The 72,089-nt window shown below is 43.3% G+C and overlaps 1 protein-coding gene, 2 long non-coding RNA genes and 1 other non-coding gene across 5 annotated transcripts in view; 2 read left to right on the plus strand and 2 right to left on the minus strand.

The window, feature by feature from the left end:
* The first annotated feature begins 33,652 nt into the window (after nucleotides 1-33,652).
* Nucleotides 33,653-33,725, plus strand: trnak-cuu (transfer RNA lysine (anticodon CUU)). Its single transcript has one exon. It is a non-coding gene; the product is annotated as a tRNA-Lys (tRNA).
* A 7,460-nt stretch (nucleotides 33,726-41,185) lies between these two features.
* On the minus strand, nucleotides 41,186-45,880 carry LOC147152562 (uncharacterized). Its single transcript, XR_015088431.1, has 4 exons — nucleotides 45,830-45,880; nucleotides 44,567-44,629; nucleotides 44,364-44,472; nucleotides 41,186-41,253 (listed from the first exon to the last, which is right to left on the minus strand). It is a non-coding gene; the product is annotated as an uncharacterized LOC147152562 (long non-coding RNA).
* LOC147152563 (uncharacterized) lies at nucleotides 42,235-44,193 on the plus strand. Its single transcript, XR_015088429.1, has 2 exons — nucleotides 42,235-42,330; nucleotides 42,433-44,193. It is a non-coding gene; the product is annotated as an uncharacterized LOC147152563 (long non-coding RNA).
* A 21,995-nt stretch (nucleotides 45,881-67,875) lies between the features above and the next one.
* LOC147152564 (lysine-specific demethylase 6A-like) overlaps nucleotides 67,876-72,089 on the minus strand; it is a 59,226-nt gene continuing 55,012 nt past the window's right edge. For both annotated transcript variants that reach the window (XM_086048522.1, XM_086048525.1), the window contains 4 exons: nucleotides 71,661-71,802; nucleotides 71,434-71,560; nucleotides 70,973-71,143; nucleotides 67,876-68,970 (listed from right to left, as the gene is read on the minus strand). In XM_086048522.1, coding sequence (XP_085904648.1) covers nucleotides 68,941-68,970; nucleotides 70,973-71,143; nucleotides 71,434-71,560; nucleotides 71,661-71,802 — 470 coding nt within the window. In that variant the 3' untranslated portion in view covers nucleotides 67,876-68,940. The remainder of the gene's footprint in view (nucleotides 68,971-70,972; nucleotides 71,144-71,433; nucleotides 71,561-71,660; nucleotides 71,803-72,089) is intronic.

The following is a 72,089-nucleotide window of genomic DNA, read 5'->3' on the forward strand; positions in this document are numbered from 1 at the left end:
GTTACAGTGATGGGGCCATACTGCCCCCTAGGGGTGAAGATGGTAACGTTTACAATGGAACATGGAGGCCACGGGAGGATAATATCTGTTTGAGGTTATGCCTGTGAAGATATGTATCTGAGAAGCAGTTTTTCACTACACAATAACCACAAAGCCTGTCTTTGATGCTGAAGTGTACATAAGGACATTTGCTAATGTCCTTCCCCTAAGCGCTATACTTATAGCATACATATGAATGCATTTTACCTTTTTAAAGAACCAATTTGAAGACAAATTCGATGTTAGATGCAAATATTGCTGCCAAATACACATAATTGTTTATTATAGTTGCTGAAACACACCTGAATCCCTGTAAAAGGGGAAATTATTGCAGTCAGTTTTATCACAATTACCTTAAAAAAAGTAACTTAGTTATTTTACTAATTGCTTTAAAAAGAAATTTAGTTACAAATTATACTAATTACTTAATCTAAAAGGTATTTACGTTAGATTACAAGTTACTTTAATGGTTACATTCAGCAGATACCGACAACACTGCTTAGAATAAAACGCACACCTGGTTTTACCACTTGATTGGAAGTGCCATTTAAAGGGATCATCCGGCCTGGATGCTCAGTATCAGCATCAGTAAATAACTAACTATTCTCAAAACACTCCTTTCTCCACATGCCACATGGCTTGCGCAGCCGGAGCACAGTTGTAGGGCGGCCGCAAAAGAGATGCGACGCTGGAACCTGGTCGCAGGGCAGCTGCAGGGCTTCCATTGCCGGAGCCAGGTCAGTAGCTGGCCGCAGGGTTTTCCTCGCCAGAGTAGGATCGGTGGTCCGCCGCAAGGCTTAAACCACCAGAGCAGGATCAGAGAGCAGCCGCAGGGATTGTGCCACCAGAGCAAGGTCAGAGGGCGGCGGCAGGGTTTGAGCCGCCGGAGCAAGACTGGAAGGCGGCCGCAAGGCCTCCACCGCCAGAACAAGGCCGTAGGGCGTCGGCAGGGTTTGGCCACCAGAACAGGATCGGAGAGTGGCCGCAGGGATTGCCTTGCTGGAGCAGGATGGGTGCGCGGTCGCAGGGCTTGTGCCGCCTAAGCTTGGTCATAGGGCGGTCACTGGGCTTGTGCCGCTGGAGCCAGTCGCAGGGCGGCCGCAGGAAGTGTGCCTGTGGAACAGGGTTGGAGGGCGGCTGCAGGGCTTGCGCCGTCGGAGCATGGTTGGAGAGTGGCTGCAAGACGTGCGCTGCCGGAGCCGGGTCAGAGGGAGGCCGCAGGGGTTGTGTAGCCGGAGCAAGATCAGAGGGCGACCGCAGGGTTTGCGCCGCCAGAGAAGGATCAGAGAGTGGCCGCAGGGAGTGGGGCGCTGGAGCATGGTCGGAGGGTGGTTGCAGGGTATGCGCCACCAGAGCATGATTGGAGGGCGGCCGCAAGATGTGCACCGGCAGAGCAAGGTCAGTGGGCAGCCATAGGGTTTGCCTCGCTGGAGCAGGATCAGCGCCGGCTGCAGGGTTTGCGCCGCCAGAACATGGTTGGGGTTGGCTGCAGGTGTTTTGCTGCCAGGAGCAGGGACGGAGGGCGGCTGCAGGTCTTGCGCCACCATCGCATGGTTGGAGGGCAGCTGCAAGACGTGGGCCACCGGAGAAAGGTCGGAGGGAGGCCACAGGGCTTGCGCCGCAGGAGCAGGATCAGACGGTGACAGCAAGGCTTGCGCCACCAGAGCAGGGTTGGAGGAAGGACGAATGGCTGAAGGAGCAGCGCTGCCTGAGCAACTTCTGCTTCATGACACCTCTAGTAGTGAGAGGAATGGCACAATGCAAACTTGACAACAAAACTGCCACAAAAGGGCCAGGATACCACCTACGGAAACATTCCCCTATCCACTTTATTCCTACGCCCCACGAGCGTGTGAAATAGGTGTGTGACTTCCGGTATAGCGACACTGGCGTTTTACAGGGAAACTGTTTGTGCGAGTTGATTTTTTATGACAGTTCCAGACTTTAACAATGTGGGAACGCTAGTTGTTGCAGGTTAGAAGAGAAAACATTTCAATCCCCCTTCCTGCGAATGTAGTAGGGTAGGAGGATGACATATGGGAGGCCAGCGTCAAGGTACAGTCACATGTTTAACTACTTTAAGAAGTCTGTTGCATCAAACGTGAGGCAATGAGCAATCTGAAAAGCGCGGAGGCATATCAGTATCTACACAGTAGTAAAGTTGGTCACGTTATCTGAAAAAGAGTTTGGACACAGTCTTAATTAGTTTAAAGCAGACGTAGGACTCAGCCAAACCTACTACTTCCCGCTGCATGGTAATTACATGACCGCGACGCTTGATGTAAAAAAGCTTCACGTCGCTCGACGTCATAAAACTGCAATCATCCATCCATTATCCATACCGCTTATCCTCACAAGGGTCGCGGGCGTGCTGGAGCCCATCCCAGCTGTCTTCGGGCAGTAGGCGGGGGACACCCTGAATTGGCTGCCAGACAATCGCAGACCACACAGAGACAAACAAACATCCACACTCACAATCACACCTAGGGGCAATTTAGAGAGTCCAATCAACTTACCATGCATGTTTTTGGAATGTGGGAGGAAACCGGAGTACCCGGGGAAAACCCACGCAGGCACGGGGAGAAAATGCAAACTCCACACAGGGAGACCTCTGAACTATGAGGCGGACGTGCTAACCAGTCGACCACCGTGCCGCCAAACTGCAATCAATGTAGTAAATTTAATAAGTAAATCCAGTCCAAACAACCCTTCTGCTGTAAATTTCAAACTTCCGTAAAGCTTCACTTAACACTTCCCACGGCACCTGCAAAATAAAACTCCTACATATTCCAGCTGTCAGGACAGATTTATTGTGATGAGGTGCAAAAACAACAGTGCATGTAACTGTCTGCACATGACATTTTCGACAAAATGAATGGAAACAACTTCAACTGTTTAAGCGCACACGACAGAGAAATATGGCCCATCTGCCCCGGGTCACTTAAGGAATCAGTGCCTATGATACTGCCTTTTCGCGGAATTACGCCGTGGTGACTGACGTCTTTTAAGCCCTGATTTAAAGTAGCGTTTTGTAATATTCGAAGAATAACTATAGTCTGAATACTTGACTGGAAAAAGTAACGCGTTCGATTTGTCATTATTTGAAAATGCACACATTTTGGAGTAACGCATTACTTAAGAACCCATCACGGCATCATCGATTGCAGTAAGGTTATTCATTTTAAAACCCATCTTTTCCATGAAATGTGTTCTCAGGCGCAAAGGGTAAATTGATGGTCATTTTGATTTTATGTAATAAAAAATAAACTTAAATTTGGGAGGAAACGTCATTTCTGTAATGCTGATTTTCATGTATGGAGGTTTAGGTGAGTGCAGATACAATAGGACATTTAAGATCCAAATGTTTTACTTTGGAAGCACCTTCCTTTATCCTCAACTCTTTTTTAGAGTCATTTCACTTTAAATGTCAGTTTTTTTGGGGGGGGGCACTCCCTGCATCACTGCAGCTCTACCTAAGGGCGGTGAGTGCGTAGGACATGACTGCTAGAGTCATAACAAGCTGGTGGAAAGAGTCAGACATGAGAAACAGGCTCGAGGAGCCCTGCTGCTTCGCCCACCCTCTGATGACTTTACAATGAGAAAAAAGCTCTTGGGTTCCTGACAAACACACACGATTGGTCACAATATGGCGGTAAATTTGAACAGTGTGTTTAAGAGCACATTAAAAGTGCATCCATGGAGTCATTACTCCTACACTGCAGGTCAGAAGCCTAATGGGATCTCAAGCTTACTTCCTCTGGGAAAACAAAAGTCTACTGACGAGCTCAGCAGGCTGCAGGAACCTCCGTAATCCGCTATCCCTCCATTGTATCACAGTTACCTTGCTGGGACTGTCTGACCATATGTGGGCTACTTTATTACTTAAATAAGAGTCCACAGCGTATACAGTGTCAAAGTTCAGCTGATGAAAATATCATTTCATCCCCCCACCCCAAAGAAACCCCCGCACAATCCAGTAATGACACTAGCAGAATGGTAGTAAACTCAATCTGTGGCATTTTCCCTCTGATATTCATTGATACATCGGTTTAGTAGTGAATGTTGCCTACATATACATCTTTAATTACAGTGGAACCTTCCAAGTTAAAATGTTTTAAGACATTGCCTGTATAGTTATTGATTCATAAATTATTTTTGATGGAGACCCTGGAAGAGATTTATTAAAGTTCAATGATTTGTGATGGGTAAAATTGCTACAAAATCCAAACAAATTATTTTCTTAACAGTAGAGGAGGTCTGGCCAACTCGCGGCTCGCAAGACACATGCGGCTCTTTGGCTGGTTTCATGGGGCTCCTGAAGCCCTTTTAAAAAATGGGCTTAGCTGGGCGCAGCGCACCGTCAATCCCATTCATTATGTATGTGGTGAAGGGAAGGATGGGGAGCAGGGCACAATGGTGCGGTAAAAGTTCCTGGCTATTGTCCTGGTTTTGTTTCATTGCAAAATAATGAACCGTTCTTCTTAAAATGTGATTTTGCTCACCAGTGTGGCATTTAAGCACTTTACTTCCGGGTTCTTGTCATGCAACCAATCGGGTGCCTGTATTGCAAATACTATTCAGGCACCCGATTGGCTGCATAACCCATGTGTTAATGTGACACATCTGAAGAAACACACTGATGATTGGGTGACTGGCAGATTTCTCCCGTGAGCTATGTAAACAAAAGCCAGCCATGTACACTAGGAGCTAAAGTACATAAATCTTCCGATTAAAATTGAAGCACATTATGGACACGTTCATCGCATTTAGTGGCCCTGGGTTCCTCCCGGGCTACCCCTGTGCTAGCTTGGCATCGCAATCAATCTTCGGGCGAGAGGGCTCACGTATGTCACCGGGATGTGTCGTCGTCTGGTGGGGAACCCTTGCCCCTTGTTGAGACCTCCGCTTCAAAGAGAATGTAATTTCAGCCCATGATAGGATTGTCAAAAAGAAATTAAAAAATTGGCCCGCCGCCAAAATAAGTTGCTGACCCATTTTACCAGGGAGCAAGTGCTCATTTGACCGCAGTGATGGAACGGATTACATTCGTCAATCAAGGTATCAAGTGCGTGAATAACATACGCACATGCAGTTTGACACAAATGACTTGGAGGGGGGAAATATTGAGTAGTTTTGGCCTACCAAATACATAAATGCAAACCGTTCTGCCTGGGCGTCATTGGAAACTTTCAAGGCTTTAAATCTTCAGCGGCACTTGAGTTCCCTCCATTCAAACATCAACCAGGAATGAACTTCCCAAACACAGGTGGTTCACTTAAAGGTCAAGCAGAAAAGTAGAGAATTAGTTGTTCCGCAAATTGATGAAGTACTCGTATCAACTTGTTTAGAACCAGAGCTGGACACTTGACCCTTTTTTGCCGGTCAGTCCTCCATCCACGACCCTCCGTTCGTATTCATAAAAAGTATCATCCTCCGACCCAGTCCGTCCTCGCATTTTTAAAGCGCTTCCGTCCTTCCATCGGTCCGTCCGCCTCGTGAACACGTCACACGCATGAGGGCCGATTAGTGGGCTGGACTAAAAGCCACATCCGCTCTTGCTTAGTACGACCCTTTTTTTTTTGTTGACCTTTTCAATAAATGCAGACACATTGCATCCTCTTGGATGAACCTCTGTGATCAAGACACCATCGGGAATGCATAGCGGTATCTCTTTTTTCTTCCTTTCTCTTGGAGCGGTGCTAAAACAACAGGACTCTTAAATTAGCTCTTTCATGGTTCAAAACGTGCTCGTCTTTCCCGTTCTCCCAACATGTGTTGCGGTCTGCAGCTATGTTAAGCCAAACCAAACAGCTAGGTGATGGAGACGAGGCCTTGGGTTTAACTGGACTTTGATGGGAAACTGCCAGTTGACCCACTTTCCCATCTGACTGGTCGCTTCACTCTCTTGCTCTCCCTGAAGTCGAGCAACTTCACAAACAGTTGCAGTGAGTGTGATGCAACGGTTAATGTGCTTTAGACAGATGACAACTTTTGTTTTCTTGTCAATTGAATTATAGCCCAAACCACTGTGGCATCTCTAGGCCCTAAGAGTTTCCTAGAATCCAAATAGTGAATGGGATGCAGTATACCACCAGGCTCATTCCAGGAGTGCATGCATCTGGGAACCTTTTCCTCCACTTGCGGTTCGAGACCGGTTTTATTGGCAGGGCCTGGCTGGGGCCAGAGGTTTTGTTAGAGAGGCACATTCAAGACGTTTCTATAACTACAGTAACTTTAGTTAACCTTATCGGAGATAATAAGACACAAATGAGCAAGCCTGCAAAGGTAGTCTATTTAAATAAATGGTATTCATAGACGGGGTTGCTGATATGTTGTGTATTCATCTCTATTCCTTTTGGTCTATAGTTCAAAATGAACGGAGGGACATTGCGTCCTATTTCTAAAAAGACAAATAATAATGAGGCAGATATTATTGAATCAGAGAGCAGAAGAGAAGCAAGCTGAGAGTGCCACCTATTGAGAGCCAGAGGACCTGGGAGACTGTTTTTTAAAGAGAAGACACAGAGACTGAGGAGGCTGAGAGGTAAAGGATTTACATAACAAGCAGAGTGTGAGACACATGAGATTATACATATAGTATTCAACGGTCCATCTGTCGGTGCGCCCATTTTGTGGACGGACGGACGGCAGATGAGAAGTCTTTTAAAAGGGACGGACCAAGCAAGGACAGAAATGTTTTTTTGTCCATCCTCTATTCGTCCCTAACTGGGTCAAGTACAGACTTTTGTGTTCTTCTACGATACCACAGAGCCGTATTTATTAACTGCCTGCACAAAATTTTTCAAGTGGGCTCCTTGCAGTAACATTTCACAGGCATAGTCTGCCCTCTCGTGGTTCAATACATGTAATACAATGGATTATGCCACAGGACTGTCACTCACAGTCGACTGACAGAAACACACCCTGCCTGCCTTGTGTGTGTAATCCGGGATAAGGCTCGTATTGGGCGTAGGAAAAAGGTGGACAGCAATTTTGTTTTGTTAACTGTTAAAATGAGTACATATACCTTATCCCCTTACATGCGAAGTATGTCCTTGCGTGGGACATCTTTAGACCGTAAAAATCTCTGCCAGAGCCAATGTACACTTAAACGACCCGGAAGTTGAAGTCTTTCATTTCCTCCTGAAATAACATTGCGTTATTTTGCATTCATTATTTTATTGCGTAACAACATAATACAAACAGAAAACATATTGAATGTTAACGCAAAAGTTTGTCAACAAAACGCAGTAGTATTGTGCTTGTGAAGCAATCTTAAAGCAATCTTCTCGTCATATTTCCTGGCGGGCTGCAGTCTAGTGAACGTTTGAAAAATAAAAACATTTTTTTTCCATGTGCCTGTCTTTGGCTTTTCAAAGATAAAATGTTATGTAAAATATAACATTTGTTCGGATAAAACAAAGTTAGGAATCAAAATGTTTAAAAAAATGTGACACCGTCACACAACCATACATTCGTCTCTGGGTGTGCCCTGCGACTGGCTGGCAACAAATGAATGAAAAAGGGCTTGCCCAACTCAAAATACTGGTAGTTGTTTGCCCATACAGGATTAAAACAGGAGAGAGAAGAAAATACATTTACATATTTCATAAACTTCTGCGATGCGGCTAACATATTCTTTACAATGGGATTAGATGTATTAAAATGTATTCATTTTTAAGTTTTTTTTAAAACTGTATGAATAAATATAAGAAGCCAGTGGTATTCTCAAGGCGCATGACTCAGATTGCTTCCACGCAGGTGATCCCTCCTCTGTGTAATAAAACATCAGGGTTCTCAGTTTTGTAGCACAATAATACCACAACCCATCTGGTCCAACCACCTTCCTAGAATTCATTTTCATTGTCATCGTGTTTCAGTGATCTCGTCCTCTGTTAAATAAATCCACAACTTCCTGCTCTTACACCAGTTTTGGAATATTAAGGCCATTGAAAAACTTTTTCTCAGCTACATGTTCTCTGTCTACTTCGGAGCTGTCTTACCTTTCATAGTACTCTCTAAATGCTGCAATTGGGAATGGCTATCATTGTAATAATTGTATGTAATACCAAATTAACTGGGTTTAAATTTCTTTATCAAACAAACTGTCCACAATCTGGAAAGGCTTCAAATCTTGAGGGACGCAATTTTATATTAATTGTTTCTCAAAAAAGGAAGCAGATTTTCATGAGTCACAGTTACAGGGCCCATGCTTCCCTTTTGCATCGTCAGCTATTGTGTTTTATTTCCTGAAGTTCCCAAATACCCTACACCATGAAGTCAATTTTGTCGCTTCCGTGCACACGTCCTTACCCAATTTCGTCATACTGGGAATATTCAAGTTCGGCTAAACCCACATCTGCAACCATTTTCTCATGCTAGAATGACAAACTTCCTGCATCATAAGCAGAAGTTAGTCATCTGTGATCTTAGGAAGGAAGGCAGGGTGTGCTACATGGAAGCGAAACTTCCTCACATTAACAACCAAAGTGGCACGTTCCTTGATTCGGTGACGCAACATTTCCTTCCCAGTCTGTTGATTAATAAACTGCGCAAATAGAGCCAAAGAAGGTCAACAACACCCTCAAAATGAAGTCAAACATCTGTCTTGATGATACATACTTATCAATTGCAAGTAGAGTAGTGTATACATACACCTTATGAAAAGCACATATATTACCAACATGAAAGTCAAATGGGTTCAATTCTCACGGTCTTCTCTGCCTTTTCGCCTGAAGTCAGATGGGAGAGCATCCGGCTTTTCACAACCCTGAGAAGGACAAGCGATGTTGAAAATGGTTGGATAGATGAATATGACCAACTATCAAAGTGAAAGGAATGGTAGACTTTTGGAAGCATGTGGTCCTGCTTGATTTTTCTGGAGCTCAAAGTTAGGGTGCAAAGAGCTTCCTGGCTGCTAAGCTATGTAATTAATTCCTGCATTGATCATCCAGAAATGGAATTTCACCACCTTCCTCCTACCCTCTGTGTCTTGTCCAGGTGTTTCTCGTTGTATCGTCAACTTGTCTGTATTTAGTTCCCTGCTTTCTTTCAGTCCTTTTTGGTTCGTTCGTTTGTCTTGTCAAAGTCAAGTCCAGTTGAGTCATAGTCCTAGTGTTTGTTTAGTTTGTTTTGGTCCTTGTTGGGGTTTTTTTGGACTTCAACATTTTCCTTGGTTTGATATTATCCCAGCACCTTGTTTGCCTTTTGTTTTAAATTAAACACTTCATATTGCACACCATTTTGCCTCCTGCATTTGGGTCCTCCTCCACGATAAACTGACACTGGATATCTTCGAACCTTTGACAGTGCTTTTAGCATCCGTTAACAGGAGCTGCCTGCTCTATCTGGTAAATGATGTCACAGAAAGTGACAGAGGCAGAAAATAGACGCAGGGTCACTTACCTACTTCCTTGTCACAAGAGCCAAATCCTACAAATGCAGTGGAAATCTCTAACTCAGATGTGAACTCAGTGATTTTCCATTCTGTTGGACTACTGTAACTCACAGTGGCTTAATAATAAAAGTTTGCATCTTCTCTGTAACATATGCAAAAAAGTGGGGAAAAATGGTAAGATGACATTGTCATTATACAGTGACAATGTTGTCTGTGTTTGTTTCTCTGTGTGTCTTCAGTCGTAGCAGTGATATGACGAGCCATTGTGTACTCATAGCTCTTTTTCATGCAGCTGGCTCACAATTGATTCCCATGCCATTCTTTCATTGCTATGCCATTGCCTGATTGATTGTTCAGTCAATGGGATATTCCAGACCCTTCCATTACCCTGAATAGGAATAAGATGTATAAAAAAATGAATGGATGGATCGTAGTAATATCAGCAATAGTCATGATCGTAGCCCTCGATCACTATAGTCTACTGGAAATTATTTAAACTACTTCTATTGATGCAGCCGCTAATGATGTTACAGCTCGTTCATCAGACTTTACTTACTCAGTGTGAGAGTTGGTCTGTCTGTACATGTGGCCTGTGAGTATAAGTCGTATGTAAAATGGATGGATAACAGGGGCGGTACCGGAGGGGGGGATGAGCGGGCAGTACCCACCCACGGACACGCTCTGCCCACCCAAAGAAAACTGGATGAAGTTCTAATGAATGGGATATAAAAAATCAAAATCAAATCAACTTGTATTTGTTTAGCCCAAATCACAACAACAGTTATCTCAATTAAGGAGAAAACAAAACACGTTTTATGGTGCAGTAGCCCTACGCTGGATTTCGACCTACTTGAGCATTGTAGCACTTTTTTGCCACCCCAAGTAAGACTAATGCCCACCTACACTTTGCATCCTGGTAACACCACTGATGGATAGGTGGATCCAATACAGTGGATCGAAAAGTCTAAACACCCCTATTAAATGCCATTGTTGTAATATAAAGCCACTTTAATGTTTAAAGTTTTAATATTTTGTTGAAGTAACTACTATAGTGCTCAGTTTGGGGGGGTTGGTTTGGTATTCTCACAAAGCCATTTTTTTGATGGATGGATGAAGGGTGATAAGGTGGCAAAAGTTCTGAAATGATTCGTCTCAACCAGTCGAGTCAAATGGCTATGCTGCACTGACTCTTGGTTTGGTTGCAGATTTATGCCTGTTTGAGGTGAGAGTTTCCATCCACCATCACCAATTTGCTGGCTCTTATGTAATAACATGTCCTCTTTTTCATTCTGTCGTTGATCCCTAGCGACAACCTTTTCTTGCTCTTTTATACAGAGACCTGTGGCTGTTGCACATGAACGCAGGAAGATGGAGAAACAAATAGGACAACTTCCTCCTCTAAGTTTAATGTGATGAGAAGAACAGCTGCCAGGAGCTTCCTTTTTTTTTTTGTTTGTTTTGGCCAAACCTGTATTCAGATAGGTTTGAAGGTTATTTCCCCCTGGGTGGAGTTGATGATGGATGGTAAATGCCAAAAAAAACCCTAACCTGAATGTTCTTTTCTTCCTGCCTTTCAAGCCTGCACCACCCCATATAACAACATCAATGAGGGGTGTCTTGGTCTCGTGTAGCAACCCAACCAATTTGTCCATTACCTTGGGAGGATGCACTGGATGTGTGGGGGCATGCAGAGAATAAGGGGTGTATTTTTGGCAAAGGATACCTTCCTCTTTTCTCCCTCTTCCTGTGGCTTTATGGCCTACTTACTGGTAGCTGACTTTCATCTGGTTATGGGAGGAGATCTCTGGCAGATCTGTCGCAAAGGCAGATCCAGGCGGCTCCAGCAGAACTACTTTGCTGGACTGGATGGCTATGTGAGGCGTTTAACACACCTAGAGGTTTGTCCATTAAGGTCCGTGTCAACTCAAACATGACATTGAACAAAATGATGCAGACATGCAGTATGTATTTATGATCCAAACAGGCATTTACTCAGAGCGTGATGTAATTACAGTATGTGTTAAAATGTGTGCAAGGCAACGTTCAAACGCCAAGTTAAACACTAAGAAATTAATCGACCCCATATGATTGTTAAACTTGTATAACCTTTTTCTTATATTGGCAGATTCAGTAACTTCTTCACCTTCTTAGAAAAGTCAACAAAGGCACAATTGTCAGATATGCCTGAAAAATTATCCAGATCTATTATCCTGTGGTATAGTGTGTCAATGTAAGAATACACTCCATGTGCTTCAGGATAAAAAGCAAGATGGCAATAGATTTAAAATGCATATAAAAACAGACACAACAAACAATTCAGTAAAGGTGGGCATTTTACTAAAGTTTGCCGGTCTGTCATTCGTCATCTGTCAGCAGCCTAGGTACCCGTCCGTCATCCGTCAATCTGTCTCTTTTTTTAAACCGAACCAAACTGTAATCTTTTGTCAGTGCATCATGTTATTTTAACCGCACTTCCATCAGTAAACGCCATCAATCAATCGTCAATTCGGGATAAAAAAAAAAAGGTCCAACAGATGAAAAATCCATCCATCCATCCAAAAGAATCTGTAGTGATTTACGGTCTTTTTTTGTGATTAGATTTACAACAAATTGACCCGCCCCCTTTTGGAGCTCGGCTTGTTATTTTTTCAGTCTCGGCGGTCTACCTCACAGGAGGGAGGCAAGCGTGGTAATATTGCTCGCTTTGTCAGTTCTGTCTAAAACGACGACCGATCGCCACTAAAATGCAAATGCATATTACTACTCTTGTCCACTGTAACCTGTGAAAGTATAAAAGTGTTCTGCACAATAGTATGGATTAACTGACATAAAATGTGAGCTCATCATGATCACCTCCACAAAATCAAAAATACTGCGGCGATCGCTTCTCCACTTACACAGGCTGAAGCGGACAAGAGCATGAATGCATACACGAACCCCGACAGGTTGTATTTCGGACATTTGGCTATGCTAAACTCACGTCAACTCTCAGGAGGCAGACGGCGACTGGCAGTGGGCAAGCAATTGGGCAAGCATGGATAAACCTTACCTTACTAAATAATAATTTATGGACATCAGTACCTTGGTATGCTTTAATTTTGAAGTTGTTCCCGGAAGCATGTCGCGGCGCAATGGCTGAATTAGCTCGTCTTCCAGACTCTGTTTGGTCCAGCTATCACAAACTGTTGCTACTGATGACAACAACATAACAATGTCGTGAAATAACATTGAATCGATAATTAAGAGCGCTAAAATACGACTTAATTAAGACACTTTATTGCACGATGCCTGTTGCCAGCTTTAGCAGTGGCTCCAGCATTATCGGATAGCAGGGTTAGCAGCTAGCAGCACTGGCGGCTAGCAAGAGCCATTGGATTACTTTTCTAAGGCAGTTATAGTGGATGTAGAGGACTATGCACACTTTCATTCCAACAGCCTGACACTGTTGCCTGTTATGGTCTGTGTTTTGAGTTTGGTTTTTGACTGTAGTTTCATGTTTTTCTTTGTGTTCCTTTGTCTGTCTCTCGTTAAGTTATTGAGTCCACCTGTGCTTGTCATCCCGGTCCCTTGTGTTAGCCAACCAGCTTCCTCCTACCCTCTGTGTCTTGTCCAGGTGTTCCTCGTATCGTCAACTATCGTCTGTATTTAGTTGCCCGCTTTCTTTCAGTCCTTGTTGGTTTGTTTTGTGTTGTCTTGTCTTGTCTTGTCTTGTCAAAGTGCAGTCCAGTCCAGTCATAGTCATGGTCATAGTCATAGTTCTGGTCCTAGTCCTAGTATTTGTTTAGTTTGTTTTTGGTTCTTGTTGGTTTTTTTTAACCTGAGCTGAAAGGCGAAGCTTTCCATTTACTGGTCGATCTGTGTTCCTACCCTCACCTATGGTCACAAGCTGCAGGTCATGACCGAAAAAACAATATCCCGGATACAAGCGGACGAAATGGGTTTTCTCCGCGGGGTGTCCGGGCTCTCACTTAGAGATACAATGAGAAGCTCGGTCATCCGGGGGGGACTCAGAATCAAGCCGCTGCTCCTTCACATTGAGAGGAGAGGAGTCGGATGAGGTGGCTCGGGCATCTGATTAGGATGCCTCCTGGACGCCTCCCTGGTGAGGTGTTCCGGGCATGTCCCACTGGCAGCAGGCCCCAAAGATGACCCAGGACACGTTGAAGGGACTATGTCTCTCAGCTGGCCTGGGAACGCCTGGGGATCCCTCCGGAAGAGTTGGAAGATGTGGCTGGGAAGAGGGAAGCCAAGTATGGGCTTCCCTGCTGAAACTGCTGCCCCTGCGCCCTGACCTCAGATAAGAGGCAGATGATGTATGGATGGATGGATGGAGGGATGGATGGATGGATGGGAAATCACATAATTGATCTATTGATTTTATATGAACATATATAATGTTAAAACTATGATTATATATGTATATATTAATATATATATATATATATATATATATATATATATATATATTAGGGGTGTAACGGTTCACAAAATTCACGGTTCGGTACGTACCTCGGTATGGGGGCATAAGACTATTTTTTAAATATTTTTTTTATTATTTTGTTTGAACAGAGCGCAAGTTACAATTCAGTTTGCTATAAACCTTCCCTGTTATAAAAACACAAAATAGAATAAAAACCTGCACATTAGGGTTGTTCATAAATAATAATAATAATAATAATAATAATAAAAAGATTAAACACAGGAAAATACCCTTTCATGTATGGATAGAATGAGGTTGCAGATAAAGTCAGGTAGCACTTAATTGCCAACTAGTAACTTTTAACTTCATTTTAAGAGTTACGGCGCAGCAGAGGACAGCACATGCTCCACCAGGGCTCTTGTAACGACTCTTGTGCGATTGTATATGCTAATATGCTAATATGCGTCCAGGATGAAACATTGTAACAGGGCTCCAGCATGATTAATAAACGTTTGAATCCCGGCTCCTCGTCTAATGCATATGGGCACATAGATGTTGTGCTATGTATATGCCGATTGCTTCAGTAATTACGGATATCTTTGGCTCTGTCTGCTTTCACATCTCCAGGCTGCTTAAAAGTAGCGGGGATAAGTTGTTGGTGTTGAGCGGCTTTGTTTTTTTCGATCCCCGGTAACTGTATCGGGGTGATGTTAGCATGTTTGAAGTGTTACCTGCAACGTACCGAACGGAGGTCCAACAACACCAACACACTGTTCTTGTTCGCTCCACCACCCGCAGCCTTGCAACTCCATTGCCGCCGTACGGAAGCCGAAATGTTCCCGGCTGATTATACTATATATACAATACACTATACAAGCGTCTGACATGCAGACACCTCCAACTCCATGCTTTCTCCTGCACTCGCCATTTTTCTTCAACATTTGTTTTGATCTATTCCTTCTCCGACCAACAAATGTGGCGGTCGCTTGGTCTCAGGCTTTGACTTTTTTTTTTTCCCCCCATCAGACGTATTCGTCGTGTGACTGCGTGCACCGAACCGTGAAGTGTGTATATTATGTTATGTTTAAAAATGTACTGTTTGTTGATTGACAATAAAAGTTGTTTTAAAAACTGGGGAGACATTTGTCTAAAATCTCACTGCTAATCAGTTTAAACTTTGGTATAAAATGTTATCTAAAACTGAAATGATGTCTGTATTGTTTAATTTCCGGATTTTATTCAACGAGTAAGCTTTTTTAGAAGCACAATCATTACACCATTTGCACTCAGAGTTTTGAAAAGTGTCTTCACTCTTTCTGCATTTTTCCATGTAGCCTTAGCCTTACCAGTGGTTGTCTTAGTTTTGTATGGAGCTGTATCATCCAGAATTTGTATTACAGACTGACTGAAATTATTGACTAGATTGTCACACAGAGAAGGGATTTTAGAATTGAAACCAGACTTTTGTCTGGCAGGGTATCAGTTGATAAACTCATTCAACATGCTGGGTGTAAGAAGCACCTTTTAAATGATTGACATGTTAAGTGAATATAGATATCGAAGAGGATACAAAAGTGATCTGGTATGCCAATGTTGCACCACTGAAATGAGCGTCGAGACTCATTTTCACCTTCATTTTAGGCAACTTTTATTACAGTCCTTGGTTGATTGGTGTCAGGGATGTTTTATTTTTTCTTTTACACCAACATCCAAAATACAGTCCATGGCTTGGAAAAGGCCTTTGTAAATGTCAGGGTCAAGAGTATGACCCCAAATGTGGGTAGAGTAGGGTAGGGTAGGTTAAGATCAAACACTGAGAGCATGTTTAGAAACTAAGGCTGAACTATTTATGGTTTTGGGATCAAAATTGTGATTCCATGCAACGCCAGCAACGATCATGTGATAGCGTTTGACGGGCACGTGATAGAAAAAGCTTTGTTTGTTCTTCAGCATTCCTGACTGATCCAAAATCTGTTGTATCAACGATCTCACAAAAAACCTTTTTGAAGTAAAAAAAACTTGAAAAAGGACTGCCTCCCTCCCACAAACTATTTAGTTTTATTATGAGAGTAATAACTTTTACTTATTTGATGTTATGGTGTGTGTGGGGGGGTGAATTTTCTTGATTGTGAATTGAATCGAAATCATAATTTCTGTCGGAAAAATCGCAATTCAACCTTTTCCTGTAATTGTTCAAACTGTCTAGCAATAGGATCAGTGGCAGTATGTTGAAATCGCCAGAAATAAGAATTGAATCAAAACCAGCATTGATCTTCGAGTGTTTGTTAATATATATTATTACTGCACATCCTTCTGGGGAAATGACGATGCTAAGAGAGTTGTAAGAGGGTAAACATATTCAATATTTATAATTGAAGTCTCATGGATGTGGTCAACAACAAGTTTGACCGAATTACGGAGTCCCTGATTGTGACTTGAAACAAAACGATGGAAAGGGACCTGAAGCCAGCGCTAGTGCCATACACAAACATATTTGCAGAGCTACGCAGTCCGTCCCGGGGCCGGACCGGTCGGACCCTCCGGCCCGGCCGGATGCCCATTTTTGGGGCGGGGATGGGGCTGACTTCTTCTTCTTTTCATTTCGGCTTTTCCCTTCAGGGGTCGCCACAGCCAATCAAGTGCCTCCATCTAACCCTGTCCTCTGCATCCTCTTCTCTCACACCAACTACCTTCATGTCCTCCCTCATTATTTAAGAGTCCCCAAAGTCATTGGGTGCAATAAAAATGACAAACAAAAGAGTTTGCTTGCAAAAGTATCTGCATTCCCACTTACCACTTAGTAAAGCGCAATTTGGTTCTACGGCACAACTGAATGTTATCATTACTTAGTCAAGGCGACAAAGCGTATGTGAAAGCCAAGGCACCACACAGGATGCACAGCCACATGTTTAGTTTTCCTCATCTCATGCAAGAACTCTCTTGCTTTGGCCCGTAGTTAGAAATAATTTCAAGAGCAATACTTAGAGCAATACGTGTGTTTGGGGCCAAGAGAGATACAAGGATCATGTGGAAAAGTTAGACAAGTGACATATTAATCACTGCTGTGGTCTGAATCACCTGAGTGATTTTTTGTGTGAGGATGTGTAAAGGAGAGTGAGAGAAGGAGGAATGGGCCAAAAAAGAGAAAATGGGGCAAAAGTCTGCAGGGTGCTCTGAAAATCATACTGGGTTGTTGTTGTCATCAGAAACCGTCTGTGTGCGTGTGTGTGGGGGTGTGGGTGTGTGGGCGTGTGTGTGTGTGTGTGCATACGTGTTTGTGGGTGGGCAGTCCTCTCCCACTCTTCCGCTCTGCACTCTTTCCTCTCTTTTGTTTCCCTTGCATCAGTGAGATTTAGTGTTCTGCAGACACTTGGCTTGACTTAGCTGCAATGTTTGGACTGAAAGAGGTCACCCTAAGTTGTGTGTGGCTCAACCAGTTATCCCTCATTGAAAGATGACCTACATCAGAACTGGCAGCGAAGTTGAGGGTCAGTGGCCCAAGAAAACACTTTTAAGGTCGTATGACGACAGCATACAGAGTATGTTTTGCTTTTTCGGGCGTTATTAGATCCTTATTCGGAATGTGACGGTTGAATCATTTGCTTTTCAATAATGCAGCGTTTTAAATGTCGTACATGTTTTACTAGGTCAAGATCAAGCAGTTCTGAAGTGCTTACAAGATATGTTTCCATGGTTTACCTGCACCTTAGATACGATGTATGGAAAGGCCATCCATCCCACCATTTTACAGGGAAGCTGGTGCCTATTTTGAGTTGATGAAGGACTGACATATTCACACCTCTGGCCAATTTAGATTTTTCAGTGACCCAAACAAGCAACAACCTTACATCTCTAAAGACAGCAGCCTGCTGTTGAAGCTTGACCCTTCCCCTTGCTAGCACAATTGCAAGGACCCCAATCCCCTCTGCCGTTCTCACAGAAGTGAGTCTTCAGATGGCAATTTGAAATCAGATCACTTTGTTTTTCTCAGTGGTACAAATATTTTGGGAGTGGAGAGATTACGTTTCACCTTTTTCCTTTCTTTTTTCTATTAACTACCCATCTTTCCAAATTGTTGTATTGGAGGAAAAAATCGCTACGCAGAGTTGGAGCCAGGAAAGTTTTCGTAGAGCTGCAGCCCAGGTTCTGTTTTTTTTTTTAATTTATTTATTTATTTATTTTATGGTATGCTGAGCGGGCTAATTGGCTTAGCAGACAGCTTTTACCCGCAGTGACCCATGCAGCAAACAAACCCATCAAGACTATGACCGCTTCACTGAGCTTGAGAAAATGAATGGGGTCAAATTCACTTCATCTACACACGTCATACGCTTAAGTGTTTTATGCGATCACATGTTTGGGAAACAGAGTGGGCAGACAGGTGGGAGGCTTCTGCAGTGAGTCACAGAGAGACACAAAATATCGCCTCAGCAGCTTCTGGAAAAATGGAGGCTCACATTTCAACCTGATGCGCCACCCAAATAAAAGATGAAGTGGGTGAGATCTTAGCCTGCCACTTGTCATTTTTGTCAGACTTTGTGTTTCAACACTGTATGGAAATTGATTCACTGTTTCTAGCCTGTGCGAGATTTTAAGGGAAATTATTTCCACACTCACATGGAGTAAAATCCCCCCTTATGGGAGAACTTTAAAGTCATGCTAGGTACATTAATTTGAAATTGGAACTAATATGCCAAAATCCTCAAACATTTGTAATGATATGCAGTATTCAAAGTGTGTGTAGTGCGCCCACGACTCCCAACCTAGACTGCAGAATGGACTGTGACCCCACCGTAGCAATGGGCAAATTGAAGGTGGGCATATTTTTATTTTGAAAGTTGTGCTTTTATTTTATTTGCGCACATGTGGACGCTAATACAAACAAAGTAGCGAGCAAATGCTACAACTTGTGTCTGCAGTGTTGCCTAACTTAGCAATGTTTTTGTTATATTTAGTGACTTTTCCGAACCCTCTAGCACCTACCGTATTTTTGCTAAAAAGAGACTGATGTTAGCAACATTCTTATTTCTTGCAAGGGAAGTGAAGAGGGCAGAGAAGATTATCAGCCTAATAATACTGGACACAACTCTACAGTTTCATATACTATCTGTATTGGGTATATTACAAATCATCACTGTACCATGATAAATCAATGACAATAATATTATACTTCCCACTTGTCACGAGAAGGGAGTGCCGTGTTGTTGGTTTTTACCACAAACTTTTATTCGACCTCATTGGAACAACAACATATTCATTTAACAAGTTCACTCTTTTTCTCTAGCTCCTCACATACTTCCTGCTACAACACAATGACGTCTGAGAGTATGTTAGCCTGGAATAACCATTAAACAAATCTCACAAAATCATCCCTTTTTTTTAAACAGTCTTCAATAACTTCACATTTGTTTACTATTACACACTTAAGGAGACATCAGACATTCTTGGGGTAGACTGCCCTCCGTCTGAATAAGGGATTATTCTTCCCTTTCCTTTTCAGGTGTTTTTTTTTTCTCTCTCTCTTCTTCTCAAGGTAACAGGTAACACCATAAGTAATAAACTGCCTCTGAACACATGTGAACGTAAACATAATGGCCAACTGAACTTCAGTCCTGGTACCTGAGAGGAAGTCTCACCTCCCTACCTCTCAGTGGAGTCGTAGGCTCAGTAGTACCCTTGCCCAGGAACTGGCGATAGTCGGGTCAATGGTGACTCCATCGGACTGCCCATTGTCATGTTTGGAGAACTGGAGACTTGACGCGGCGAGACAGGTTCGGCTCCTGGCTGTTGCCGTTGCTCCTCTGTCTTAGTAGTCCCCGGGACCGCCTGAAGATGCCGCCTGTTGCGACGCAACATCACCCCGTCGTCCATCTCGATCAAGTAGGATCTTGGCTCCGCTGACTTGCCAATGACTTTAGCTGGCGTCTTCCAATCTTTCTTCCCATCGGTCTTGATTCTGACGTCCTGTCCAGGAAGCAGCTCAGGGAATGGGTTTGCTGTGTGTCACCGGTTGTAGAAGAACCGATATCTCTCCTTCGCAGTAGCACCTTTGGCACTGACTATGGACTGGTCAACTGAGCATGGCAACAGTGTCTCTTCCAGCATGGGAATGGTGGTACGAATTTGTCGTCCCATCATAAGTTGGGCTGGGCTGGCACCAGTCGCGGCAAATGATGGAGCACAATAACACATCAAGGCTAGACAGGGGTCCGGTTGTTTTAGAACACATTCGGCTGTTTGAACTGCTCTCTCTGCAGCACCATTGGCTTGTGGGTAATGGGGACTGGAAGTGATATGGGAAAATACAATACAATACAATTTTAGCGCATCCATACTTCTGCTTAAAATCTTGGAACTCAGCTGATGTAAACTGTGTTGCATTATCACTAACCAGTTCTAGTGGAACGCCCCATCTCACAAACATGTTTTTCATCCAGCCAATACCCTGTCTCCTTGTTATCGGAGTAAGGGAAGCAATTTCAATGTCTCTTGAATAATAGTCCACTACAACGAGAAAGCTTTTCCCTTCTAACTCACACAGGTCAGCTGCAATCCTTTGTCAAGGACGTGCAGGCAGGGGTGTCATCACAAGTGGCTCCCTTTTATGAGTTGGTTTGTGCTCAGTGCAGAAGCTACATGATGTCACTTTCTTAGTAATTTGAGCTCCTATACCTGTGCACCAAATTGTCGCTCTAGCTCGCTCTCTACACTTAGTCAGCCTCTGATCTCCCTCGTGTAGTTGGTCGAGAACATCTGATCTGAGTGCCGTGGGGATCACAAGGAAATCTTGGTACAACACCAGACCATCAAGTTCTGACAGATGTGCCCTGACTTTGTGGGCAGGGGCGAGGAATCTATTCGACCATCCATTCCTAATGTACATAATCACTTTTTGCAGTTCCGCATCAATTTGAGTAGCTCTACGTAGTTTCTCAAGTTTCGCCGACTTGATGGGTTGTCTCTTCACCACGACATTTACGTAAGCTCCAACCTGCTTATCCAAATCCGACTCGTCAACTTCCTTCAGTGGATGTCTTGATAGGGCATCTGCTACTGCCAGCTGTTTGCCAGGAATATGTTCAGCAATAACATTAAATCTCATGAGGCACATCAATAATCTTTGGCACCGTATTGGAGATTTGTCTAGATCATATGTGGCACTAATGGCTTGTGGTCTGTTTGCAACCGAACATAACCCTTACCTGACAAACCGGTCAAAGGCCCAAATTTATGCCAAACACTCCTTCTCGATTTGCGCGTACCTTTTCTCCGCATCGGTGAGGGTACGGGAACAGAAGGCAATCGGCCGCAGCTCGCCTTCATGTTCCTGTAATAACACGGCCCCCAAGTTTTCAATCTAACCAAATGGCCATGACATGTGGGGTCCTTCAAGGGTCAGTCCTTGGACCCCTTTTGTTCCTTCTGTATATGTTACCTTTGGGTCAAATACTTCAGAATGCCACACTGCTATATTCATCATTGTCCCCAAATGGCAGCAGTTCAATGTGTCACGGTCTAGAGCAAATTCACAACTTGCATGAACCACAATTTCCTTCAGCAAAACAAAACATACATCCATCCATTATCTATACCGCTTCTCCTCACAAGGGTCGCGGGGAGTGCTGGAGCCTATCCCAGCAGTCTTCGGGCAGTAGGCGGGGGACACCCTGAATTAGTTGCCAGCCAGTCGCAGGCAAAACAAAACAAAATGAAGGTAATTCTTTTCAGCAATAAAAAAGAGGATTGCTGTTAGATACTTGGAGTCACTGTCTTGAGAAACCAAAGACCAAGGGCCCTATTTTTGTTCCCAGCGTAAGTCAAACGCAAAGCGCAGTCTAAAGGCCTAGAGAGACCAAACCGACGTCGGAGGTCGTGAAGCGTCGTGGCGTCTTTAAGCGCTGTCTGATTGGTGTATTGACCACTGTCGCAGTGTCGTAACTAGTCAGTAAGACGTCTTTACGCATGTTGAATTGACGTCGCCAGTTGTGACATTTGGTCACTCTGATTGGCTGTTAGCTAGCAAATCAGCGCTCAGAGCATCAATGGGAAGTGACAAATGTGAACAAACAGTGAGCACGTCTTCGCTGCCTCAATCTTCTTACAAGTACAAGAGCGAGGGTTGGCAATTTAGATATTTCACAATACCATGTCAAGGACATGATGGTTTACTTTGCGTGGGAGTTCATCGTGAGCGAAGAATAGAGCTGAATGCATTGTTTACGTTTTATAATCCGCCCCCGGCCAACAGCTTTCCGGTTGAAGTTTGCTAACCATGAGAATTGGTGACTGCCACCGCCGGTATGGTATGGAAGGGTATTACATCTTAAGCATGCGCAGAAGGTACTTTAATGGTCAAGCGTTGCTGTCTGTCGTTGCGGTGTGTTTTTCCAGCATGACGTACCGACAGCCGGCCGGACGCCACAGGCGGTAAGCGTCTGTCACTGTTGGCCAACATCGTTTTGATCTAGGCCTTAAGAGTGCGCATGGGTGGTTTTCTTTCTTTTGGGATTTCGCACAGGTAGAATTGGGCATAACAGGGCGTTTGCGCGTTTGTGTGCAGTTGTGGGATGGAATGTAGTCTTTCCCACTCAATGCTATAGGCAGCCTTCGTTTGCATTAAAATCAGGGCAGTTGAAGCACATGCGGTGTATGTCATTGCGGAAGCAGAAATAGACTCACTGGAGTCCGTGCATGACATTATCACGTAAATTGCGAAATCTTCCCTTGCGGATGATGTAGTGTCAGCCGTGCATGTGACGTGGGCAATTGGAGCACCTGCACAACCGGGTCCATGTGTGAACCCCCTACCTCCTAATAGTAACGGAGTGCATTTTAAAATACTTTTAAGATGAAAATTACTGTATTATAATTTCCAGCCATCCATTATCTATACCGCTTCTCCTCACAGGGGTCGCGGGGAGTGCTGGAGCCTATCCCAACAGTCTTCGGGCAGTAGGCGGGGGACACCCTGAATTGGTTGCCAGCCAATCGCAGGGCACACAGAGACAAACATCCGCACTCACAATCACACCTAGGGGCAATTTAGAGAGTCCAATCAACTTACCATGCATGTTTTTGGAATGTGGGAGGAAACCGGAGTACCCGGAGAAAACCCACGCAGTCACGGGGAGAACATGCAAACTCCACACAGGGAGGCCGGGGCCGGGATCGAACCCACGACCTCTGAACTGTGAGGCGGACGTGCTAACCAGTCTTACACCGTGCCGCCCCGTATTATACTTTGCTCAATGAAATTATTTCTACAATGATTCAGAGGGATTGTCCCACACTGGTGACATGTTTATAAATGAAATGCCAAATTGGCAGATGAGTTGGGGGTGAGGCAACTCCATGCACCGGAATGCCCAGAGAGGCACAACACGACCCCAACAAGCTTGACTAGACTTTCTCTGGCACGAAAATGAAATGCTTGTTTTTACGCCAACCACACGGGTGCAAGTCTATCAAAATGGCCCCAAGTCCAAAATCTCGGTGTCTTGATAGACTCAGACCCTGACCAGTAATCATGTCAAATCAGTGACTTAAACAGCCTTTTACCAGCTAAAAATCATGTCCAGACTGAAGGGTTTGCACGCTCCAAGCAGACCAGGAGGAACGTATCCATGCTTTTATTGCGCTAGCCTTAAAGGCTTTACACTGTCCCCCTATCAGATGTAGAATACATTTTAAAATTTTGCTACTTGTCTATAAATCACAGAATGGTTTGAGTCCTGGATACATGAAAGAAATGTTGTTTGAATATAAACCCAGAAGGATTCTGAGATCTGTAGACTTGGGTCAATTAGTGGAGCCCAGAGTTCAAAAAGTAAATATGGTGACGATGCATTTAGTTGTTATGCTGCACAGAAATGGAATAAGATACCAACAAAAGTGAAGTCAGCCCTAAGTGTAAATGCTTTTAAATCAAGGTTATAATATTTAATTAATTAATATGTGTATCACAGCCCTTTATTTTATTTTTTTATGTATTGTATTGTTTGTAAAGTGCTTTGTCACAGCTCTAGCTGTTATGAAATGCTCTATATAAATAAATTTGTATTGTATATCGGGGGACGGCCATTTTGTCACTTCTGTCGACTGAAAATGACATCACAGTTGCTCAGGGCTCAGGTAAGGACCAATCACGGCTCAGCTTCAGAAAACAGGTCAGCCGTGATTGGTCGTTACTTGAGCCCTGAGCAGTTGTGATGTCATTTTCAGTCAACGGTCGACAAATTGGCCCCTCCCAGAGATGGCTAAAAACGGGTGGGCTAATTCTTATTCCAGAAACGCAATATTTATCAGAATGCCTTGTTTCAACTAGTGGTCATAGAACATCTTGAAAAAAAAATATGTTTGGGTTGACTTTGTCTTTAAGCATTTGTATTGACAGTCGCTGATAGTGTAGTGGTACACACGCCTGAGTTGTGTGCGGGCAGCGTGGGATCGGTTCCCGCTCAGTGACAGTGTCTGTGTGTATCCTGCGACTGGCTGGCAACCAGTTCCGGGTGTGGTCTGCCTTTCGCCCATAGTCGGCTGGGATAGGCTCCAGTACCTCCATGCGGCCCTGTACAGGATAAGCGGTGTGGAAGATGACGAATGGCATTTGTATTGATACAACTTCTGATCACTTTGCTTCAATTGTTTTTTGGCTCTTGTGAGCTCAGAATTGTTCAGTCCAATCCAATCAAGAACTTAATCGGATTTTTTAACATTGTTCACTGTATGAAACCAACCGTATTAATCACCCACCCACCCTCTAATTTGCTTTCATTGACATCTTTTCACTGAAGCCTGAAAAGTAGGCCATGTTCATTTTTGCAGAGATTTGTCATTTTAAAAATTAAAACAATTGATGCTGTGAAACCGAATTTGAGTTGGCTGCCAGATTATTGTGGAGTTCGCATACCGGTATTTTAAGAGGCCATTTAACTCATTATGCCACAATGTCTCAATACAGTAAACACAAAAGAAATGGTTTATAACGATTTTGTCCAATCATGCCCTACAGTTTTCTGAGACTCTGACCACCCTCTGCTTAACTCTCTTTCACATATGGGACAAGTCTGCTAGCAGTTTAGATAGGAGCACGTGTGCACGTGGATGCGCTTGCAGACACACACAGTAAATCGCCTTACACATCAACTCACGCTGGTTGGATTTCTACTTACACACTACAGTGAAATGCCTATCTCAGCAATATCCAGTTGTTTTTGTATGACGGCCTCGTTGTGGCCCGTGACCTCCTTTTTTCAATTTTGCTAAACGTGAACAGATTTTCAAGGAAAAGTGGGGAGACATTCACTGCAGAAAAAGGATGAAAAAAACACATCTGGAACGCCCACCAGCTTCTCCTTGCCTATGTTTTAGTTTAATTCACGTCCTCCCCTTCCTATACAGCTCTGCGTGAGTTTTTGGGTGCTCGGAAGACTGACCTACTTGGCAAAGGATCAGCAGTGTGGTTGTCACGGGATGAAGACAATATCCCTAACCCACAGGCTAGCACACTTCACACAATACCAGTAGGAACAATTTAGAGTAAAACTGGAGCATTTTTGGCCTATTAAGTATTTTTAACCGATTCTTTGCACTATGAAAGCAAAAGTCCACATTACATCAAACGCTGCACTTAGATTACTCACAATAAATGTTGGCAACAACCAAAATGGGTTGCCATAGCCAAAGTTTAACCATTCCACTTCTTTCCTGTTCCTGCAGCTAAAAGAAGTGATAACGTATAATTTAGCTCTCAGCAATTACATTTTGTGACAGCAATTACATTTTTGTGTTACAAGTTGTGATCATGTTGACACTTGAGTGACCATCCATTGGAGCTTTTTACTTTGAATACTCCGGTCACAATGCAGCCAAACATTTCTGGAAGGTAAATCAAAGTTCAAACCGCTGTCTTGTCATTACGACACCATGCTCGGCATGTCCAAAGGACCATAAAGTGCACAAGTTTGTCTTTGGCTTTTTGTGTTTGTCAAACAAAGTGGAAACGAGAATGACGATCATAGAACCGGAAATCAAACTAGCACCATAGCGAAACGGCAAACACATCTATCTCTGTCCAGGCTGCTCAGTACAATAAAAAAAGTCAACAATAACACTGGCCAAAAGCTAATTTCAATCATAGATGGCTTTATGTGTCCCCAATATATTATGAACGCTGATTTGAAAAAAATGTCTGTACTTCTTTCTAGCACATTAGGTTTATGAGATATTTTCATTTTTTGTTTTTAAGTTTGACCTATTAAAAACGTGGGCAATACAGATTTTACCATGCGTTGTAATTTATAGCTATGACGTTTAAGAAAAAAAATCCACCTCTTGCTGAACCTAACCCTTTATTACTAAATATATTACTGTATTACATTATATTGTTATTTTAATTAGTGCTGTCAAGAGATTTAAAACAATTGAGAGATTATGATCTGTAATTAATTGATCTAATTAATCTATTTTTAATCTAATTTAAATATTGCGGATAAAAGCCCCAAAGCCCCCCATTGTTTATGTATGTGTCTGTATTAATGGTGGGTATCTTTTTTTCAATTACCCAGTCAATTGCCACCTTGAGGAACGGTTTTTCATATTTACCAGCCAAGTCCCTGGTTTCTGTTGTCAGTGCAAAATGAGTTGAAGTTCCACTCACCATCAATAAAGTGTCCAGTCACCCCCAAATAACCATGGTTGCAAGTTGAGGTCCAGTGATCTGCGGTTATAGGAATACATTTGTCCAAATCCTCCACCAAACAGTCCTGCACAGTGGTTTGTGTGATGGGTCATTGCAGACTTGTTCATACGTGGGCTGTTCTTGAGTTTAGTTTGGCAAAGAGCTTTTCAATGGCTCGCTACATTAGCATCTTCGTTGCTATAATTAGCTGCATGTGGCCTTACAATACAACTTTATTTAAAATGGCGCATTTCATAACAGTTACCTCTGTAACAAAGCACTTTACATTAACAAATTAGCAACAATACAACAACAAAGACAGTGAAAGCAACAAAGTAAAACACAAATTATTATATAGAGTAGACACCGGAAAACAGCAGAAAAGTGTCAGTTTCACGTCGGGTTAAAAGCCAAAGAATAGAAATGTGTCTTCAAAAGGGATTTAAAAATGGACAGACGGGGGCTTGCCGAACATTTAAAGGGAGGTCATTCCAGAGGAAAGGCTCGATCCCCTCTGATGCTCCGCTTAGTCCTCGGCACCTCCAGTAAAGCCTGGTCCGCAGACCTGAGGTACCGGGAAAGTGCGTAGGGGTGGAGAAGCTCAGAGAGGTATGCCAGGGTGAGGCCATTCAAGAATTTGTAGACAAATAGATCCGTCTTAAAATGAGCCCTAAAATGCACTGGGAGCCAGTGAAGGGAGGCCAGGATTGGAGTTATGTGCTCCCTCTTCCAAGCTCCAGTTAGGAGGCGAGCAGCAGCATTTTGGACCAACTGGAGACGCTTGAGAGAGGACTGGGCGACTCCAAAATAAAGTGCATTACAGTAATCTAGCCGAGATGTAACAAAGGCATGGATTATTCTTTCTAAATGCTGTTGAAAAAGGAGGGGCTTTACTTTAGCCAGCTGTCTAAGATGAAAGATGATGGACCGAACAACAGCACTGATTTGCTGGTCCAATTTAAAATCAGTGTCCAATCTAAAACCCGTTCGAGACCGTTGTCTTTAGATATCAAGATGGTAAACCCAGTATTACGGTTCAACCGGCTTCCAGATTAACTGGCTCCCGATTCCAGATGTGGTCGTTAGGGCAATGTCAAAAAGTAAAAAAAACAGTGCAATCAGACGACAGACAGCAGTTATGCGTACCTTCCTTTTCAGATGGAGCCGATTACAACATCGCAACATCACAACATCTGGGGCAGCCTGGTTGATCCTCCTAGTATTCCTGTCTAAAAGCTTAAAGCCCTGCAATTCTAAGTCCACACGGCCCATAACCCAAACTTTGTAATTTGTAACTAAGGGCACACCTGTTATGTACAGGCATAAGTAAGGACAGCCCTGTGAGGTGTCGTGTGTGTTGGAGGACCCCGGGAGAAGTGTCTGTGTGATGTGACCTTAGCGGGAGCAAAATAAATGTGCTTACCTCACCGTTGTCCGTGAGTTATTCCTACACAACATTGGCGACGAGGATTATGGATTCCCTTCTTGCACCTCTTCCTCCGTTCCTCGCCCTGCTGGGAGACCCGCCAATTCCATGGGTTCGTTGGCTGGAGTCATTTGAAGCGTTCATAATAGCTGCCGGGCTTTCAGACGCTAGTGACATTTGGAGGAAAGCCCTACTGATACACTCGCTAGGTAGCGAGGGACAATGGATTTTCAGAACACTCGGCACTGCTCCTACATACGTCAACTGTGTCGAATTACTAAAAGGACATTTTTCGGCCCCTCAAAATGTCATCCTATGGTGAATTGTTTTCCGCCAACGGAAGCAGCGGGCGGGTGAGTCTGTTCATCACTACGTGGCTGATTTGAAGGGGCTAGCCGGCCTATGTAAATTTGGCGCACTGGAAGACGAATTTATACGCGACCAGCTGGCTGAACACGTGAATAACCCGGAGCTCAGGGAGAAGTTGCTAACAATGCCAGATGACCTCACTCTGTCCAAGCACTGGATATGGCATTCCAGCTGGAGTCAGCAGCAGCTCTGTCGTCGCAGCTAGCGCCCGCCTCTAGTGTCCTTGCCCCCAGGCCCGTTGTACTTGCACCAACAGTGGCGCGGCACACGGAGGTTTCAGACTCCGGCTATTCCGAGGACAACCTGGAAGTGAACTTTACAGCACGCCAAGGGACTACAGCACGCACAGCCTGTAGTAACTGTGGCTCACCATCACATCAAAGGGGGGCCCCGAATTTCCCCTCCAAGGGGCAGAAGTGTCAACGCTGTGGGAAGCAGAATCATTTCGCCCGCGTCTGCTGCACTTCCCCTGCATCAGACAACCCATCTCCACAACGCGCACCGAGGAGGCCACGGCCAACGATCATCCATTCAGTAGCCACCAAAACCCGATCAGCCAATTGCGCAACCAAGTAAACGGCCGAGCTGCAGAGGTTCTCCGATGCAGGCATTATTGAGCGCATCGATGCCTCTCCCTGGATTTCGAACCTGGTGGTGGTGGTGAAGAAGTCTGGGGGGCTGCGTCTGTGCATCAACCTCAAAGCGGTGAATAAGGCAGTGATCCCGGACGGGTACCCGCTGCCCACGGTGGTGGAGTTGTCCGCACAGTTCTACGGCTCATCTATCTTCACAAAGATTGACCCTAGCCAAGGCTACCTGCAGGTTCCTTTACACCCGGACAGTCGTAACCTGACAGCTTTTGTGACACATGCCGGGGTGTTCCGCTACACCCGGATGCCCTTCGGACTCAACTCGGCCCGGAGTTGCTTTCAAAAAATCATGTCAACGATTTTTGCAGGCATCCCGGGCGTGGTCGTCTTCTTGGATGACATTGTGGTCCACGGGGCAACACCAGCCATCCTTGACGGGCGATTGGCGAGGGTGATGGACGCCCTCTGCGATCACGGCCTCACTCTGAACGAAGAGAAATGCACTTTTGCCGCCACAACCATCGAGTTTGCGGGGTTCCGGCTGACCGCCGCTGGCCTCTGCCCATTACAGTCCAATGTGGAGGCTATCCTGTGCCTGTAAGAGCCGTCGTGCCCAGCTAAACTGTCATCTTTTCTGGGGATGACGGCGTACTACCTACGCTTTCTGCCCCAATACGCCGCGACGACATCCCCGCTACATGGGCTCCTGAAACAGGACGCTGTTTGGGAATGGACCCCGGCCTGCTCCGCTGTTATCCGCCAACTCAAGATCCAGCTCACCTCGCCGCCGGTGCTGGCATACTTTGACCTGAGTAGCCCAACATTCATCATGTGTGATGCATCTAACACAGCAGTCGGGGCGGTGCTCTCCCAGATCCAAGGGGGCACGGAGCGCCCGGTGGTGTTTGCTTCTCGGTCACTCAACGCAGCTGAACAGAAGTACTCAGTGGGAAAGCGGGAAGCGCTGGCCTGCGTCCGGGCATGTGAGCGGTGGCATATGTATTTATACGGACGTCACTTCACACTGAGAACCGACCACCAGGCCCTCACTGCCCTGCTCGCCACGTCGGGATCGGGTCGCAAACCAGAGAGGTTCCAGCCATACGACTTCACCACTCCGTTCACTCTGTTTCCTGGGAAGGAAAACATCGTGGCGGACCTGCTCTCCCGCGCCACTCGATAGTGCTCGATAGTTCTAACCCCGACCCAAAGTCTGACCCATGCACAGACGCAACAGAGTCAGAGCTCATTCTCATGCTCCACAGCCCACTTCAGGCCTCAGTCTCCTTGGAGGACCTGCAAATGGCATCGGAAAAGGACCCCGTGCTTTCTTGGCTCCGTACCTACATTCGGGAGGGCTGGTCTGCAAAAGTCCCGGAGGAGCTGGTGCCTTTTCACCGGGTCCGAGACGAGCTGACCTGCTGGAACGGCGCCTGTGTTATAGAAACAATGGTGAAGGACTGTACGGCCTGCCTGGTTAATGGGAAGACTGGTCCACCACCGCCCCTGCAGCCCTTACAGTGGCCTGCTGCACCATGGGAGCACATTCAGCTCGACATCTGAGGAGAGCTTCACGGTGTTCCACACCACCAATGATTCCTTTTTGTGGCTTATGACCTCCACTCTAAGTGGCCAGAGGTGGTCGCCACAGGGTCTGTCACAACCCGAGTGGTCATAGACTTCCTCTCATCTCTGTTTTCTCGGTGGAGCCATTCGAACGCCATCACCACGGAAAATGGCCCACAGTTTGTTTCAGCCGAGTTCGCCGCTTTCCTTGGGGGGGGAGTCTTTCAAGCACATCCGCACGTCTTTCTACCACCCAGAGGCAAATGGAGGGGTTGAACGTCTGAACCAGTCCTTGATGGACGGGGTCAGGGCCCACCTGGCCGATGGATGCCTTCCGATAGGCCCCCTAGAGCGGGCTTCTTGTACTGCAGCAGCAAGCTATCCTCTCTAGGGCCACGGCGTTGCACAGAAATCATTGACAGAAAAATCTAAAGTTTTTTTTTTTTTTCAATTCTGATAGGCCCCCAATCTCCATAGGCACCTGGGCTCAAGCCCAGGGATGGCCCTGGCTGCAGAAACTGAAGAATGAATGACAGCTAAGAATGTTAAATTGTTGCTTGAAAGATTGCTGGTACAGTTCGTAAAGGTTTACCCTGGAAGAAATTAATTTCCATTATTTCCTCTTGGAAAATGTACAAACAACTGGGACATATCGAGCAGCACCTGAGGATTATTAGCTCGCAAACAAAACACAGCACCCAAAAGCATTTACAAACAGAACAGTTGAAAACATAAAGCAAAAAAAAAAGGGACCAAAAATAGCTTAGTAAAATTACTGAAAGAACATATATTGACAATATTTAAACATATTTACAAAAAAAAGATTTCAAGACATTTAAAACAAAATAAAGAAAAAGTAAGTTTCTGAAATTAATTAACTCATTCATTGTCAAGGATATATTTATTTTTCTTTTCACTGTCCAGACATTCAATCCCAGGAACTATTTATATTTTTTTCAAATGTTTTCAAACATTAGTGTAATAGAGGGTCTAAAAATGTCTGGCAGTGAATGAGTTAAAAAAAAAACAAAAAAAAACTTAAAAGCTCTTAATGAAACGAATGTGAATGTGAAGTATAAAATGCATGTTTAATCTGTATTTAAAAGTATTTATACTTGGGGCTGACTTCTGTTGGTAATTTATTGCATTCATGTGCAGCATAATAGATAAATGCCGCTTCTCCGTGTTTGCTTGGAAACCTGGCCTCCACTAATCGACCCGAGTTTGCAGACCTCAGAGCTTTACGAGGTTTATTTTCAATTAGCACTTCCTTAATGTATTCAGGACCCAACTACAACAGAACAAGAAACAAACAAGACGTGTGGTGAACTATAGTACGCACACTAATACACGTAGCTCTTGGCAGCTACTGGCAAACAACCCACACCACCCACCCCACCCCTAAATGGTGCACGGGGTGGCCTGTCAGCATGTCAAATGAGCTGGAAAAGAGCAAAAATAAAAAGCGAATAAGTGCTTCATTTAAGACCAAAATGGGCCAAGTGCCGCCCAACAAATCTTCCCGGGAGGAATACAAACATGCTTCATCCTCTTGCAGACTCGGGGCTTTCCTCCTGGCAAGGAACATACTTTCTTTTTTCTTGAAGTCAAGTAAACGATGCATCATAATCAAATGTATGCGTACGAACAACCACATGTGCATGTCTCTACAGTGGATTGGGGTTGTTGAGTCTTCAAGTATGCTCTGCAATGCCTATCCCATCTTACTTTGGCACAAGAGGCGAAGTACACTGTACACCCTTGACTGGTTAGCAGTCAATCACAGGATGGATATAAATCAACAACCATTCACACTCTTTGCAGCTATTACAATTTAGAGTCTTCAATTAACCGAAGAAACCCACAAAAGCAATGGTAAAAGATGTAAAATGATTTATTATTGGAAAACTTGTTTGATCCACTGGATTAGACAAACCTTGACTTGCTGGGATTTAGCAATCAGAGTTGAGAAATTAAAGCATGTAATACGGTATACCATAATCTTTAATTGGATACTTATCCATTGCGCTTAAGGATATTTTCTTGATACACGTTGATTGCTGTAAACAGCCGGTGAACAAAGTTACAGAGTTCATATTTACTGACTCAATTTAAGACAAGGCCCTCATGCACAAAATGCTTTTACTTATCCTTGCTAATCCAAATTTAGATCTGAGAGTATGAGTAGAACATTCCCTGTAAATGTGGCAAGGTACACATTTCCATCTTACAGTAGGTCCCATTCACCTCACACGTGTATTTGTAGGTCAGTAGTGTGGGCTCCACTGCAAAAGAGAGGCCAAACTACAACGATGCAGCCACGTGCCAAGCGTGCAGTCCAGCGCCGGCGTCCTCATTGGAAATTCCCTTTGTGTACTTTCCATGGCATCAGTGCGCCTGTTCCTGTGATTCACTGTTCACCATGCAGAAATGGGGCCGTGGCTGAAACTGAGATTGGAAACAATCGTTTGCCAAGTGTGGCTCAAAGTGAAACATGACAGATTTCTAGGCAGTAGTATATCATTGTCAGTTTGACTGTAATATCTTGGATCAAAGCCTCAAAAAACACCACATAACACATTTTATTTATTGGACGATGATGTAATCAGAACCGCCATTAATTTAACAACAGTTGGAGGTTTTCTTTGTCCATGTGCATGAATCCTGCCATGACAGACTGAAAGGCGGCGGTTAACACATTTCCCGAGCCCAACTAGCTCAGTCGGTGGAGCATGAGACTCTTAATCTCAGGGTTGTGGGTTCAACCCGCATGTTGGGTCTTGTTTCATCATTTGTGGGATTATCTGGCTTTCATTCTGATACACTGTCAAATGAAAATCTCAGTTTAACAAAATTTATGAGCACCGCTACCTCAGTTGGTAGAGCATGAGACTCAATCTCAGGGTTGTGGGTTTGAGCCACATGTTGGGCGTTGTTTAATCACTTGTGGGGGTTTCTGGCTTTCTCTTCATTCTGTTACACTATCAAATGAAAATCTGTTTCAATGAATTTCTAAAGCAAGCTAACCCAGTCGGTAGAACATGAGACACTCAATCTCAGGGCCGTGGGTTGGTGGAGCCCCACGTTGGGCATTGTTTAATCAATTGTATTCTGGCTCTTCATTCTGTTCATTCAAATGAAAATAACAGTTTGGTTAGCTTCATGAGCCCGGCTAGCTCAATTGGCAGAGCTTGAGACTCTTAATCTCAGGGTTGTGGGTTCAAGCCCCACGTTGGGCATTTCCTAACCACTAGTGACATTATCTGGCTCTTCATTATATAACACTGTCGAATGAAAATCTACATTTAAAACAATCACACTTCAATTACTTTGCAGGGTCATTATTTTTTACAAAGTACCAATGTACACTGAAGACTGAAGACATGCACACCGATGTCTCTCTGACACTTTACATTTAATACCAAATGGTAGTACGGTTAACTGCCTCTTGGGTGCGGCAGTGAATAACATTTGACAACACTTGAATAGGAATCGGCGGCACGGTGGTCGACTAGTTAGCACGTCCGCCTCACAGTTCAGAGGTCGTGGGTTCGATCCCGGCTCCGGCCTCCCTGTGTGGAGTTTGCATGTTCTCCCCGTGCCTGCGTGGGTTTTCTCCGGGTACTCCGGTTTCCTCCCACATTCCAAAAACATGCATGGTAAGTTGATTGGACTATCTAAATTGCCCCTAGGTGTGATTGTGAGTGCGGATGTTTGTCTCTGCGTGCCCTGCGATTGGCTGGCAACCAATTCAGGGTGTCCCCTGCCTCCTGCCCAAAGACAGCTGGGATAGGCTCCAGCACGCCCCGCGACCCTTGTGAGGATAAGCGGTACAGATAATGGATGGATGGATGGATGAATAGGAGTCAAATATTTTTTCAATCATGCATATACTTGGAACAAAATTAATTAACAATTAATCAAATACAGGAGGAGACCCTATTCAGAGATAAAGACACTTAGCAAACAACTGTACATTATAGAATAAAATAAGAAAGGGGAATTACATTGTTTACAGCTTGAAGTTAACTATTATGGGACTTCACAATGTACATTCCCTTCTCTGAGTGTGACGGCGCATATAAGAATAAAAAATAAGAATAGATAGAGTCTTGTTTTCAAGCGACAAACACTTGATATTAAATATCTCTGGATGCTGGCCACCTCTCCTGAAATTGGATACATTCTTAGTTACACAGATAATTCATTTCTACACCTGAAATGAAATTATCAATAGATATAATCTAATTGGAATTTGTTTCAGTTTTTCATGTTTCTAAAAAAAAAAAAAAAAAAATGAAAAAAATACTTTAGGCCATTATTTTAGGACGATGATGATTTATCATCAATACACATTATAAATGTGAAGTTTTGCCATGACAATATAAAGTTAAATATGTCAGGTAAAAAGAGGCTGCCTTAAAAATGTTTATGCTAAGTGAAGTCTAGAAAGACAAGTAGCCTGTTTATGTTAAGTGAAATCCATAAAGACTCTTAAAAAATAGTTAAGTTAGTTAAGTCAGAAGAGGTTGATTTTATTTTATGTTTAATTTTAAAAGAAATGTTATTCTTGAACATCACTGTTAAAAAATGTACTTCAAATTAAGTATTGTCAAAACCAGTTGTAATTGTTAAGCGGGGTTGTCTGCATCTGTTGAATGTAATTAATAAAGTATCTTGTAATCTAACTCAGTTGTTTTTAAAATCAAGTAACCAGTAAAGTAAGTAAGTTACTTTTTCAAGCTAACTGTGGCAACAGTGATCACAGGATTGGCAGATTCGCCACTGATGTCCCGTGCTCTTCACGAAGAACAGGCTCACACTGAGCACATGTGACAGACGTGACAGAGTCTAGAGCAGGGGTGTCCAAGTCAGGTCCTTGAGATCCCCTCCCCATACAGCCTGATTTACATGTTTCCCTCCTCCAACACCTCTGATTCGAATGTTCAGCCTCATTATCAGGCTTCTGCAAAGTTTGCTGATGAGCTGATCAATTCAATCAGGTGTATTGGAGGAGGGAAACATGTAAAACAGGCTGGATAGGGGCTCTCGAGGACGAGACTTGGGCACGCCTGGTCTAGAGACATCATAGAAAATGATATGCAGCCTGCAACATTATCCAGCATGATTGATTTAGTGGTTGATTAATGATGGTCTGGGAAGGCATACCCTTGGCTCCATGTGCTGGCCAGAGGCATCCTGACTGCCATTAGTTGCCAGAACGTGATCCTCAGAGCCACAGTGGGCCCTTGGCTCCTAATGATGCTTGACAATGTTTGACCTCAGCATTTCCAGCGGGACAAAGGCATTGACGCTGTGGACTGGCTTACCTGTTCCCCAGAAATGGATGCAATTAAGCACCTCCGGGAAATCGTATCTCATTCCACCCACCATTGCCATGTTGTTCCACAAACTGCCCAGGAGCTGACTGATCCAAGTCTGGGACGAGATCCCACAGAAGAACATTCATCGTCTCATCAGGAGCATGCCAAGACATATGGGAGGGCTACAGGTATGTGAAAGACACACACACACACCTACACACACACACACTACTGAGCCTCATTTTGAATTGCCTTTGAATTTCCACCATCATTGGCGTAGCCTGTGGTCTGATTTTTCCACTTTCATTTTGAGCATGACGGCCAAATTGAGTTTCCTCCACAGGTTGTCCGGGCTCTACCTTAAAGATTGGGTGAGAATCTGGGTCATCCAGGAGGTCCTCAAAGTCGAGCTGCTTCACCCCAAGGTTGATGAGCGAGTTGAGGTGGCACGGGCATCTGGTAAGGATGCCTTTATTTTTTTTAGCAGTAGAATCAGTTTGTGTGACGTGTATGCATCAGGTATATTTAACAAATCAAACAAAAATATATCCCGTATGCCAGCTGTGCCTATGCTCTGCAGGACGGGAGCATAAAGTGCTGCCGGTCAGCGTGGGAAAAACGTACTGATTGCAAAAGAACAAAGGAAAACGATGGATGGCCTTCATTTCGACTGTGCAATCGCATCCTGAGTTTGAGTCGTATTCAACTGAATCTGGTAGTACAAGGACTTACAGGACATTGCAATCTGCAGAAGTATAAAAACATCATAGGCCGAGCTACGTCCGCAATGTGCCCAAAATGCAGTTTAGAGGACGAAAAACCAAACCACCATGTGGGAAGGTGTAGCGCTTACTGGCACATTCGGAAACAATACCTAGGAAACAAATGTCTCACAATCAAGTCAGTTGTTGAGAAAGAGAATATTGGCCATATACTTGATGTAAGCTGGAAGGCTTGCTGAGTACGACCAGAGAGTACCAAATGCAGTGTTTTATCACAATGGGCCTACGAATGTCCTGAGCAATGTACTCGAACGGTTCAGCCCATGAAATGGATGATTGAGCAGCCGAGCACCACTGCCGTTGTAATAATAATATTTAACAAATTTTTCTCAATCCATCTATCCGTTTTTAATATCTCTTAATCAGTGGGCTACTGGAACCTATCCCAGATGACTTTGGATGGAAGGTGGACTGTCAGTCGCAGGGCACATATAGAGACTGACAACCATTCTCACTCACATTCACGTCGTCACCTAGTGGGAACTGAATCCACGCCGTCTGCACCGACATCAGCAAATGCACCACTACATTAGGCATGTCTAGCTCCAGTCCTTGAGGACCGCGTGTGTACCTCCTGCAATACACCTGACTTAAATGATCAGCTCACCAGCAACCAGTGAAGAAGCCTGAAAACGATCCTGATCATGTAGGACAGCGGCCCTTGAGGACTGAGGTCGAGCACTCCTGCACTATACCATCTGTGTCATGTTCCACACCGCTTATCCTGTAGAGCAGGGGTCTTCAATCCTGTTCCTCGAGGGCCGGTGTCCTGACTGTTTTCCATCTGTCCCTGCTGCAAAACACACCTGATTCAAATGATCAGGATCGTTAGCCAGCTTCTGCAGACCTTTGGTGATTATCTGTAGCAGGGACAGATGGAAAACAGTCAGGACACCGGCCCTCGAGGAACAGGATTGAAGACCCCTGCTGTACAGGATAAGCGGTGTGGAACATGACACAGATGGTATAGTGCAGGAGTGCTCAACCTCAGTCCTCAAGGGACCCTGGCTCAAGTGTCCTGACTGTTTTCCATCTTTCCCTGCTGCAAAACACACCTGATTCAAATGATCAGGATCGTTATCCAGCTTCTGCAGACCTTTGGTGAATATCTGTAGCAGGGAGGGATGGAAAACAGGCAGGACACCAGCCCTCGGGGAACAGGATTGAAGACTCCTGCTGTACTATACCAGCAATGACCCCAAATTTTAATTAAAAGTCCAACATTTTTTTTTTTACTACAAATATTATATCTTTGTTCATCCATCTATGCCAGTGGTTTCCAACATTTTTCGGCTTGTGTACCCCCAAACTTTATGTCGTACTGTGATCAAGTATGTGTACTTGATGATTCCATAACACAAATGATTATGAAATGAAAATCATTTGACTTCGTAAATTTCATTTGAAAATGTAATTCTTAGGCGTTTTCTTCTCTTTCAACTCAAATTAAACATAAAAATAAACAATACATTGCCTTGAAAATGAATTATATGAATAAAAAACATATCTAAATGCAAAAATGAATAAACATGCCTTTGTTATACATAACTCTTTTAACATTTACCACAAAAAAACTGAAGCTCCATTGAATGAGTCCTCTTTAAACATCCTGTTCTGATTTTCAGTCGAGTTTTGGTTAATTTTTTCTGACTCTTACTTTCAAAACCATGCTTTTATTTTGGCGTACGTTGGGTTGGGAAACACTTATCTATGCCACTGACACATTGGCCAAAACTATTACATGCTCTTCCACTAGATGGAATAGAAAAAATCTGTAAATGATACAGACACCAACACGATTAGTGAGCGCCTAAAGATGCTACGAAATGGCAGCAAATAACCTCTTTTTAATAGACAACAATACTGTGTGGCTTGACTAAAGGAAGCTCCCCGCTTCAGCACTATATAGATGCTTGGTACCAATATGCCACCAGATGGCGCCAAAGCGATATGTTATATAGCTTTCGGAATGAATAACAGTAATGAAGTGAGATTTTCAATGCACGTAAATTAAGAATGCAATCTTTTACTCTTAAGACATGATGGCAACAACTATAGAAGTGGTGGAGGGCGCCAAATTTAAAGAGGTGCTGGTTTGCACCTGAACCTGAAAGACATCAAATTAGTTACTCACAACACCCATGCAAAATCCTCCCAGAATGCCTTTTGCATGTTTGACAGATGCAATCCTGAGTGCGCCTGGTTAGTAGGGCCGCTACCCACATCTGTTTGCATGAGCATGTCTGTGCTCTTTATTAGCACATACAAACCACCCATCCATCCATTATACTATCCGCATATCCTCTCAAAGGTCGCGGGCGTGCTGGAGCCTATCCCAGCTGGCTGCGGGCAGTGGGCGGGGTACACCCTGAACTGGTTGCCAGCCAATCGCAGGGCACACATAGACAAACAAACATTCACACTCACAATCACACATAGGGGCAATTTAAAGTGTCCAATTATCCTATACCATGCATGTTTTTGGAATGTGGGAGGAAACCGGAGTACCCAGAGAAAACCCACGCATGCACGGGGAGAACATGCAAACCCCACACTGAACTCACGACCTCTGCACTGTCAGGCGGACGTGCTAACCATTCGGCCACTGTGCCGCCACGTGCAAACCTTATAGTTCAAATTGAATTTGAGTTTAGCTTGCAAAATTGAGACAAGATCCTAATTTTTTCACTACACTGTATGTACTTTTTGTGACTATTTTGTTTGGTTATAATAAGTAGTGAGCTTTATTTAGAAAACAAAAACACAACAAAAACACTGCAGACCTACATGGGTCCTGTCTACAACAGGTGGATTATAATGTGATATTGTCCATTTTAAGTTTGATACAGTATGACTATGACCAATAAAGGAGATGTTACAGGGAAGCCAGGAGGAAAGCAAGAAATATACTGCCCTCCAGTGGCGATCGATGTATCGGACTTTTCTTTTTTTTTTATCATTTGGAAAGTTTGCAATGGCCTCACGTTGTGATCAACCCTAACCCTGTAATCAAGTTGTGATCTTTACTTACGTAAAAGCGCTGTTAATAACCATCACTTAAAAATGATCTGTGTGAGGTCATTCAAGTCAACAGTACAAGAATTGGGGCCATCAATATTGGTTAAACCAACACCTTTTTGTTTTTAAGGAAAACATGAAATGAAGCATCACATTTTTATGAGAACCGTAGTACCCAGAGAAAACCTACGCAGGCACGGGGAGAGCATGCAAACTGCACACAGGAAGGCCAGGGCCGGATTCGAACCCATGGCCGCTGCAGTGTGAGGCAGATGTGTGAACCAGTCGTCCACCGTGCCACCCTTGTTAATTATTTGAACATTTGAAAACCATATTTTTCGAAGATTGTTTAAGCAAAGTGAATATTTTTTTTACTGTATATCAAAGAAATTTTAGTATTACTGTAAGTACAGTAAAAGAGTTGCATATTTAGGAACCACTTTTACTGAAGCTACAATTACATTTTGTCTCAAGACAATGATAAGTGTACATAACAAGTGCATATTTCTGCGTTTTGTGCTCTTGGGTGCAAAGTGATTAATGTCCGTGTCACTTTTGGTCATTTGAATATTACATTTGGAAACAGGTATTAAAAATAGAAAAACAACTTGTTTTTTCAATCCCGCTTTGATATAGAAACACCAAAACAGAAATACGGTTAGCGTTTGTGGAATTTAGGATGGAGATGAAACGTTACGGAACACTGTCTGAAAAAAGGTGAACAGATGACATCATACTTTTTAAATTGGAAAAATCGCAAACCAAAAACAATTATATATTTGAGCTTAACATTAATAGAGCTGTTACTAAGAAAAAGAGAAACATTTCTGAATTTTGGTATTCGTACTTTTCTTCTCTCTGTAAAAATTGGACCACGATGCGATGGTATCATTTTTCACGCATATTAACTCTGCCAGAGAGAACGATCACTCAAGAAGAAAAATGTTATGCAATTTCCCAATCATCCAGCAAGAGGTGCTAGAGTCCATTGCATATAGATCACCGGGGACGGTATTGGTGCCGAATTCTACAAGGAATTTGCTGAAGCTTGTCACCTTTTTTTTTTTTAATTCCATACCGTTGCAGAAAGCATTGCAAAAGGAAAACTTGCAGCTAGCCCGTCTTAGGGTCTAATCAACCTAATTCTAAAACCTGGGGGGATATCCGCTTCGCATTGATAATTGGAGGCTTATAGCTCTTCTCAACAAATTTGATTACAAATTGGCTGCTTGATCTTTGCAAAGCGATTTTAAAAAGTGTTCGACACAATTATTGAGGAAAACCAATCAGGATTCATGAATAAAGAGAACACCCTAAGAATTGTTGTAGGCCTCTTTGATTATTTTTATCTTATTGAAGATGAAAGCCTTGTAATATTCCTGGATTTCTGTAAAGCTTTCTATACGGTAGAGCATACATTTGTCTTGAGGTTGGATTTGGGAACTACTTTTGCAATTACATGTTCTATAAGTTATGTGATGGTGTAACACAGAGATTCAACCAGCAGAGAGGTATAAGACAGGGATGCCTTGCTCAATATATATTTTCTTGTGGTTTGCACAATATTGTCTTTAAATAAAATCATGTGATCTTGAGGGCATCTGGGAAAACGATCATTCTCAGTCAGCTGGCAGATGATGAAACTGCATTATTTCAAAAAAAAGGAAAGAAAAGAAAAAAAATGTCAAGTGATTGGCAAAAACACAATTTTCTCCAAAGCATAAAGTTTAGGCTTAAATCTAGCGGTAATTTGATTTATGACATAACATCTTTCGATAATTCTTTTGTGAAGAAGAGGGTTACTTCTTTGGGTATTAGAATAACCACAGATCAGGAAGACAGATGTTTTCTGAATCTTGATTCCTGAATTTAAAAAGCTGAAGCTAGATTTAACATGCGGTTAATGAGAGACCCGTCACTGAGTCATCCTGTTCCTCCGAGGGAATCTTCAGATTTATTTATCCAGCTTCCTCCCTGGTTTTGGACAATCACACATCCACCCATCCATCCGAAGAAAATCAGTTGTAATGAATGCTTGTAAGAACGGGAGAACTCTTGGGCTTCGCCTCTTCAAACAATGTACTTCAGGTAAATTGGTTGAAATATTTTCTTAAAAATTACTCCTTGCTTGATCACTGAAGCCAAATCTGTTGGAAGCCACATATAAAACAAAAATGTCGAAAGTTATAGCTATTCTTTGTAAAACAAAGGATGTCCTGAATAATAAAGCATTGTATATAATTTATAGCTCCGTATTAATTCCTTATACGACATATGGTATTGAGCTTTGGGGAAATACATATGAACCAAATACTTATCCTATCTTCAATAAGAATGATTAATCGAGGTAAATATAGAGAGCCAACAAATTCCTTGTTTATTAAACTAAATTCTTTGAAATTCTATGATTTAATCGAACTCCATACTGCACAAATAATGTATAAGGTACATAATCATTTATTCTATTTTAAAATCGAGAGATTAGGATTTGAAGGGAACTACTATTGTCCTCAAAAAAAACACAAGACAAGGACTAACTTAAAGCAAAGATGTGTTTCTGTTAAAGGTATAAATTTGTGGAACAATTACAAAAATGACTTGAACATGTGTGGTTCTATTTTTCCTTTTAAAAGAATGTTAAAACCTTCTTTGAGTGAGGATTTCAGTATGTCAAAACCTTCTTGAGTGAGAATGGAAACTCTCTTCCAGTCCAGCTCTCTGTAGGTACTTTGTATTTTCCTTGATAAAGACTTTTTACTTTTCAACTTCCGTGTCATGTCACATCACCACCTGCTCCTAACCATCCTTCCACCTCCAATCAGGGAGCGATTGTCTCACCGGGTCCTGCTTCGCCTTTTCACTGGGACCTCGCGTGTCGCTCCTCCACACTGGGTCGCCCAGGCCGTCGCAAGTCCCTGTCTGCCTCCAACTGCGCTCAGCCTGCTGACCACGCCCACACCCTTCATGTAAGCTCCCTCATGTTTGCCATCTACTTGTCCTAGTTGTTCACGTTCCAGAGGTTCCACTTCTGGTTTACCATGCATTGTTTTGTTTTTGGACTCCCAATTTTACTGGCTGTGAAGATGGCCACGATTTGGGTAACCTCCTTTCTGATTCCGATTCCGACATTGATTTTGGTTTTCCCAGTCCCTTCCCCAGTCATTATTCAAGCCCTAGTCCGTTTTTGTCTAATTTTTCCATTGATGATCCCTTAGTATCCACCCCAGAACCCTTCCCATCAGACACTGGCTTGGGCGCCCGGTTGCCCATTTACAGGAGACCCCCGCGGGGTGGCCAACGTAGGCGCCCGAGTAGAGATTCTGGTTCCTCCCCTAATTCAGTATTTTCCAAGTCACATCATTCCGAACCTATGCCCAAGCTACTTCACTTCCCGCCATTTTGGTCACCTCATTTACTGCATACTTCACCTCGTCCCGTTCATCCCGTTTCTTCTAGTTTACCTTCCTCACTATCTGTACTCCCAGTACCTTGTGTCTCTTGTGCTTCCCAGCCTCTATGGTGGCAGAACACCGTGCCGGCACCTACAGGCTCCCATGCCGGCTCCTCGGCAGTGCCAAGCCCCCTTCCCAGTGTCTCGGCAAATGCAGGCCCCTGTCCCGGCTCCTCGGCACCACCAGGCTCCAACCCTGCTCCAGCGGTGTAAGCTCTACATCTGCCCTCGGATTCTGCTATGGGGGCGCAAGCTCTGCGGCATCCCTCCATTTCTGCTATTGCAGCGCAAGGCTCGCGGCTGCTCCCTGACTGCTGCGGGAGCGCAAGCTCTGCGGCCTCCCTACGATTCTGCTACGGTGGCGCAAGGCCTGTGGCTGCCCTCTGACTGTTCTGAATCCAAAACATATCTACGATTTCTTTCTCGTGCTGTATTCAGTTTTTGTTTTCCTTTCAGAAATAAAAAAAGGAAAATCAAACATTTGAAAATGACATCAGAGTTGCTCAGGGCTCAGGTAACAACCAATCACAGCTCACCTGTTTTCTGAAGCTGAGCCATAATTGGCCGTTATCTGAGCCCTGAGCATCTGTGATGTCATTTTCAATTGACAGAAGTGACAAAATGGCCACCCCCGCGAGATGGCTAAAAACGGGTGGATTAACTCTTATTCTGCAAACACAATATTTATCAGAATGCCTTGTTTCAACTAGTGGGCCTGCATAGAACATATTCTTGGAAAAAAATATTTTTGAGTTGACTATCACTTTAAAGCACTGACACTAATTAATTAATTATATAATGATCATAAATCAATACATTGATTTCCTTCACGTCATACTGTAAGGAAGAGTGAGCCCTAGTTAAAGTTCATCATCCAATTTCAATCTGGTCCACTGGAATGTCCTTAGTACTGAAACTCCATTCCGTGTTTTCCATGTTTTTTGTTGTCTTTTCAGCCGCGCAAGCTAGGCAAAAAGAAAAAAAACAGTTCTGACTTACTACTTTTGGCACTTTTTCTTAATTGTATGAGCTATGAATGACAATGACTTTAATAGAGTAGCAGTTCTAACAATAAGGTGCTATTGTCTACAAATGCAAAATGCACATTGAAATAAAATCTATTTAGAGTTGATAGTGTCTGACGATAGGGTGGGGTGGCAGAGGTAAGTGTTAACCCCTATCTATCTGTTTTCCCTTCAAAGAGACTATGCGAGGAATGCCAGGGATTTAACTGATCCTGTTGTGTCCCAGTGTGGCGCACAGCTTCCCTGGCCACTCATGTTCTGTGAACAGTTGAGCTACCTGAAACTGGACACCATCTGACGACACTACCGCAGGAACCCGGACCGAAAACCCCTCTCGCCTTCTTTGTGGTGGGCCTTTCAATCCAGCAAAATATCATCCAGTTCATCTGGGGATTCAGGTAGAACGAGTATGGTCAATTTGGTCCATCCCTGAAAACAATTACCATCCATACTACGTACTACAATACTACTATTACTGACCTTTTTTTGTGGGGTGGAGGTGGGGGTACGGACTGACCAACTGACGACGACAATTCAGTTTGGCTTGAAAAATAACAGAATGACAGATGACGAACTGGCAACATTTAGTTAAATGCCCATTCGGTAATCATGCCTAATCCATTCAGCGATTTACAGTAAAGACCAATAGCAAAATGTTTAAATCTATTCTATGGCTAATTCACAACAGGTTGCTTCCCACAATTTGAAAAAATGCATGGTAGGTTTATTGAGGAATTTAGATTGTCCGCAGTTGTGAATGTGTGAATGGTTGTCTATTTGTGCTCTGCAATTGGCTGGCAACTGGTTCAGGGTGTACTCCACCTATCGGCCAAAGACAGCTGGGATAGGCTCCAGCACACCCATGACCTTTGACAGGATAAGGTATGCAGCTGACTCCTGTATACTAGTGGCATAATGCGGATTTGAGTATTCGCAGATATTTTTCTCAATTTCTTTCAATTTTTTTTATATATATTCACACTTTTTTGAGGGTAGGGGCAGTGGGGGGGAATAATTGTTGTCATTTTTTTCAAATCCATTGAATGGGCATATGTTGATTTTCAGGCCAGCCCAGTCCCTATATTTCAACTTTATATATGCCCTGCGTCTCATCTAAAGTCCGCTACAATATAGGCTTCAACTCACCCACCACTGTAAAGATATATTGTATGTACAGTATGTACTTACAATACACATGTATACACAAACACAATGCGTCATGTGTCCTATAGTCTCTCAGCATACACACACACAAATGTCAAAATGAATGCAAATGATGCCATCTTGGCATGGTACTGGGATACAGTAGGGGAAGTGGAGGGGTGTTAAGTCGGAGTAAGCCAGCAAAAGATTGTGGGTAGCCGTGGAGAGGCCAATGAGATCCCCTTGAAAGTGATCGCTGCCGGGCATGGGCACCCCCAACCACCCACCCACCCATGGTTGCTCTTCTGCCATCACTGTGGCAACTGTGGTGTTTGATGGATGATGCTCCTGTTCTCTAAAGGAGATTGAGAGTGGCTGTGTCCGAATGTCCGACCTTATCCCCTCACACCTCATTCACTGTTTATAGTGTTAAGGTTTTCGTGGAGGAGCACCCAAACGCAGGAGGCAAAAATCGCGTGCAATATAAAGTATTTAATCTAAAAAGGCAAACAAGGTGCTGGGATAATACTAAACTAACAAAAATGTTGAAGACCCAAAAAAGGAACAAAACAACTAAACAAACATTAGGACTAGACTGACCTTGACTTTGAACAGTGACGAGAGGGCTTAAGACAGGACAGGACAGAACAGACAAACCAACTAGGGCTGAAAGAAAGCTGGCAACTAAATACAAACAAGTTAACGATACAACGACGAACACCTGGACAAGACACAGAGGGTAGGAGGAAGCTGGTTGGTTAACACAAGGGACCGGGATGACAAGGACAGGTGGACTCAATAACTTAACGAGAACATAATGAGAGACAAAGGAACACAAGGAAAAGCATGAAACTAACCTTAAAGACAAAACTCAAAACACAGACCATAACATATAGTAGTCCCTTCATTCTGTTTGGCGATTCGGACAGCCAGCTCACGGCACATTAAGATCTCCGACTATTTAGTTTTAATTAAAAAAAAAAAAAATTTCCTGTGTTGTACATATTTTCAAGTGAATAACATTAATGAATTATTTCTGTAGTGTGTAGTTACTGTATGGCTTTGCTTATTGTGCTTTTGTGCCATGTTTTCCTGCTCGCAATGCATTGTGGTCTATATGAACCTGATGAGTGGACATCAATGCTCACTGCTTTTGTAAGTGACTTGTGGGTAATTTTGAGAGCACTGCATTTTTTCCCTTTGGACATTGTCACTTATACCAATATAGGAATTGCAAGTTTTCCTCCATTTCCGGGTTTGTGCTCTGTGTGCTGCCCTTATCCTTTCTGTCCAATGGCAGCACCGAAAGTCACGCGCGTCGATGTGTTCACAGAAAATTGTTCACATGCAAAAAGTACAGTGTGACTATGAACCGTACCAAACAGAAAAAAATAAGTATGCTTTTGGTTTGGACCAAACAAGCGAACCAGAGGACTTTTCTGGTGTGAATATACCAGATTGATCATTTAAGTTTATTTCCACAACGTTGAATCAGAAACACAATATTGTTTTCCATTGTGAAAAATGGACTCTCTCTGAAGCTTAAAGTTGAAGTCAACGCAAACATAATTTTTTCAAGGATATGTTCTATGCAAGCCCACTAGTTGAAACAGGGCATTCTGATATATTGCGTTTGTGGAATAAGTGTTAATCCACTCATTTTTAGCCATCTCAGGGGGCGGCCATTTTGTCTTTCGTCAACTGAAAATGACACCACAGCTGCTCACGACAACCAATTACGGCTCAGATTCAGAAAATAGGTCAGCCATGATTGGTCGTCGTGAGCAGTTGTGATGTCATTTTCAGTCGACAAAAGACAAAGTGGCCACCCCCAGAGATGGCTAAAAACAAGTGCATTTTGATGCTTAATTTTTATTCCACAAACGCAAAATTAATCAGAATGCCGTGTTTCAACTAGTGGGCCTGCTGGGAACATATTCTTGAAAAAAATATGTTTGGGTTGAATTCCGCTTTAAAGCTTATAAACAGGGTTGCCACACACCACCACCTAACAATATATGCCATATTCAAGTTCATTTATACATGATTAGCAAAAGCTTGCAGTGCAAGGTAAGCGCCTCACAGTTTATAAAGAGAAGGACATACAAATCATAATTTCCGGTGTGGTCCTAAGACAACTACAGCACACCATGTTCATGTACACTTTACATAGTCATAGCCTTTGTAACTTCGGTGATCCATGTGCATTAGAACAGTTAACCCTATAAATTAATTGGCCTGCAAAACCATCAGATATATACTGTATACTCCAGTAGCTTGCGCTTCAAATTTCTTTTAAATATGGGGAATGTGGGCGATTGTTTTATATCATCTTCCAGCTCATTCCATATTTGTGGACTTCTATAACACATACTCAAACAAGTACCTTTCAATTTCCTATATTTACCTTTTAGATGCAACCTATTCCTGGTATTTTGTGAGTGGGTGAAGGAGTCCAGTGGAATAAGTTCACACCAATGAGGATTTAGCCTATGAACCACACTGTACATTGTGCATAGATTGTGAAAGATATTACATTCGGGAATCTTTAAGAGACCATATCGATGGAAGAGAGCATTTGTAGGTGAATTGTATTTAGACCAGGATATTGCTCTTATGGCTCTTGTAGACTGAAGTGAGCTGATGAGTTTTATTTCAACCCAGAAATGTTCTTTACCGTGGTACCTCTACTTACGAACGTCTCTTCATACGAAATTTTCAAGTTACGAAACGCCTCAACAGGAAAATATTGCCTCTTGTTACGAAAGAAATTTCAGGATACGAAAGGTAAAAATACAGTATGGGCTGCTACTCGCAGCTCCGGAGTTTCTGAACGCAACATACTCATAGCTGCTCTGCCATTGGCTATTACCTAGCATCTTCCTGGCCTCTACCGTATGTGTATGTGCGTAGATGGACAGGTAGATATATATATGTGATATGTCTATGCAGCGTCCTCGTCATTCGCCGGTCAGGCCATGAGGCGTTACGATAGTTTTACGTGAATTAGAAACGAGAAAAAGAAAAACAGAAGAAAATCGTTCTTTTGTCCACACAAACAAAGCAAGAGATAATAGAAGAGTATGAAGAAGGGATGCGTTTGGTTGACCTCGCCAAAGAATATGACCGTAATGTATTGACAGTCGCCACGTTATTAAATCAGTTCTTAACAAAACGCCAGGGAAAAACACTTCTGAGCGAGAACATGAACCAAAGAGGGCAATAAGCGATGAGGATAGCAATTAAAAGGTAAATGACCATCATTTGTATTCTTTACTCTATTCTTTGTTTTTTTTTCATTACGCACAAGTCTCATTTATTGTGCAATAATCTATGTATGTATTCGTTACATGTTTTCATGCATCTTTATGCTTTATAAAACAACTTATGTCTGAATTTTGGAGACTTGGAACGGATTAGGGCATTTACATGGAAAACACGTCTACTTACAAAATTTTAATGAAATTAATTTCGTAAGTAGGTGTACCACTCTACAAGAATATGTTCCATGCACCCCAACTAGTCTAAACACGGCATTCTGATTGATATTGTGTTTGTGGAATCTGTTCCACCTGTTTTTGTCCATCTCAAAGGGCGGCCATTTTGTCACTTGCTGTCGACTGAAAATGACATCACATTTGCTCAGTGCTCAACTAGCAACTAATCACGGCTCAATTTCACAAAACAGGTGAGCCGTGATTAGTTGTTACCTGAGCCCTGAGCAACTGTGATGTCATTTTCAGTCAACAGCAAGTGACAAAATGTCAGCCTCCGGAGATGACTAAAAACGGGTGCAGTTTGCTGCTTATGTGGGATAAACAGTAATATTTTAAGCCCACTTAGAAGGGTCTATATTTTTATTTTAAGCCCACTTAGAAGGGTCTATATTTTTATTTTTTGTAATTATTACATGTTGCCCAATTTGTGTTGGACATATCCAAGAAGTTCTGTAAAGAGTTTTAGTCAGAAGATACTTAGGAACCTATGCAGGCTGGTGAAGCAGCTCAGTGGTCCTCACAGGTCCAAGTCAGAAAATGCCTTCAGTGAAACTGGTGTGGTCATGCCGTGTCTCGTCTGTTGCAGGTGAGCGATAACTACTAAAGGGCTTTGTGTAAACCTATTTTTTGGGGTACTTTGTTGTCGTGGGCGGCACGTGGTCTACTGGTTAGCACGTCCGCCTCACAGTTCAGAGGTCGTGGGTTCGATCACGGCTCCGGCCTCCCTGTGTGGAGTTTGCATGTTCTCCCGTGCCTGCGTGGGTTTCTCCGGGTACTCCGGTTTCCTCCCACATTCCAAAAACATGCATGGTAAGTTTATTGGACTCTCTAAATTGCCCCTATAGGTGTGATTGTGAGTGCGTATGTTTGTCTCTGTGTGCCCTGCAATTGGCTGACAACCAATTCGGGGTGTCCCCCGCCTACTGCCCGAAGACAACTGGGATAGGCTCCAGCACGCCCCGCGACCCTTGTGAGGATAAGCGGTATCGATAATGGATGGATGGATGGACTTTGTTGTCGTCCTTTGTTGTTTACGCTAGTCAGAAAATGCCGTCAGTGAAACTGGCGTGGTCATGTCGTGTCTCGTCTGTTGCAGTGCAATGTGGCCCAATTAAACACAGCGAAAATTCACTCTCAAGTGTCTTCAGCCAACCCCTAGTTAACTCATTTTCTCCAAACGCAATATTAATTAGAATGCCGTGTTTAGACTAGTGGAGGCGCATAGAACATATTATTGTAAAGAAAATTTTGGGTTGACTTCCCCTTTAAGCAAAAGTAATGCTTGTTTTTAGAATGTGGAGGAAGACCGAGTACCTGAAAAGAACCTAAGCGAGCTCAAGGAGCACCTGCATGCTCCACGATGAAGTGCCCGAGTCAAATTTCTCTCCAAAAACGATTAGCCCCCTGGTAAGGACACCTTCCTTGTAAAAATAGCATGAAAATCAACCAAATTTTTCCCAGTACAAGAGAATTGCCATGCATGCATTTATCATGTGCACATGCATGGTCATTGTTTATTCATACTACTGACGCCCTTTCAGGTCATGTTTACTCGGTTTACTATTTTGATTCTGTCCTATTAACTTAACAAGTTCCACTTACAGCTGTCATCTGGCTATTTGTTTCATAATGTGGCACTGCCTTAACATGTTGGCTTCTGAAAACTGTCAAGCCGCATTTTCTTTTTCATCAACTGCCTCCCCCTCCTTCCTCATCCTCCTCTTCACCACTTCCACCCACTCTCCACTTTTATTGACTCTTGGCCTCAGAGTGGGTGCTCATGTGTATGTTTTTGTCGTTTCTGCATATATTTTCTCCTTCTTCATCTGCATTTTTGCTAAACATCTTGCTCAGCTTGGCAGCATTCACACATTGCTACCTTACAGCCAGAATGTTCTAGGTTCAAATCTTGGACAATATTCCTGCTATTGAATTCTTTCCACAGTGTGTACAGGTAAGTACTAAAGACTCTGTTTCAATGTTTCTGTCCTGTGTTTAACTGATGGCGAGTAGCCCACCTCACGCTAAAGTCAGCATTGCAGACAATGGAATAAAAGGAAATTAATGTATACTTCCAAAATGCTGATTTGACATCAAGGTAATTTTCTATACCGCTTCTTGTTTTGTTTATTTGTGGTTTTGGGGGTCAAGCCAGCGGCAGGGTACACTGTGGACTGGTCGCCCAAAAATAGCATGGCATCTAGGCCTCTAGAAAAACAACCATTCAACCTCACGTTTACACCTGTGTCAAGTCTTCAATGAATCTAACATGAATGTTTTTGGAGGGAAAGCAAAATTGGGCCTTTTTTCAAAGCACGTGACTGTGTGGTGTTATAGGAGGTCTCTGGGGACTCTGAGCCTTCTTGTAGAGCAGCAAGCTGCAAATGCAGGGTGCTAATACAAAGCCACCACTGACTAATTTAACCATAGCCAAAAACCCAGCACATAAAGCCAGTCCTTATCGAAACATACTGTAATTGTATTGCATCACTCATGAAATAAACACATGTAACAGGGAGAATATGCGAACTCTGAATCCGGATCTCCTGACTGTGAGGCAGGTGTGCATACCTCTATTCCATGGTGCTGTCCATTTACAACTACAGCACATATAATCATTATTACATTGATGAAAGTGCTCTGTGTAAGTCAATGATCGACTGTTCTTTGTTTCCATTGATTAATTTCTCCCCTCTTCCACAGTATTACAAGCAATTGTCAGGTAAGAATGTTCTCACCATTTTTTGTACAGCACAAAAACGCTCTTCTCATCAGCAGTGTTCACAATTGACTGTTGCCATGGCTATTGCAAATCTGCCAGCGTCTGGTTGTCAAGGCTGGTGTGTTTGACAAAGATATTGTCTGGAATGATGATTCACTTAGCACTCAATGGAAATGCAGTGTGTGTGTGCGTGTGCCTGCGTGGGGGTGTGTGTGGGTGTGTGTGTGTTTGTGTGGGTGTGTGTGTGTTTGTGTGTGTGTGCGTGTGTACACGCAGGAATGCAAACTATTTGCTCTCTCTATCAAGGGAAACAAGCATATGAAAGTTCAACAAAAATGACTTTCTTGCAATAAAAGAGGATTAGCGGATTTGGCCCTAGATTTTGAAGATTGCCATTTACACGAAGGTCCATTTGCTCTGAACACCCAACATCTTGTCGAGAATTCAAACAGAACAGGTGCCACTGCGTGATGGACTTATGATGTTCTCAGTATCATGATATGAAATGTGCGGCAGCGTGGTTGAGCTTTGCCAGAATGCGCCCACGCGCATGTGTTCCTCTGTGCTTCGCTGCATGCACAAGCTGCACACAGAAACACAGTACTTAATATCACATTAAATTCATCACGGCTCAGAAATTAGTCTCTGGTATTAGGTTGCTTCTAAGTACTTCCACAATGGGTCTGAAAGTACAACAATTGTGTGGACACTTCATTTTGAATTAAAATATTTCCCATAAAGGAAGTACAGCCATTATGGGTAGAATGAGTCCATGTTCAGGGACTAAATGAATTTAAAACTAGACAAAATTATAAATATGACTATGCTTTTTGATACTTAATACTTGAGTCAATTTTTGCTTGAAATTAATCCAATGGCTATGCCATTGAGGAACATTTTATTTTCCTTCAAAATACCTCCAATTGCTTTCATTAGTTTTAAGGTGATTATCCATTTGAACTGTAAGTGTTATCCGTTCAGTGTTCTCATATTTGGCTGAACGTGAGCCAGGTACAGCCAATACACCTCACAATTCATCTAGTAAATTCTGTCAGGAGTCGCATCATGAATAAACACAAGTGAGTGGGTTCCATTAGTGGCCACACACTGCCTCAACCATGTTTGACACATTGTTGGATCATAAATTGTTCCTTTCCTTCTCCTTACTTTTCTCTTCCCATTAATCTAACACATTACCGTTTTGGGGGTAACGTGTTTCTTGTGATTGTCGGCAGACAGCTCGTTAATTGTTTGGTGCTGTGTTGGTCCTCTAGACCAGTAATCAGAGATGGGCATTCTGTCCCAGTAACGTAAAGGACGGACACCCATTTTGGGGACAGAGGACGAGAAGTTTTTTAAGGACGGAAGTGGGTTTTCGTCCGTTCCTGTGATCGTGCCTAGCTGGGTCAAGTACAGAGTTAACGTGTTGTGTTGGTTTCTTTAAAAAGAAAGACCTCTGTTCTCTTCTGCAATACCACAGAGCCGCCTTTATTAACTGCCTATATTGTAACAACACGGTAGAGTCCTTTTTTTTTCTTTTTCATATGCGTTCCCTGCAGTAACATTGTACTCACAGGCATAGTCTGGCCTCTAGTGGTTCAACACATCCACAGGACGCCCATTTCCAAAAAGGTGGATAGCAATTTTGTTTTGTTCACCATTTAGTTATAATAATAACAATAATAATAATAGTAAGAATAATGCATTAGATTTACATAACACTTTTCTGGACACTCAAAGACCCTTTACTTTGGACCTTAAGCCTTAGTATGACCTTGTCTGGGACATCTCTAAAATTGTAAATCTCTCCAAACCATCATTTATACTCACGCCAGCGCCGTCGTACCCTTAAAGGAAGTGAAAGTCTTTCGTTCTACTGCAAAAAAAAAAGTTATTGTAAAATGATGCAATAAAAACTGAAAAACTTATTGCGTTATAACGTCAGGTGTTCCGTGAGAAATTATCTAATTTGTGTGCCGGTGCGGTCTTGCGCCTGGTAGCGTAATCATCTCATTACTACATTGTAGTACTCCTCTATACCAGTAGGTAACAGCAGCAGCAGGTAGCTAATTTTCTTTGTTTAGAGACAAGCAAATTAGTGACACATGTTTATCCAAACAGGCCCATGTTTCAAACTGAGTAAGTATCAATATGAAACATTAGAAAATACTTTTTTCTTTGTGTTTATTTCATTCCTATTCAAGACATTATAATATAATGTCATTCTTCAATGTTGAAAAAAATGCTTACCGGTATATAAACAATAACACTTATATTGTTAAATAAGCTTTTTTTTCACTATTTCAGCAGGTGGTGTGCCGCGGGATTTTTTCAATGAAATAAATGTGCCTTGACTCAAAAAAGTTTGAAAAACACTGATGTAGAGCCAGCTTCTGTAGCCGGGATTCGGACCAAGAACCCTGTTTTGGCCTCCGCCCAGCTCACATTGCACCGGACCCCGAAGGCCCCTCCCACAGGTAGTGATCCCATGAGAAAGGGGACCCACGCTATCATTTCAAGCCTACCTCTAGAGTGGTGCCAACGGTGACCTGCGTCCAAGGAAGGGAAAACATAATCCAATTTTTGTCATAGTCCTAGGGGCCTTTGCGACGAACTTTGTCTGGCCTCATATCTGGAACCTGCTTTCTGGACTCTGCCTCATGCAGGATCATTGGGACACACAAACCCCTCCACCATGATAAGGCTCAGGGAGGCATACAATTTTTTTTTTTATGTTTGCTTTCCCCCAATATTCACTGTATTGATGTTATGAACTCATATCCACAATTATTTGCATCAAAGCAGTTCAACACCAAGATAAATAAATTCATAGCTCTTATTTACCCTGCTACAACACAACACCAGAACAAGCTGTGAAAATGATTTTCAATGTTATTCTCTTTTTTTTGGGTTGCACTGTTACAAAGAATAGCTTTATTTAAGAACACTTTTGAAATATCTTTGTCCAATGTCAGTGATCATGTCATTGTTTTTGCGATGTGACTCAAAAGCCTGGAGCATGAATTCTTGTAAAGTATGAACTCAATGTTCAAATGAGTATTGCTTTCAAAGGCCCACAATCCTGCTGATGATTTGCACTCATAGAAGCACACACACAGACACACGCTTAAGTATGTACACACCTTGAGCACTGGCATGCTCACACACCTACGCAAGCATGCAGGCTGTGTGTGGACACAAAGGCTGTTCATGCATGTCGAACAGAGTGGAGCTATGCAAGAGAGGATCTTTGATCTCCGCCGTGCGCACAAGCAGCTTCTCTGCTATTTGCATTTAGCCTCCTGAGTCTGTGTCGGCTTCTTGGCCTCTCACCAACTTCGTTTGTAGGTTACAGAGGCACAGGTTCCCACACAACTGCTGCTGCGGTGTGTGTGCGTGTGCTGTGTTTTTGTGCATGCGCAAGCCCAAGGCCTACTTGAAAATAAAGAGAGAATAAAAAAAAGGGTACTGTAAGTGCTGCAAAGCAAGAGTGCCAGTGAGAGACATGGGGTGAAACATCGTACGCTCATGGAGGCTAAACAAAGTTGCGCAAGAGAACGACTTAGTGAAGAGGAGATGAACGAGTGTGGACAAATAGAGAGAGAATGTGGGAGTGAGGCCTCTCCAGGAGGTCACTGAGTTTCTGGATCTCTGCTCCTTTGCGCCACTGGACATTCCAGAGCAACAATCTGACCAGTCAGCCAGGGAGACCCAAAAATGACACAAAATACACAAAGGAAATCTTTGGTCTAAACTCGTGCTGGCGAGTTCCTCGAATTCATCTTTAAATTCTTTCTGTGATGTTGCCACAATAACATACAGTAACTGCATTAAAAAAAATTCCATTCAATTCAATTGTTTTCTGAAACCTTGAAGCATTTAATTTCAATTATTTGATTGAGATCTCTGGTATCACTATAGAAAGTCTCACGGTTCTATGTAATACTTTGATATACTTTGATTCTGTCACATGGCTGATGCATTTCTTGTTGACGTTCGCATTTCACAAAGTGAAGGTTCTCCAATGAGTGTTTCTCACCACATTCCCGAATGGCCTCCAATTCTTACCATCCCTAACAATATGCAGATCAGCAGAGAGCAAAGGTTTTCAAAGTCCACTCCAAAACGACATCCCTAAAAATAACATCCTGATTAAATGACATGAATTTTACAGCAGCAAATAGCTTAACCCTTGTGTGGTGTTTGTATTTTTGTTACTCAGCCCGTGTTGATGGGTCTGGTGGACCCGCTAGAGTTTTGGCTTTTCAAAACAACACAATCAAATAATTTTCTGTTGAAATACTCATCAGATGTTTACTACATCCCAAGTTCAAGTCATGTGACCAGCAAACATTGTTAATATTTGTCCTTACCTTTGTTAGATCACATTTATGAATTCATGTGCTACTCATTTTATTTTATTTTTTTAATCCCATAACAGTGTTATCACCATGAGGATAAGGTTTCAGATATGCCTTGTGTTGTTTTTCTTTTGATAAACACTGAAAACGGGTTTCACAGACCCGAACACCATACAAGGGTTTAAATGTCACTCATTGGCTTCACTCTAAATTTAAAATGACTAAAAGTTGGAGGGCTCAGCATATCATAACCATATCTTACTATCAATATATCAATATCACAAGGCTTGGACCTCTTTGTTCCCAGCACTGGATCTTTTTGATGCCTTTGTGGGAACCATGTAAAGAATTGGTGGGACGGTTGTGGGAGAGGGTGGCATGGTGGTCGACTGGTTAAGCACGTCCGCCTCACAGTTCAGAGGTCGCGGGTTCGATCCTGGCTCCGGCCTCCCTGTGTGGAGTTTGCATGTTCTCCCCGTGCCTGCGTGGGTTTTCTCCGGATACTCCGCTTTCCTCCACATTCAAAAAATATGCAAGGTAGGTTAATTTGACACTCTAAATTGCACCTAGGTGTTATTGTGAGTGCGGATGTTTGTCTCTGTGTGCCCTGCGATTGGCTGGCGATCAATTGGGTGTGTCCCCCGCCTACTGTCCGAAGGCAGCTGGGATAGGCTCCAGCGCTCCCCGTGACCCTTGTGAGGATAAGCGGTATAGATACTGAATGGATGGATGGATGGTTGTGGGAAAACTTGTCTGGACACCACTGGGGTAGATAACATAGGGTTGATGGGTTTTGAAAACCCAGTGGCCCTCTTGTGGTCAAACTTTTTTTTTTATGTCATGTTGCTGCGGTTGACCCTGGTAGCGGCAGGTAGCTGCATTTTGTTGAGGGGAACCTTTATTTTGTGTATTTATTTGTATCGGGATTGGGTTGGGAAAATGCTATTTACGTGTTATTTATGTTATGGTGGTCATGTATGTCATTTAATTTTCCTGTTTGTACAGGGTCTGGGAAAAGGGAGGGAATGGATGGCAATAAAACAAGGCAGCTATTGCAATTGTAATCACTGTCATGGTCTTTTTCTGGCTACGCATTTGTTACTTTTTTGGGGGCTTTTTTATGTCCTCTATTCAGGTGTGCAATGTCAGGCCCCTTTGACCTCAAACCCCATGTGGAATACAGCCCAGCTACGCAACTGCTGGACACACACCATTCCCTTTTTGCCACAGGATTAATTTGACTGACAACAACTTTCGAGACATTTGGGAATGTCTTAAAAATATAGAAGTGTCACTCACTGGCTGTGCTGCCCTTAATGCACTTCCTGGTGCACCACTGTCGGAGTCTTGTTCCTGTTGGTTATTTGAAATGTAATTACTGGTACCTATCATTTTAGAGTGCTCCACAAGCCTAACACATAAATCTCCCTCTCTGCGTTTCTGTCTGTCTCCCACTCCACATACCCTAACCTTCTTTCTTCTATCTTTTTTTTCATGAAGTATTGTGTATTTTTCACCCACACACGTATTTTTTTTTCTTTTTTTTTTTTACACGCTGTCCCCATCCTGACTTTCATAAATTATTATAAATTAAAAGTACAGCAACAGTGTGTGATGACCAACTTTATTCGTTAAAACTACAAATCATTGTTGAAGAAACAGAAAAAAAAATGGATTCCAAACAAAATCATTTGGTCAGAACGACACTTAAATATTACCAAAAAAAAAACAACAACATATTTTTCTCAGTTTATTTTTGAAAATACAGAATAGTATTAATCACTTTATGTTTATGATGTTCGTGATTGATTGCATAATGAAATATGAAAAAGTGGTGTTAGTATAATTTCGGTTGCATGAGTAATCATAATGCCTTAAAATTGGAAAAGATAATACTGATTACATTTTATTTATTAATTTTATTAATAAATCAAATTTTCCAATGCTATTTATAGACATCCATTAGCCACATTCTAGCTCCGCCCCTGGTTCACAGTAGTCCTAATAAATGTTCTGTGTCGAATAACACTTCCGCGGACCGCTACCATAATCCCGTAATGGGCATTCATAAAAGCGAGTAGCTATTCAATGTTTAGCTGCTTTTCGAGCACCTCCAGCAACTTTTTCTAAAAGAACGAGTAAAAAAAAAAAAAATTGTGATTTTCATCCATGAATCCATCCATCCAATGTCTGCTGCTTATCCGAGTTCTTGTCACGGGGGCAGCAGCTTAAGCAGGGAAACCCAGACTTCCCTCTCCCCAGCCATGTCCTCCAACTAGTCTGGAGGGATCCCCAGGTGTTCCCAGGCCAGCCAGGAGACATAGCCTATCGATCTCACGCTATCAAGTGATTTTTATGGTGCAGTTATTGGAGACTTCTAGAAATTCTGAAACTCACCCCAGAGTACAAGATGTTCATCCCTCCCTGTCCACACTGGAAATGAGGTGGCAGTAACTTAGCTATAAGAATGTGGGCTTTGGAACAGGAGGGTCACAGTTGAAATGCCGCTGCTGACAAAATACAGAAGGCAACCCGTTGGTGGAGAGCACTTCATCACCAATCCACTGATTGTACAGGAACATGGCACAGGATGTTATCAAACACAAATATTCCACATCACAACCCCTCCAACTTAGACAAGCATTTGAGAATATGCAGTTTATCAAGTGTTAACACTGGTAACAAACGCTGCTTCCCCCTTTGGCTTTGACATGATCGTGCTTCTGTGTAATCTAGTGATCAAACGTTGCTCATCGCTTGACAATGGCAGATGTTTACTCCGTCTATAGCTGCCCAATCATTGGCAGACAAACTTGGTCTGGGGACAGTTATTATGTACAGACCTCAATTCCGATGAAAGTTGTGATATTGTTTAAAATGTAGATAAAAACAGAATACAAGATCCTTTTCAACCTATATTCAATTGAATACAGAACATAGACGAGATAGGCCTATTTCAAACTCATTAATTTTGTTTTTCTGCAAATATTCACTCATTTTGAATTTGATGCCTGCAACACATTCCAAAAAGTGTTTTTGAATTGAAGTTTCTTTGAAAATGTAATTGTGATGACAATTCAGCAAAATTCAGAACAGCTTGCTCACAGACACATTTTCACAAACAGGCAGAAAACAAAAGGTTTAATTGGTTGTTTATGTCAAACTTCATGGGCGGGCTGGCAGTCCAGAGACCCAACTATTTGTATACAAGCAAGTAAAAAGTAAATTTTCCACAATATCTCCCCTCAACAAACACAGTGACAATTGTGCAATGGGTGAGTGACTGCCTGGACTAACATTTTGTCGACAACACAACGCATCTTGGATCTGTCCTTTTTTGACCCAAAATTGAGTTATTTTAGGTGCTATTTTGGTGGTTTTGAGTCAGACACAGGCAGATTTTGAGCTCCGTGGGGTGTATTGTAGACATCAGCGTATTTCAGCGTGCATCGAATCTTCTGTATCATTGTAAAAATCAATTCGTTTAAGGCATCATTATTATCATCATCTTTAGTGTAGTATTTGTAGGGGGGTTAAAACACGGACGCAAACAATCAGGGTGGAAACGGAAGTGCCCACTTCACAGCTGTGATCTGTGATCTCCCTGGTCAACTTTACCTCATCCACCCGAGGATCAGAGCTGGGCAGTCGATCCCGGGGGCGGAACGCTCCGTCCCTCCGTCCCGTACGGACGCCCATTTATGGGATGGAGGACAGGGGGCGAAAAGTTTTTAAAAAAAGGGACAGACTGAGCATGGGTGGAGGTGGATTTTAGTCCGGCCCACTAATCGTCCCTCATGCGTGTGAAGTGTTCGTGAGGCTGCCAAAGTTCATCTCAATCTACTCGGCGAAATAGGCGATGACAAAAATCGCCCCCGAACACTTCAAATGCGCCACTAGTTACCCAACTGCACTGCAGATTTTTCAACAGGAGATACGGCGCGAGTTCTACTAGTACGACAAGTGATGAGACCCAGTAGCGCGAGCAGCGTCAGGGCCAGCACATCGACGAGTGACGCCAGCATGTCGCTTGACTGTCCACTGCTGCAGGAGTACGTAGCAACCGCGCTCATCCGTTCGGAGACTGACCTCTCTCACGTCCGCTGCATTGACATATAAACAATGACCGCTGTTAAATAAAGCAGGTACATTCCAACTCTGGACTCGCTCACTTGGTCTCCTTACACACATACAACGTGTGGTGGCAAGCGGTTCATCAAACCGTTAACCCAGAAGTGGGTGCCTATAACGTAAGCGGATTTGAATAGTAAATTAGCCATCTAATAATCTTTAAACAAGCTTCTGCCATTAGCATTCCTCCCGTGGCATCATTCACAGACACTTTTTTTTTGGGGGGGGGTGACGTAAGTACGGAACCGCTTAAAAAAGACAAGGGCGGATGGGGTCGGAGGGCGATAATTTTTATGAATAAGGACGAAGGGACGAGGCTGGAGGGGTACCCAGGTCGCGAGTGGAGGCCGGACCAGCAAAAAAGGGTCAAGTGCCCACCTCTGCTGAGGACATCTGCTTGCAGTTCCTTATAAACGTACTTTGCGGGCATTAAGTCAGTTTCAGCTTTGGCCATGTCATAGGCTGTGTACCTCTCCCCTGCGCTGAATTTCACTGAAATGAGTGGAGCCACTTCCATGGGTGTGTACTATCCAAATGGCACAAACGCCCATTTCTACCTGCGCTCGTCCACGAAAATATCAAAAGAAAGAAAATTTCATCCATATGCACAGTTAGAACATGCTTTGCGCTAGACTTGTGCTGGGCACGAAAATAGGGCCCCCTGTGTTTACGGGTAAAGCAATTTTATTATGGAAGTTCTATTACATGAAGCATTGAATTGTTTTCAGCACACAAACACCCGAAACGTGACACCGGCTCGCAACCAACTGTAAGATCTTCAGTCTGTCCTTGATTTTATTCACTCTTGTCTGCATTCGCCTGCCTAATTGAGTGCTGCCTGCTATAACTCGTGGTGTGCCGCTCTCAGCTACACTTAACAGGAACAGAGTGTTTAGAACTGCGCAGGAGGGCATTTTACTAAAAAATGAACTCGATCCTGATCTTCTGAATCTTAAGATTGACAGTAAGGAGGTTTTCTCTTGGGTAGAATGTAAGAATCTTTCTATCCATTTTTTTAGAGTGCTTTTTTTATCATTTTAGTGGCTGGTGAGATGGATGGCATCCGAGCTGACTGGGTGAGAGGCTTGGGTACAACATGTGTTGGTCACATGTCCACAGTGCACATATAGATAAACAATCATTCACGCACACATCTCCACCTATGGGCATTTTTTTAATCAGCCCACTGTACACATTTTTGGGATGTCGGGCGTACCTGGGGAAAACCTGCGCAAGCATGGGGAGAACATGTAAACTCCACACAAAAGGCCCTGAGCCGGGACTCAAACCCGCAGTTGTGAGGCAGACACTGTAAGCACTACCCACTCAGAATCATCAAGAATTTTTTTTTTTTTTAAACCAAAGTTGGGTCAGAAGCTATACCATTCAGCCCTGTACGTAGTTAACAATTAATGGTTCGTTGTGTTCTATAACTGCTAACAGGTGGCTTTTCTAATACCGAGAAACAGCAGGCGATGTAAATGCGTGTGTGTGCATGTGCTCTCAAATGCGTAGGTGTATGCAGTGGTTAAGTGATGAGCCACTGTGGAGGCTGAGCGCCCCGGAGAGTGGTGTGTGTGGGTTGGAAGCCTCTTCTCCTCCCGGTGATACACACACACGCGCACACACACGGGGAGGTGGAGGCAACCCAGCTCTCTTTGCTGCGTGTCCAATGAACGGTGGAGTGGTCGGAAGCATCAAAAGATCAGTGTGGTGAGGAGCAGAGAGGAAGGTTGGAAGCAAAGAGAGGAGAAGGAAAACCAAGAGTGTGAAAGGATGGCGGCAAGAGGAGAGCCCAGCGTCTGAGGGTTGCCTGGGCTTTTAGGAGCCTTAATGATGCCTGGTAAGCATTTGGTGTATCTATGTGCCCATTTGTATGCCTTGCGTGTCCCTTGTGCCGCCCATGCTTGTGTGTCACTGCAGAGAGAGAGAGAGAGAGAGAGAGAGAGAGAGGGAGAGAAAGCAGGTGTACAAACCTTGCGGGTTTTGCACTGCAGACAGCCTGTTGTGTGTTCAATTAAAAACAGCCTCCTTGCGGCAGAGCTGCTGCAGGATTAATTCATTTAGTTGGTCTGAGTGTGAAGGTGGGGAAATCACTATCACGGAGGGAAACGCCAATCTGCAGCTGCCGTTTGCATCCTGTGCATACATTTCGGGGTTTCTGTGAAATGTCACGTTGGGTTGATGTAGTGGGAGGGGTTGAAAGGGCTGACTGGCTTTAGTTTGCCCAATCTCATCCAGCCAAATAAGTCCCCACATGGAAGGAAGATTGTATACTGCACCTGCTGGCTACAACACTCTACAACAGCCTTGCCCAAACTGAGGATCGGGACTCCATTTTTTTTTTTAATGCTGTATGCTATTATACAGTAGATCATCAAACATACACACATTTTCTCGTCAAAAGGCTTTTTGAATCTTGATGTGTCGCGTTGGTCATATGTGAAGTGACCACAACATTATCAACATTACCATATTCACACGTGTTCCAATAGAGGTCAAATATTTACCTTACAAAGAATACAACGCCGATGCTTTATTGACACCGTCAATGTGATGTTGATTTCACAATATGTTTTCAATTATTTGAGAGGGTTTGTGTGCACTGCATTTTATTGCGATCGGTGTCTGAAATTTTGGCTCATTAACTCTCAGAGATTACTTTCAGCTAGTATAGGAGCCTACACCACTCCAAACTACCACTTCAGTGATAAACATTGTTGAATTAATAGCTCTCCATTATTATCAATGTAATGAATGTTTTGACACTCCTTCCAGAGGGGATTGGGGAAGTACATTTTTAATTTGGGTATCGAGCTGAAAAGTTTTTTTTCTGGAATAAGAATCAGTGCATATAATGATAGATATTAACATTTGGGGAAACGGTCACTTGTTCCACAACGTGAGCCACGGTCGGTCCGCACACCGCCTTTTGTGCACCAAGCAGGCAGCAGTTGAACAATCCCTGCGATTACATGGAAGCAGCACTCACGCCGACACACGCGCAAAACACGCACTCCTCCATTGGGACACGCGGCCAAAGATATCGGTAAGTGTGGCTCATTTTCACGCTCACGCAGACAGACGCGGCAAACGGGCAAAGAGGTCGCCGAAAGAGAAGTTTGAACAGTTTGTTTCGTTCGCCCGCATCTTTCCGTCTCCGGCACGCGTCGCGCTAGGATTGCACAACTCGACGCAGGATCGAAATGGAGGGGAGTCAAAACATTTCTTTGTTGTCGGTTTCTGCTCTCCGATCGCGACGGTTCAGTCGTCTAACCTTGGCCGAAGCCAGCCTTCACTATGTCGGCCACGCTTTGCCTCGACCATGCGGTGCCTCTGGAGACCATCGCTGCTCTGTGCGTGCGTGGAGTGGAGTGGAATAAAGTCTTACAACAGCGCAGTCTTCGTTTAGTTTACCAAATGACATTCGCATAACCAACCCCCCACCCCCCAAGTTGTGTTTTACTGTTAAAACACTTCAAACGGTTAGCTCATGTGTGGGCCAAGTGCATGTGTGCATGGGTGTGGGTGGCGGTGGTGAGGGGGGGGGGGGGGTTATTGGGGGAGGGGGTGCACAAAGTGTGTGGTCCCCAAGCCACACGCACACACGCAAACTCACAAGGACGCACACGCACTGATATTCGGCACGGAAGTGCATCCATTTTTTCACGCAAGATTTGAAGTAACTAATTGAGTCGTGGAATAACATTTCGACTTCCTGTTGAGCCTCCCCCCAACAAAAAACTCTCAATGGTTATAGTTTTCTGCGTGACTTAAAAAAAATAAAATAAAAATAAATAAATAAATAAATATATATATATATTTTGTAAGATGTACTTAATAACGTCAGTTGAAAAATATTAAGGTGGAGGTGGTGCTCAGTGGTATACAGTGCGGTCGTTTAGTTTTTGTTGAAATTGTTGAAATGCTTCATTGTCAACGTGTTCTTACATAACATTTTACGTGGGTTTTTTTTTTTCAATTTAATCCAGGGACTGGCTAATTTGATGTGAATATGAGTTGAGAAATTAATAAATACATGTATTTATTAATTTTGTTATTTAATTTGTAATTATTATTGTTACTGTATTACAACAGCGTAGGTGTTTACAGTGTGTTTCCGGAGCACTCACGCCTGCTTGAGTCTAGAGAGGGGAAGCTGGGGGACGAGGGTTAGCCTCTGTCTGCTGGAGAGGAGCGAGAGGGGGAAATTCTTCTTGTATTTGGTATGCGATTACCCAGTGGAGAACCAATGACTGGGAGGCGGGTGGGGGTGGGTGGCAAGGGGTTGAGTTCAGGATACATTCCTGGCCTTCCTCTTTGAGTTAACTGCATTAGCGGAGCTCCTGAGATGATGCCGACTCACATGAGTCCCATAAGCTCCCAGCTGATGCATTTGATTTAGACAAAGTGGTCAGATGACCTCTGCGCTGGCATTTTTGTGGCTACTATGGATTATAAAGTAAAAGTTGTGGACTTGTTGCATGCAGGAGACTGGACTGCAGTGTGTTGTGAGAAGCTGACCAACTTGTCTTTTCAGTCCTTTTTTATAGACACCATGTGAAGACATCATGCAAAAGAAAAAAGGAGCTTTGACATAATTATTCGAATTCATGCGATTGGAGTGATGCAGAAAGTTTCGGCTTCACACAATCCCTCTAATGATTGATATAATTATAAGATTATTAAATGTTCTCAACACAACAAAGGCCACATAAGATATTGTGTCATGGGTGTTTTGCATAAGAGTTTTGCGCGTTCCGATGTCAGAACTGTAATCGCCCACTTGTTAATCACAATTACGGTAAGAAACCAAGTGTCAAATTATACCGCTAAAGTGCTTTTCGCACATATCCCCATTTGCTCTCAGCGCATGTACACCTGTGCACTCTAGGCTGCCATTAGCTGGCGCACCCAAAGCGAGCGATTGAAAAGCAGGAAATTGTGCCAAACGTGGGCATCTTATGTACAAGTAGAATCTGTCAGGATTTGATGGAAATGATGGTAAGTATTCTTTTGCTCCTTACAAATAAGAATTGTTGTAGACCCAAGCGAGGAGGGAGGTTTGCGTCACAGTGAGGCTGACCTTTCGGCGTCAGTCGGTCAGATTTACAGTATGAATAAAAGCTGAGGAATGTTAGGAAGTTCGAGAAATTTGCCCGTGGTGACTTGGGTAAACAACCCAAAGCAAAACTGACTCATATCTTTAAATGAATACTGGTTTGATAGATTTTTTATTTTTTTTCAACTGGAGTTTAAAAGGGTGCCCCTCTTGGCATTTTTTCCCAAACTTGAGCGATACCAAGGTCACATGCAACAGATGCTCAATCTATTTCAATGCACCGCACAGAACACAGCTCACCTCTGCTTTTTGAACATTGCGAGGTAGGAGAAAAGTGCAGATTTCAAACTGATGAGCACCTTGACGCCGGTGCAGACCTCTCTTCCTCTACGCCCTCCTCTTTCTCCCATGACTGCTCATCTCTTGAATGCGGGCCAGCATCCCACACACTCGCACATGCATCCATGCCGCAGCATGTATTTCTCGACCCTTTTTTCCCCCAGAACGGCACTTTGTGCTAATTGCGCGCCATTTCCATGGAAACGGGTAGCACCTCTTTTTGCTAAGATGCTTCTCAGTACATTCTTCAACAGAGGCGAGGGTTAAGTTCGGTTGAGGGGGAGCTGCATTGGTTGCTATTTGATGTAAAAGAAGACTTGGTTGACAGCACATGCTCTATGCAGGAAACCATAGTAACAATGGGCAACATTCACTCCAATGACTACCTCCCTGAACGGTGTCTCGTGCCACTTGCAATATAAACACGCATGAACAATTAATAACTGTTGTACGTCCCATTCAGTATCGAATCCAACTGCAGTAAAGGAGTGATCTTTGTTCAAGCCATAAAACTACAGCGTTTCACAATGAAAATGAAAATTGAAGTAGTTTTAAAGCGGAAGTCAACCCAAACATATTTTTTTCAAGAATATGTTCCAGCAGGCCCACTAATTGAAACACGGCATTCTGATTAATTTTGAGTTTGTGGAATATAAGTTAAACGGCAAAATGCACTCGTTCTTAGCCATCTCTGGGGGAGGCCATTTTGTCTTCTGTCGACTGCAAATGACATCACAACTGTTCACGACGACCAATCACGGCTCAGATTCCGAAAACAGGTCAGCCGTGATTGGTTGTTGTGAGCAATTGTGATGTCATTTTCAGTCAACATGGCCTCCCCCAGAAATGGCTAAAACGAGTGCATTTTGCTGCTTGACTTATATTCCACAAACTCCAAATTAATCAGAATGCCGCATTTCAACTAGTGGGCCTGCTGGGAACATATTCTTGCAAAAAATATGTTTGGATTGATTTCCGCTTTAAAATTGACTACTGCACTAATAATCCTAAATAGACAAGGCAACTTAAAATGATCAATTTCATATTGGTTTGTATCAATGCATTAACAGATTCGTGGTGTTTTAGTACGTGGATTTATATCACAACGTGATGCAAGGTCATTTGTGAATGGGCAGCTATCGGCATTTCCATTGGCTGGGTTACAGCCAATCATGGGAAGAAGTTTGCAACTAACGTGGGAGTGGACGAATTGGAGCGCATGTGCGTGCGTTTGCATATGTGTGCGGCTGTTTTGTCTAGTCCTGTCTAATCTACGGCGATGGAACGTGCAGGCAGACAAGTGTTCATATAAGAATTAGCAGTCAGAGCCACCTGTTTGCTTCTCGCCAAGGCATAGGCACCGGTGGTGGCGGGTCTGAGATGACAGTTACAGGAAGGAATTGGAAGGTCGCAGATCACTCGGCTGGCGTTTTCTGTCAAATTCCCTCTCTCACTGACCGTGTCCCTCGTAGGGACACAGTGAGACATTGTATGCTGGTCAAGATTTGATTGTGTGCGTGTATGGGGGGTGTCTGGGCCAAGTAGAGTTCACATACCTCATTGCTGGATCACTGCCAGATTTCACAAAAGGATATAGGTGGGAGATATAGGAGAGCATTTAAAGAGCTATAGCAGCTATTTGCTGTGGAGCGCACCCCCGCCCCTCATTATCGCTGCATTGCAAAGTTTGAGCTTCTTGCCTCTCGTCTTTACATCCAGGAAAGTCTTTTCTGAAGAAGTGATATTCATGTGGATTTCCTAGATACACACCGTTTCCGCCTGTCTGTTTCAGGTTTTGTGGCCACCTGTGTGTAATGATGTCGGTGCAGAATCCAAGAGGTTCAGCTGCTGAAAATGTATATTTTCCGTGTTTCAATTGGTCTCCTTTGTGCCTTTTCCCCAGGACACCGGAAAGGCATCCAATTACAGACTCTCCGGCAAAGGAGCGCTGCCAAAAACCGCCTTCACACCAAGCTTCAATTAATGTGAACACAATAAGAAGATGCCCTATATTAAAGTACTCAATGTATGCATTATAGTGGCCTATGTCCACATTGTTGTGTTGGAGCTTCTCAGCTGAACACGAGTTGCAGCTCCCGCTTCCCTGTGAGGATCCAGGATTCTTCTCACCATTCGTGGAATGGAGGTGGAGTTTCTTCCCTTGACGGGATGCCCAACGCTTGCTCAGTAGTCAGTGTAGATCCTGTGGGGCTGGCAGCAGCTACATCTGGCTACTGGGTCTCCGTTGGGCACCATTTCTCTCAGGATCCTTTCAAAGCTTCTTCTCGTTACTGTAGCTCCTATTCAACATACTCTATGAGGTGTTTTTATGTACATCTGGATGTCAATGCTCATTTGGGTAATTTCTGGACCTGGCATACAGTGTAGGACTCTGTGTGTCAGTCTACAGCTACATTGTCTGCTGGGTTTCAGACATTACTTCAAGAAAGCACAGTTGGCGTCCCCCAAGTGTGCTTCCATTGTTATTTGTGAGATAAATGTCCTATATTGGACGAAGCAGAGGCAGTGGCAGATGATTTGACAACTTTGTGTTTATTGACTCATAAAACATTCTTCAAACAATAAAACAATTTTAAATGTCCGTTCCTGTACAATGCTTGCTAAGCAATTTTATTTATATATAGAAAATGTAAGAGGAGTTGTGTTAAAATGACAAAACCCCTTCAAATTTAATGGCAGGTACTCTGGAAAAAATAACAGCATTCCATCAACAAATATTTTCAAGCAATAAATATGTATTTATAAATAGTGTAAATTTACATCAAGATTAGAAACAATGAAACAATCACAAATTAAACTTTATTTCGTAAGTCTATGTGCAACCCATTTTCTTTGTGACTTGGCTAGTATATTTATATATATTTTTTTAAATGTGTTTTTTTCCTTTTTTCTTACCTAAAGAAAAACAGTTCGAAAAGGAACGAGACAGAAAACAAAAGCCGAGAAGGAATTAAAGCAAAACAAAAATCACAAATTGTGTGAAGATACTGAGTCTCAAAATAGCATAGACAAAAGAGCAGGCTACTGCCCCTTAGGAGGACAAACTGAAGACATTCAGGGAAATTGTTCAAAATCAAAAGCCAAAGCCTCTATGCAGAAGAGAGAGTGAGAAAAGGGGCAAAAAGGTGGTCAAGTCAGTAGTCTTTCAAGGGTGGTATAGCCAGTTATGAACAGTTACGTATCTACAAAACATTTCATCACGCATTAAAAGAAACACTCCCTCCTCGTGCTCCTGCTCCCAACCATTTTTGATTAAGTCCTCCACTGAAACGGGCTGAACCATTGTCATTCGAGAGGGCTGAGAGGGTAGAGGGAGAAACAGTCCTGTGAGCAATCTTGGTGCTGCCCCCGTCTGGTGGGGGGGCCTGTGCGCCAAATAGGTTGCATAGACAGACACACGCAGCAGCCGCGGCCTCCAGTCGTCGCTATGGAGACCTGCCATGCGGGGAGGGGGGTGGTGGCAAAGGTGTAGAGACGGCCTTGGCTTTCCTGAATATCAGAAAGGGGTCCGTGTACATAGATGCGTTTATTTAAATTGGCTTCATGGTTCCGCTGCAGAAGAAATGGGTCTCCTAATGTCAAGATGAAGATGAATGAAGAGGAGGGGCCTATGGAAGGAACAGACAGGCTCCAGTTAGGAAATGATTATCAAAATGCTATTAGCTCCTATAAGTCTCAACTTACAAAGTGAGCTTACAAAATACTAAAATGTATATCTGAGGCACGTCTGAAAAGTTGCAGCACTGGTGTAACAAAAGATATATTTCAAATCCAAACGACAAGCTTCCCCCTCAAAGTAATATCGCTGCAGTCTAACGCCTGACAGTCCAGAAACCTTTCTGACGTCTTGTGTGTTGCAGTTTCCGTGCAAGTCACCGCCATCCCAGAATTCCAAACAATACCCATGCACCAGCCTACCACTCGATCACAGGCAAAAACATAACTCTAAATTCAATTTCTGACGCATCTCAAATCGATGCAAATTTCTTTTGGCTTACTCTGTGACTGCATTTTGGAACGCACTTGGAATGACCCATACCTTCATGACTACAACAAATTACAGCTAACTTGACCGTTCTCATTAGGGCCACACGTATGCGGACAAGGCAAAAAAGGTGGGGTACACCTTTGACAGGGCATATCGAGACAACCATTGGCACTCTCAGCCACGCGTATGAACTATTTAGAGTCAGAAGCCAGTTTGCGGAATGTATGAGGACGCCAGAGTACCCACAAATTCGAAGACCTCTCGACTGTGAGGCAGTCACAGTACTGCGCTGCTCTAAATGCTTTTCCGTCATCTTTAATTTGCGAAAAAGGGAAGACAAGGAGTATAAATCAAGGTGAAACATTTGCATAAAAACTCATCACAACAGTGTTAGTAATTAATCTTATCATGATCGTGAATATTTGGCGCTATAACAGTCTTGTCACACATCCCTCAAAACAATTACAAAGGGAGTGCAAACTTTTTTAGATTTGCATAATGTTGATTTTTTGGTTATTATTATAAATGTAGATCTTTGTTGTAAAATTCTAACAAAAAGGGAGCTCCCAGGGTATCAGCATGTCTTCAAAGGTTAAATGAAAACTTAAACAATAGCGCCGTGTAGTTTTCTACAGTAAATAAAGTCTTCCAAAATTTCGAAATGACAGAAATGTTAAAAAGTCACTTCTTTATTTTGATTTCAAACAAAAACAAAAAGCGCAGTGTTCCCTGGGTCAGTAGAATCTCTTATAAAGTTAACTGGAAATTTAAATAAATAGTTCCTTGAAGTTGGCATAATTTTAAATTGATTTATCGGCCATCAGATTTTTAAAAAAGGCTGATGCCGGTATTCGTCAACACACTGAATATCGGAGCAGATAATCGGCCCGGCCAATAATCGGTCTGTCCCTTGATGACGACCAAGCTACCATAATCCAGTATATTCCCAAAGGCCAAAATAAAAGGTGTTTAGTTAAAAAAAAAAAAAAAAAAGACAAACACGTCATGTGTTGAAATTGAAGGTCAAAGATCATTCAATTCGACATCGGTGTCTTCTTATTTTTTTTTTTTATTGTTCGGAAGATGGCCATGGGCAGTTGCTAACTGGCTGTTTCTTCTTTTGTATACCCGGGTGGCTCCATCAATGCTGTTCTGAAACTGCAGTGCACGCCACGTCAGGATGCCATGCCACTAACATCAAATTACAGCATGCGAAATGCCGAAGTGACCGTCAAGGCGAGCAGCGCGCCTTGCCAACAAAATGATAGCGATGCTCCGATTGGCTGCATCACTACAGTTGGCTATTTTTTCGTGACGTGTGGGATTTAAAACTATGCCTTAAAATGCGCGCAAACAGAGAAAATACAAAATGAATAACACTAACAACAAAAAGAAACAAGAAAAAATGTGAAATACAGGGACCATAAACGCGGAGCCTGCGATTGAGGTGGGTTTACTGTATTGTATTTATTCGCAAACCCTCCAGTCTTTAGTGCAGCAAATAATTCTCTAAACCTCAATCAAAATGGAAAGCACAAGTCCAATTAGAGTTGTTAATTCCCACAACCTAATCGTTTTTTCATCTCCAAGGAGTCCATTGTGTCATCAATGTGTGTACTTACTAATGCAAACTGGTCGTAGACCTGCATGAGGTCCTCCATCCTGTGCTGCTCCAGCACCACAAAGTCGTCGAGTGTGGCGCTACCTTTGCGGGCGCAGTCCTGGCAGTGGACCACGTACTGCTTCCTGGACAGGAGCTCACGGCGCACGAACAACAGGTTGAACACCTCAACCTGAAGAGCAAGCATCGCACATAGACAAATGGATGAGAAAAGAGCTCAACTTGTACAGTGTTTGGCTAACGGCAAAGTACTTAATGTCGTCCTAGTCACACAACAGTAAAATAGTTAGTGGTGGCGTATGCTGCCTCTGACACTAGCTTCAGTTAACTTGCTGAAAAATGGAGTAAACTGAACCACCAGCAATCTAATGAGAAATGAGGGCTCTCGCATCGAGCAAGCCAAGCCAAGGACGTAAGACGGCGCGAGAGGCGAGACAGAGACGCCACAGTTGTGTTACGAACCTCACAGATGGTGCAGTAGTGGGCCGGTTCGTCTCTGGTTCTGTTCCTCAGCACTGTTTCTTTGCCAGCTGTCGCTAAGGCTTCCTTCACCCACTGGCACTGCTTCAGCGTCCGCAGCAAACAGTACCTGTGAAGAATGCGTCAGATGGGGAGGTTCCGGTTAACGCTGTTTAAATGAAAAATGAAATTAACAGTAGGGCAGTAAAATGTGTGAAAGACTGACTCACTTGATCATCTCAAACAACTTGTGATCGGACACCTTTATGTTGCGTGCCATGTTCCAAGAGAGGTGCACCATGGGAACCATGGATTTCACACTTTGGAGCTTATTCCACTCGTAACGCTCCACGGCCAACTTGTACTGATAGGCTGAAAAACACAGTCAAAGCAGCATGTCAGATAGAGGTGGGCGATACATATCGTCATCGATATCATCGTCAATCTTGCTTTCACGATGTGTAATTTTACATTTACATACTGAGTATTAATACTGCCTCGAAAAGCATAACGGGTCAGTCGATGGCTGCAAAGTATGAGGAAATGCTGAAATCCTCATTCGGAGAATCGGGGTGCATTGACGGCAGAGGAGGATTAAGTGATAATCATTCGCCAAATCAGCGGGCAGGACCCAGTCACGTGACTCTGTTCGCACTGCA

Source organism: Filicampus tigris, chromosome 1, assembly GCF_054856515.1.
Source record: "Filicampus tigris isolate MCC_2025a chromosome 1, RoL_Ftig_1.0, whole genome shotgun sequence".
Classification (NCBI taxonomy): Eukaryota; Metazoa; Chordata; class Actinopteri; order Syngnathiformes; family Syngnathidae; genus Filicampus; species Filicampus tigris.